The sequence below is a fragment of the Lactuca saligna genome, chromosome 4, assembly GCF_052625555.1.
Source record: "Lactuca saligna cultivar CGN05327 chromosome 4, ASM5262555v1, whole genome shotgun sequence".
Taxonomy (NCBI): domain Eukaryota; kingdom Viridiplantae; phylum Streptophyta; class Magnoliopsida; order Asterales; family Asteraceae; genus Lactuca; species Lactuca saligna.
This window is the reverse complement of record NC_136420.1, coordinates 40,755,568-40,827,656: the sequence shown is the minus strand read 5'-3', so window position 1 is coordinate 40,827,656 and position 72,089 is coordinate 40,755,568. Positions and strand designations below refer to the sequence as shown.

Below are 72,089 nucleotides of genomic sequence, written 5' to 3'. Positions count from 1 at the left end.
TCCGACTGCTTGACTCCCATCAGGCACCTTTCAAGATCTGCTTGTTGTTCCTTCATCTCTCTTTATTTCTGCTAGTGCATTCACCATTTGATTCTGAAGCGTCCCTGTGTAGATTTGGGTATTTTCGTGTAGTCCTTCCAGACGACGGATGTCTGCGGCGTTACCCTGAGTAGCAACATTGATCTCGCGAACTCTGGCTGCTTGCTGGTCCGCATGGTAGTTCTGGGTAGCGATAGTGCCCATAATAACAGGAAGTGCTCGATCAGCTGAGCCTCCCCCACTGACATTGTAAAAATCTCGACACATGTCGAAAGAAGGGCGTACACCTAGTTGGCGGCTCCAGTAGTAGAGATGGCTTCCCCAGATGGGGATGGGTCCTGGGTGATATGGTCTGACTTCGGGAGGATGAGGAGCAGGAGGGTCGATCACTTCCGGTTCGGAGTATGTCCCACTAGTAATTTCCACGACCTCCTCGTCGACTTCGAATTCCTCTTCAACTTCGAATTCTTCTTCGACTTCCTCCTTGATTTCATCCGGGTCTTCCTCCGGGTCTTCTTCTATCCAGCCGCCGTTACCTTGGTTTGGATAGTAGGGGTCTCCCGGTAAAGGAAATCTGGCCATTTGTCTGTACTGGGATAGAGGTATGAGGATTTTATAAGAAAAGAAATTTCTATTTAACGACATCCTACGTTTAACTATATCTTACGGAGTGCAAGTTTTTCATTGTACTATTATTCATAACAATAGTCCTTTAGTATTTCAAATTAGCGAATCTAAAATAATTTTATAAGTTTTTGGCTTGTTGTCCACTACGACCATTCCTCGACGTACATTGGTCAAATCCAGGATAAATATAGTTGATCAGACTATATTTATTCTTGATTTGATTACATACCCCAAGGCCCAATCGTGGTGTCGCAACTTGCCTTAATACTTTTTAGAAAACTTGTCATGATACGAGACTGATACATGCGAGTAAAAATGTATATTTTTAAAAAAATATATATATTTTTATGAAAATGTTTTGTCAGAGGGTTTTTGGTTCCCGTTGCATTTATAGTTTGTATATCTTATGTGGTTCGATATACTTAGTTCACTATAAACAATGCTCTGATACCAATCTGTCACACCCCCAAACCAGAATGGCGGAAACATTTGGGGGTGGATGACTTCATGTAGTACCATAACAATTGAATATCGTAAAGAAAGTACACAACCATCATATATATAATAAAAACGTATATTGTTGTGTTATACATGTTTCCAAAAGAATATTACAATATGATGATGTAAATGTCTAATAATAAACGTCCTTAGCGTTCCTTCTTCAAAAGTTCGTAGTTACCTGTATTACTGATTCCCTGAGAAATACAAGTCGTTTCGAAAAAATGTCAACAATTAAGTTGTTGAGTTCATGAGTATTTTGTATGGAAAGAGTATGTCCTTTTGGTAGCAAATCAATGAACGAAGTTTTCAGAAAATCCAATATTTTCTATAAATAGTTTGATAAGTTCTCAAAGTTGGAGTGCGTTAGTATTTTTCATTCTTGAATGATAAAGGTAATCTTTGTGTGCTAAAAATAATGTAGAAAACTGAATGCATATATGAATCTCGTAAATCAAGATTGTTTTTATACTTTCATGTGAGTTTTATAACCATGCTATTGACACTGAATGCCTGTAACAACATTCTGCAGGTGTTGTAGTGTTATGACATTTGTCACCCCAGACCTGCCGGTCTAACTGTAGCTAACAGTTTAGGTGCAGGGTTGTCAATCCCGTATAGATCTATACAAAAGTATCACGCTCTTCCTCCAAGAGATTACAGTATATAATACAGGGCTTGAAATGCATACATAAGAGTACGTTGAAGTTTGAATATCTCACATTGCTTAGTATAAATAGATTTACAATAAGACTGACTTTACTTCTTTTGAAAGTATTTCGTTTTTCAAGATATATATGTAAAATGTACGATTGACCTATTAACTATACCCATTATAGTTTTTCAAAAAGTATGTTCTATCTGGTGAAAATAACTTGTTGATGTACTATCCCTTTGTACATAAAGATGTTTGTATCGATATTCTATAAGATAGATATTACATTTGTGTTTATAAAATGATATTTTAACGTGTAATGTACTTGTATTTCCCCCCTAAAACATGAAAAGAATTGAAAGGTAGGGGTATGAACTCACTCGTTTGGTTCGAAGAGAGAGAGAGGCTAGAGTTGAGTAGAACTTCGACCGCGGAAAGCTGCATCTTCGGGCTCTTCGGGGATCTCGGAAGCGTAGATCTTTCGTCGGGGACTCAGGTACGGAAACCGAGGGCGTCGGGATGGTCTCTATTTTTATATGCTGGAGGATCCACGTACGCGGGCGTACTACCGGAGTACGCTGGGCGTACTCGGTACACGGGGCGTACTTCGGTTACGCGGGGCGTAAAAATGCATCACGGCTTATGACTCCGGTCTAGCTAGCGTAGAGCACTCGAGCCGATGGGACTTGACACTGGGCCTAGTACGTGGGGCGTACTCTTGGATTACGCAGGGCGTAATCCAGTCTTCCATCTTCTAAATTCCGTAACTTTCGCGTACGGGCTCCGTTTTTCGCGTTCTTTATATCCACGCGTAGGTGAGATTATGCTCTACAACTTTCATTTAGACTCCGTCGGCTAGTTTTGACTTTTTTTTTAATGATATATTTTTAATAGGCCGGGACTGCTAAAGTCCGTTAAAAAATTATAGTTTCTTTATTCGACGTCGATTTTCGTTTGTCTTTTTATCGTTTTACTTCTATTGTGTAGGCCTTCAACTTTCGTTTAGGTGGCGATAGCTAAATAACACTCGATCTTCAATTCGAGTTTTTAGCCCTCTACTACTGTTACGAAACTTAGGAAATTTGTAACTTCTTCATACGAGGTCCAATTTGGGCGATCTTTTTATGTATGTTTACAGTCTAACGAACTCTACATCTTTTGTTTAGATACTTAAGGCTAAAATGCATTTTATTGAAATTTCACTTTTTACGTTAAATAGCGTTTTAACGATGTGTCGTAAATATACGAGTGGTTATAATTTCTTCAATATAACCCTGTTTTGAACGCTCTTTATGTTTTTGAAAACCTTGGCACGATATCTAACATTTGATGTATCCCAACTTAGATATTTGAACACTTTATTTTTGAGGTTAATTTAATTGATTCCAAATAGTTTTCGTTGTATTTGACTTTTGAGCGTTACACTGCTTTTGGAAAAATATAGGGTTGTCACACTTTTGGTTTGTAAAAACATTAATTATTAAACTCTAAGGTCCAAGTTGCAAAATGAATAAAATGGTTAGGTTATCTTTATCATATTCATCTTAATCCAACTAGATAGATATCGATTAATAAATATATACTAGTATATAATTCCTAGTTTTATGAGATCTTTAATAACAAAGTTTAATAGACACGTTTGATCACATCTATGCCTCAGATCTCTATTGCTTAGGTGATTTTTTTCACAATATATTTTCGATCAAATAATTTAGTTTGAAGAACTTGTGTAATCATCATATAACTTGGTATAGAAATCGGGAATACACCCCAGTCATTAGAAGATAACACTAAGCGATTAGGTAACCTTTATCTCACTATTGCATACAATATATATATATATATATATATATATATATATATATATATATATATATATATATATATATATATATATATATATATATATATGCAAGTGTTATTCAAATATGGTTGTATAAATTTGAGCTTTATAAGGGGCCTTTGATGTTTATAAAATTCTAGTATCATGATTATTTCATGCATCCAAAAAACCATGGTATACATTTTATTTAAAATCACATTTTAATATTTTTATTTAAAACCACATTTTAACAAAGTCCTTTTATAAAATTGAAATTTTATATATTTCATGCAATCAAATTTTAAATTTAATAACTAGTATTAAGTTTTACCGTTTAAGCGCTAAAGCACATATTTAAACCTTTTAATAAAACTTCCTTTATAAAATAAGATTTTTAATTTGATAAGTTTATAAAATCTCAAGTTTAAACTTATATAGTTTTAGTCCAGAAATTTTACATTTGCTACCATTAAATAGTTTTAAACAATAAAAGTTTGTTTTATTTTTAAAAATACATTTTACCATCTTATGTTAAAAGGTAAATTTCATTAAACCAAACTTTTTGTGATGTAATATATGTTCAAAATATTTAATACATGTGAAATCTAATTTAACAATAATAACACAATATCAACATAAATTTAAACAACACAAGCATAGTAAACATATGTGCATAAACGAACCATCTAGTGACATTTTTTTAGAGTCATCAAAAAAATGTCAAGTTCATTCCTAAAGGTACATTAAGTGACCAAAAAAACTTGTAAACGTCTTCATGCTCCAACTTGCTTCAACATCTTGCAGCAAGTTTATAAATAATTTTATAAAGTTAGTGAAACTTTGATAAAATCAAGTTCATAAACTTTTAATTATCAAAATGGCTACAACCTTCATTCATGTTGCATTTTTATAAAAGTAAACTATTTCTAAAACTAATCTACTAATTACAAAAATAAACAAAATGAAAAGTATCTATTTAATTATTACATACCATATGAATAAATTAATAAATATTACAATAATTTTAACAAATCAACACAAACACACACACACACACACACACATATATATATATATATATATATATATATATATATATATATATATATATATATATATATATATACACATACACTCAAAATTATATAAAACAACATTTTTTTTCTATGACAAATTTTGGTGACAAAAAATGCATGTAAAATTTGATCACTAAAAATAACTATTACAAAGTTGTCATAGAAAATATGTATGGATTTTCTTACTAATGTGCACGATATTACCTACCAGTTTTAAAGTTATAACCTATCAAAACTTTAACTACTAATGCGCTTATAGGCGGTGTACCTACTCAGTTTATAATATAGTAAAGTAAGTTGGGTATCAAACTCAAGGAATGATATTTAGCTAGTAAAATAACTACTAAAAATTAATCTAAAACAGTAAATAAAATTAGGGTTTTATCTGACTTTGCAAGTATGAATAACTCAACTAACTAAAAACAAAAGCAAACAATCAACTAAAAACGATTGAAATCAAGAGAATAAAGACAGTTCCATTTACCTTTGAATAACTATTACATAGTTGTCATAGAAAATATGTATGAATTTTCTTACTAATGTGCACGATATTACCTATCAGTTTTAAAGTTATAACCTATCAAAACTTTAACTACTAATGCGTTTATAGGCAGTATACCTACTCAGTTTATAATATAGTAAAGTAAGTTGGGTATCGAACTCAAGGAATGATATTTAGCTAGTAAAATAACTACTAAAAATTATTCTAAAACAATAAATAAAATGAGGGTTTTATATGATCTTGCAAGTGTGGATTAACTCAACTACTTAATTAACTAAAAATAAAAGCAAACAATCAATTAAAAACGATTGAAATCAAGAGAATAAACACACTTCCATTTAGCTTTGAATACCTACCCCCCCCCCCCCGCACGCGCGCGCGGTTGTTATGGTTAGTTTCAAAACATTGATAAATTTAGTTGGTTACCAATATAAAAGTAATTAGTGGTCTTGATCCGATCTCTTAATGTTTTCACAATTTATGAACAACTATGAAATGGTCACACACAAGTGGAAACTAAATTGATTATTAAAGATAATTGGGCTATGTAAGATATATCTAAGATTATTATCTCTGATCAATACAAATAATCAAACACAGTTATGATCAAATTATGTTCTCTAACACAGTTAAAGTTATTATCTTTATTATCTATTCTAAGATTTGGTCAATCACTAGCTCAAGCAATTTAATGATCATAAACAACTAGATAGACAAGTCCATGCAATTAAAATGGTCATTCAACTACTCATAACTTGACTTTAAGCAACAAAGATTAAAACCTTTAACATGCTAGGAATTGATAAATCAAACACAAGCTAAACCAACTTCATAGATCCATGAAATGTATAAACTAACACATAGTATTAGAGTTCATCATTACTAAACGAAAGCCTAATGATTTAGCTCATATTTGCAAAAAAAATAAACAAATAAACACATTAGAAATTAAGATATACATGATTAGTATAAGCAAATCGAATGTATGGTGTGAAATCTTGCTATAATCTTCACTTCTCTTGATCTCAAATCTTCCAAGGTTTGATTGACACTCTAAATTGTAGCATTTTTGTCCCAAAAACTGTCTAAAACTTCAGAATCCTCCTCAAGTCAATCTTGTAATCGATATATATATATATATATATATATATATATATATATATATATATATATATATATATTGTAACACCCGTAGATTCGGGCTAGTCAATTTAGAGACGCTGGGCGTCAAAAATGAATTTTTGATGAAAGATTATTTAGAATGAATAATCTTAACCAAGTTATAGTATATGTTACAAGGTTTCCGTACATATAAAGAACGCTGAAATCCGAGTTATAACGAAGAAGTTATGACCTGTCGAAGTTTCGCGACAGAACCGGCACGACACAACGTGACGTAAAAAGTGAATTTACGTTAGAGCGGTATTTAGACTTAGCAATCTAAATAAAAGTCATAGAATATGTTAAACCATGAGCGTGCATAAAAAGAACGCCCAAATCTGACTTCGTATGAGGAAGTTATGATTTTTCGAAGTTTCGACTTAGCAGTATGCAGCCCGAATGCTCGATTTGAGACCGAGCGGTTTTTAGCCAAAACAATCTAAATGAGAATTGATAATATCATTAATTGTAGTAAAACGATAAAAAGATAGGCGAAAACGGACGTCGGATGAAGAAGTTATGATTTTATAACGGAGTTTTCCTGTCCCGGCCTACTAAAAATAAATAATAAAAATAAATTCAAAATTAGCCGACGGGGTCTAAACGAAAGTTGTAGATCATAGTCTCACCTACGCGTGGATATAAATAACGTCAAAAATGGAGTTTGTATGAGGAAGTTAAGAATTTTTGAAGTTTATTTAATAATTTCGATATTTAATTTAAATAAAAATTGGCCGATATTATCCATGGGGGGAGTCAGCGACCTTATCGTCGTTACGCCCTGTGTAATGAAATTTACGCCCCGCGTAATTTGGGCTTCAGCCCCTATAAAAGGAAGTCGAGTGCAGCCGATTCAGTTGCTCATTTCTTCCCGTTTTCTCACGTTTTTGCATCGTTTTTCGTGCAAGAAATATCCTGAAGCCCCGGTATCATTCCCGAGCCCCGAAGCAAGTCCCGAGGCCCCGAAGATCCCGAGAAGTGCAATTCCCGAGCCGAAGCTCTGCCCACGAGGAGTCCGGTTTTTGTGAAGATCTTCCAGATCTACCGAAGAATACTACTTCTACAAGCCGTAGTGCTGTCCGATCATCTTCTGATCAAGTGAGTGTATACTACCTTTCATAAACACGATAATAATACAAGTATGATTTGAGTGTACTAAGTATATTGTTGTTTATATGTGTGAGTGTGTAGTTACTTTCTTCTAACGCATAATTATGAAGTATTTTATATGAAATACGTGTTATGTGTGTATATATTGTGGTTTATATGTGTGAGTGTGCGGTTACTCTCTTCTAAACACATAAATATAAAGCATTAGCTATGAAATATGTGCTATGTGTTATATATTAATTGTCTATATGAGATGGGCTTGGAATTGATGTTTTAATATGGGTGTTAAATGATTTAAACTATATATGTAATTTATATCTACAAATATGTTGGGTAGAACATGGGTAGATGAAATAGTTGATGTGTGTTGAATGAATGTGATAAGAGAAAGGTGAGGATATAATGGTGATGATGATTAGGTGATGAGAAACAGGTGATGATGATTAGGTGATGAGAAATAGGTGATGATAGAAAGGTGATGATAATTAGGTAATGATAAATAGGTGATGTGAGATGAGAGGAGATACCATAACCTTGACCGGCGATGTGGAAATTTGGCGATGTAGTCATCTACCAGAGTATAGATGGCGACCACAGACTATTCTAGATGACCCCGTGGAAACACCAGTAGGCTCATAACCTGTAGGTGATGAATTACGAGTCGAGGCGATGTTGTGGCTACGTATTCATGCGATGATACTCTAACCCTTACTATGAATTACGAGTCCAGGCGATGTTGTGGCTATGTATTCATGCGATGATAGTCTAACCCTTATTATGACTTACTAGTCCAGGCGATGTTGTGACTACGTATTCATGCGATGATCCTTAGGAAAAAGTCTTTAGGAACAAACATACAAGGAAATGTGATGTAAGGACATGAGAGGTAAATACGATGTAGGAGATGACCCTTAGGATAATTCCTAAGGGAAGGTACTTCAGAAATAAATGGAGATAACGGGGATGGGTAATTGGGTTGGTTGTTTGACGATTGAATATAATAATTATATTATTGTGGGTTGAAAACCCTATATGCTCTCCAGGCTCCCAAGCCTGACCCACTCAGTTTAATTGTATCACAGGTATCGATACGAAGCTGCTTTGCACTGAGAGATTAAAGGAGATGTAAATCATTAGTGTAATTGAATGTAAGTTCTGTTTATGCTTATATGTCTGTATCGGAACATGACATCCCGAGGTTTTATTATTAAATGAAAATACATTCTCTTTGAGAAATGTTTTGATAAGTTATTATCATATCTTGTTTTGGGAACAAATTCCGCAACCGTTTTCTTTAAAAGATTACTCTGATTTTATAAAACAAAGCATAAACAAATCGGTCTTTTCTGGCCGTGAAAATAGGGATGTAATATATATATATATATATATATATATATATATATATATATTCCACAATTTCACTCTTCATGTCATGACCAATAGCGTGTCACAACTTGAACTCAGTATCTATCCATATTCGCGAAGGAAACTTATACCTCTCCGTATAGGAATCTTATGGGACACATCGTCACCACATGAAGGAGCGATTATCACGTCGTGAGATATACTTTTTACGTATAGAATTGAGATCCTTCTTATAGCCACGTCGTGGATATCAAAACACAACGTCGTGGGAAATGCTTATAACTTGAATTTTTCTCCTTTAAGCTCCTAACCTCAGTTCCAGTCCTCTAATTATCCATCTTTTGTCATTTTTGATACACCACATCATGGGAAATGCTTATCACTTGAATTTTTCTCCTTTAAGCTTCTAGCCTCAGTTCGAGTCCTCGAAATATCCATCTTTTGTCATTTTTAGTCCTTTTTCTTCAAGAATCTCCTGCTTTGTTGCAAAATAGAGATTAATTTAATAAGTACCAAACATCTTTGCATTTTACCAAAATTATAGCTTAAATGTATTGAAATAATTCCTAAAAATGTATATAAATATGGCAATATCAAAATACCCCACACTTGCTTTTTGTTTTCCCTCATAAAACACTTTATATTTAGTACATCACATAGAACCATGCCCACTAATATCATACAAAAAAAAATCTGAATTGAACTTGCTAATTACATGACACCTTAATGCATGTATTTGTGTCTAGATCCTAATTATCTACTAAGCCCTAAATACTTACGATCCTTATAAACACTTCCCACCTATATTGAACAATATTCATTTTATGCAACCCTCTGAGTCCATGCCCATAAATCTTTCTTAACCTCAAGGTTTTTTTGGTTAAGCTCCCAACCATACATATGGTAAAATAACCTAGAAAAAAATTACAACTTGAATAATATCACTTCGACTCATGGCAATTGTGTCTTATCCTTCACTTAATTCAACTTGAGTCTTCAATATTTGGAACTTTTTGAACTTTCTTCATATTTCTTGATCTTTATACTTTGTAAGCTCTTATTTACTCAAACTTTTGCAACTCTTTTTTTCTTTTCTATTTTTTTTTCTTTTTCCATACTAAATTTTTTCACTCAAAAACTAAAAAACCTAAAAAGAAAAACATGTGCTTAAACAAGAGAACTTCACTTCAACCCTTATAGGTTAAAGGTATCAGTCTAAAGTGTAATGACTACATAAGCTTTCCTGGATACATTTCTTATAAATGATGCTAAACTTTTTATATCCCTCAAACTACACAAGGTTGCATTTTCTTCTCATGATTTCACTAGGACTGAGAAGCCACAAATACATTATAACATATTAGTTCAACTAAATATTAGGGTTTGTGTCACATCATCCTACATAACACTAAACTATCTCAAATACAATAATATCAAAATTAAAAATGACAAATTTATTAGACTATTTTTGCAAGCCTATTAATTTAAAAAAAAATCTAGCATCTTTCTTAATTGCTTTTATGCTTGAAAATCCTTTTTCGACCCCAACCCCACACTTATATCATACAATGCCCTCATTGTATGCATAAAACAAATAAAGCATATAAAAATCAATAAAAGGGAGAAAAATCAACAGATACCCCTGGAGTAGTAGTGGTGAGATCGAATCTGATTGTAATGGGAAAGTGTGAAAATCTCAAATATGTTGGAACTGGACTCCTGCTGCTACTCGTGAATGTGTAGGACAAAAAGAATGAACCAAAGACTCGCATATTAAAAACGTGTGGTGCAAGAAACTTCAAAATAATGCATTGTACTCTAATGAAAATGTGGGAAAGCATACTCCACGTCATTAAGTCAAATAATAGAGCAAGAGAATTGCAATGTTCTGGTGAGAATCACAATGTGAAAGTGTAGTAGTAACGATGTGAGTATAGAGTCTTCAAATCAGGATTGCGACAAAAGTCTCGTCACGACATGACATAGTGAGAGTTACGTTGTGAATATTGGAGGGTCACAGAATGCAGTTTTGAAAAATGCTTCTTGTGTGGAAAACTTCTATTTTTGTTCTCAACTATTTAATACTCATTTTAAGACATTTGTTCCAATTGTAACTTCTCTCTATGCTCCTCATATCATACAAATATCACCACACACTTATCAAAAATTTTGGTCTTCTATTTTTTTTACTCTAAATCTCATGGATTTTCTCTCGATAATTTAATAACTCTAGAAACAAAATAAACCAAAGAAAACCTAGAGGTAAACTAAGAAAAAAACATCAAACATTCGGTTATATGTCTAATAAACAAACCAAAATTAAAACACACCAAGAATAAAAATCAAACAAATAAAAACAAAACCTAAAAAGTATAATCAAATTTCATCTTCGTTTGCACCACTCATCCTAGCTCCGTCATGTTGTCACGGCCACATCTCGCTACATGATGGACAATACGGATATTGGTTACCCAAGGTCGATGGTTGTGCAATATTGAAGTGTTGCACAATATTCTCCATTGTACCCCAATCCAATTCATACTTAAACGCATTCTATCCATATATTTTGCCATCATTTCATCACGAGATGGTCCTTCCATGGGCATGTTATCCGGTAGAAGTTGCGATGTTTCTCCTCTCGCCCTCACATTTCTTCTTCCCCTTTACCTTGGTTGCTCTTTCAGTTGCTCAAGTGGCACTTCCTAATCAATCGCGGGTATACAATATGCTCTACCCAAATTCCCCACAACATGCATTGTTCCCAAAAATTTAATGGTGAGTTCAGTGTCCTTAAAGCGTGTCATCGTACGAACAAATCCCGAACTCATAATCCCATGCGAGCATGCTAAACGGGTCACCAAATGTCCCCCTATAATAGGACTCCCAGGTCATGTTGTACCACCGATAAACCTTGCAATAATATAATTAATGTCGCAAAACACCGCTTGTGTGATCTCGTTTCTTCTTCGGTGTACAATCCCATTCTTAAATGTGAGATCCTTCCCATAAGTCGGGTCCATCATACACTCTCGATACCCCCCCCCCCCCCCAAAAAAAATGTGAGATCCTTCCCATAAGTCGGGTCCATCGTACGCTTTTCAATATTTACCGTAGAAAAGAATTCAATCGAAAGTTCACTATATACCAGCTCTTGGATTGAAAAAAGATTGTGCCATTCATTGCACGTAAAAGTGAACCCATTTCCATTTTATCTTTTCGTGCAATATTTCTCAACTTCTTATAAAATTCCTACCCTTGTCAGCCATGACCAATTGATAACGGGTGCAATCGTGAACTCGCGGTTGTGCAACCATCCCAACTTGATATTGTAGTTGTTTAAAATTTTAACCAGACTTTCTTGCATGAATCAATAAAGTGGGTGGAGGTTTGACACATCAAAATCTACTTTTTCTAGTGTAATTTCTCTTTTAGTGCTACATTACTACAAAGAATAAAATAATAAACACCATACAAACAACCATAGCAGTTAAGTAAAAAATTAAGAAACAACAAAATTTGTTTGTCCAGTTTTCACGTTGTAAAGCCTTAGGCTTCATATCGTGACTTCGGTTCGTCGGCAGGGGTGAAATTGCTCATCGTTCAGGCCAAATCAGTCCAAATAAACACAAAGTTTTTTATTTAACAGTGGTTCTAAGTCAATTAAGTGCACATGCATGTAAGAACCATGTTTTCAAGTATTTTCAAAATTATCTCTTGGTTTTAAATTATGTCATTTGGTCCTTGTTTTGGAAGGAAGTAGTTGTACGAAGCCCTAGCAGGAAGATCGTAATTTCGGGAGAAAGAGTGCTACGCTAAGCGTACATGTGAGTATGCTAAGCGTACTAGGGTGTTAGTACGTTGGGCGTACACATATGTACTCTAGGCATACTGATCTCCAAAAGAAACCCTAAGTTTTAGGGTTTAAGGGGTATTTAAGCATCCTTATGGTCATTGATCCCCACCGTTTCTTCCTCCAAAGCCTTAGAGTCGTTCCTGCAAAACCATAAACCCCCTTAAGTTTGCTTTTGAGCCCTTAAGTGTGTTCTTGGTGTTTTAGACGAAGGAAAGGTGCATCAAGAAGCTTGGAATCTTGAAGAAAGGATTGGATCTGGAAGTTTAGCTCTTTTTGTTGGGTTTTTGGCATTCTAACACTCCTAAGTGTACATGCAACCCTAAATACCTTGGATCTATGTTTTCTCTATTATACATGCAAATATGAATATTCCAAGGTATTACCGTATCTAGCATACAATCTTTTGATACTTGGGTAATATAACAAGTTAGAATACATACCTTGTTGATGTAGCTTGTCTTCATGAAGCTTAAGTGCCTAGTGCCCCAAGTGTGATACCTCAAATGGTTCACACAAGACCATGAACACTTGGAATAACCTTGAGAATAAGGATACTTTGGTTCTCTCTAGTGAAATCGGCCTTGCCCTTTTTTGTACACACACTAGTGCCAATTTCACCAACCAAGGACATCTTTATATAGTGTGGTGACTAGGGTTAAACCCATGACCCTTCATTTCATATGATCCATGGGTTAAACACTCCATGGACTATCCATGAAAGCTTAGCCCAACCTAAATGAACTTGGCCCATCACACACACACATATATATATATATATATATATATATATATATATATATATATATATATATATATCTAAGAGTCCATATTTAATTAGTTCCTTTTGATCACTTAATTAATTATAAATTAATTCTTGATCAATACTAATTAAATAATATGATTATATATTAATATATTAGAACTAATAATATATTAATATACATCCCTAGTATCCTTTTTCATCATCTTTTCTATCCAATTGTCTCGATGCCATGCAACAAAAATGGACCATGTCGGGTCGGTTCAAGTCTTACCAATTATAGTTATGGACTTAGACATTAATCCAACACTTTTCTCCATCATCTAAAGGGTACACCCCGTGTAGAGAGGTGTACACCCCATGTACCAAGTCAGCCACCCCGATGGTGGATTATGTGTAACCTCATGTACGTTGAGTGTACCTCCAGGGTACGCCCCGTGTATGCGACAATATTAGGCCTTTTCGTTTTGGGCTTCGATTTTGTGCTCGGTATGTCTTAGGCCATGTTGGGCCATCTAGATTTTATGGTTTGGGCATTTTTCTTGTTGGACTTTCTTGGGTGAAGACCCACGAAAAGAATGGGGCCTAATTTGGAAAATTGGGCCATATTTGGGCCTTAGATGTTTATTTTTCGATTTTGGGTCTTTAGTGATCTAGTTTAGGACCTTGGTTTTGGGCCAAGATTGTGGAAGGGTAAAAATGTCTTTTACCCTAATTTGAATGCATAGTGTGGGTTAGGGTCTAGATGTTGATGGGTTGTCATTGTGGATTTGATAGCACATGGAGTTTAGCAGATCTACAGTCAGAGATTGTTTGTAGGATCAACTGTTGGTGGGGTGTTCCCTTATTGTACTTGCGGGTCGAAGGCACCAATGTCGGCCCATTGGATTGATATCATGGTATGCATGTTTTTGTGCTGGTATGATCTATTAGATCGGTATCCTGGTAGATAGGATGTTGTTATGCTGTTATGATATGTTATATCGGTATCATGGTAGATAGGATGTTGCTATGCTGTTATGATTTGTTAGATCGTGTCCTGGAATATAGGATGATGATATGCTTAGTGATCTGTAGATTTGCCAGATTGTCTGTTGACTGGTAATATGTTAATTGATGGTTGAGGTTTTACTGCTATGTACATAATCTAACAGACCAAGGGCATTCCAACCCAGTGGTTGAGGACCCGAGGGTATTCCATCCCAAGGATAACTGGACCCGTTGTATATTGGCATTCCAACCTGATGGTTGATTGCACCAAGGGTATTCCAACCCAATAGTTGATTGGACCCGATATGATTGTATGATATGTGGTAAGTTTGGTCTACTTTGTGCATCATCCAATAGGCTTAGGGTATTCCATCCCAAGGATGATTGGACCTATAGTATGTGTAGGGTTTTGAGCATTATAACACTCCTAATTGTACACGCAACCCTAATAAACATTGGATCTATGTTTTCTCTCAAATACATGCAAATAATAATTTCCAAGGTTTACATCGTAACTAGCATGGCATGAAGAACTAGAATCATAAAACACTAGAAGAATGACATACCTTTTGATAGTGATTGATTGCTTGGAGTTTGAGAGCCTAGCACCAATAATGTGAATGCCTCAAGTGGAATCACAAATCACCAAAAACTTGGAAAACTTTATGAGAGAGTATACCATACTCTTAGAAATTGGCCACACCTTACACACACACACTCTAGGGTGCTATTTCATGCAACATAAGCTTGTTTATATAGTGTGCATGGTTAGGGTGAAACCCTAATAACTTATGTCTTTTCCTTTCCAAGGATCCATGGGTTAAAAGCTCCATGGATCATCCATGGACTTTCATATAAGCTTAGCCCATTAACAAATGAGTATTATCCCACACCATATAAATATAATAGCCCATGATTTAATTAGTCTTCCTTTTAATGACTAAATTAATTCAAGATTAAAACTAATTAAATAACATGACTTTATATTAATATATTATAACTTATAATATATTAATAAATCGTAATTATACAATTCTCATAAAATTATCCATAAATAGTTTGGGTGAAGTGCAACCCAAATGGACCATGTCGGGTCGGGTCAAGTATATACAAGATAAGTTATGGACTTAGACACCTTATCCAACAGACTCCCACTTGGATAAGTCTAATAACTATATTTGCATATATTACTCCAGGAACCAACCGACAATCGTAGCTCTTGAAAACTCTGTTGAACTATGAAGCATCATTTTAGATAAGTGATCATATAGTCCTCTGTTCTCATGATATCAGCCGGACAAATACATGGAACAATGTCTTACTTATTGTCTGGCAGTTTTTTCTCGATTTTCGATTTGTTTGACAAAGAACTTAACTGAACACATCAGTTTAGTTCTGACCGGGCTTGGTACATGGGTCAACACAAAATCATCGAGGGGCCCAGATATCGCTTCTATTTCTAGAAGGAACAGATAAACTTTGACCCATATGCTTGTTTTACTACTTGTTGAATTGTACACAAAGGCACGTTTTATAACATCAAGTTACTGATGTGTTTTCGTGCAATCAATGCACAACCAAATCATAGGCAACAACTCATATCTCTAGGTTTGAAGACTTATATTATATTACCGTCTCACGATCACTCGAGATAAATTCCATGAAGTGATACAAGTGAGCGTGGGTTAATTCCAATACTCATAACTTATGAGCATTCATAAATGTTGTAGCAATCATTGCTATGTCTAAACACATTTAGCCATCTACAACCTCGATTCATGATAGTCTTAATTCATACCTACTTCCAACATATGAACGACTGTGGAGTGTTTAAATAACTTAGTCATTCAGAAAGAATAACTAGTTATTCTGGAAGTCAAAATATGCAAAGTGAAACACAATAATAATCGAATCCAATATGGTCTCAGAACCCTTTTGAATATAAATAAAACCAACTTTTATTTATCACCATATTGATTACACATTATTCATTGTATAATGTTTCAAATAATCAACTTAATACTTGAATAAAAAACAACAGTCGTCCCATGCTCCTAGCATGTACACTTTGTTTATCTAAACAATAGATATGTCATACTCCAAATGCTCAGTAAATGCCCTAAGCATTTGGAAAATTTAGAAAGGATGAATATTATAGCACATGAAATCGATCCTATATCCGAAGCATATGGGACACGATTCATGATGTCTCACATAAAGGCATGATACTAGACCAGTCTTTTGCTACAATATTTTTTTATTTGTCATGTTTTCAAAATTTAACTATGAAGAGGGATGCCATAATCATAATCGAATTTTGATAACGCAATATATATAGAATTTCTTTAAGTTGAACCATTCCAACATAAAATACATATATATATATATATATATATATATATATATATATATATATATATATATATATATATATCCTTGACTAAAGATGATTAAAACCTCAATCTAAGCTTTTAGAATTGAAATGAAGTATAATTTCCTCTCCCTTAATTATAGCAAAACAACTTTTTCAACCCCTACAACTTTACGAATTGAAACTTTGTTTTTCTATAATTAACATTGCTAACTTGCAACACTAAACATAATAATCATGGTCCAACTAACATGATGATTATCAGCATAACACTTATGCTCCCACTAGCTCTGACATATTTCCATAAATCAGTTGGACTTCTGAAATTTAGATTCGCACACCCTTTCTTAGATAGCTCACATGTGTGTCTAAACAATTTCCAGAACTATGAAAATGGATGCCGTAATCATAGTCTCAATTGTTTAGACCTATTCCATTTCTCACAAGTCCATGTTAGAGTGTCGGTTAACCACACATGCTCCACTAACGACTTTGATAATGCAAATAACACAATTGCTATCTACTTAGTGAAAGCGTTTCCTCATGGATTGAACTTTTTGAAACCATAATCACAAGACAAGGTTAGTAACAAATTCAGCCTTACATGGATTGAACTTGTTAAATCTTAATTTCTTGTCACCTGGTAGCACAAGGCCCACCAATGCTACCATGCTGTTATGCACACAGTTTAGAACTAACATAACTCACATGCATAGTCAACTTAATAGGAACAAACACATAAACAAGAATTATGTCAACTTAATAGGTTGCAAACCTTAAGTCGTGTGCTAGTGATAAAACTCAGGTTTTACTCTTGATTAAATCTTGAAATCCTTTCAGGATCGTTAAGACTCCCACTGTCCTCTTGACATATAAGTTTCCCTAGTCAAGGACCATTCCTTGACAAAGCAATTATTCAAGGGATAGTGCGGATTCTTATCAAGATAAACACTTCACACAATTGGTCTTAGTTGGTCTTTGTCTTATCCAAGACATCACAACTTACCAATTTCAAATGTACGGGAGTAGAAAACATTTCACACTACATTTGATAAGTGTTTTAAACCTTACTTTATGTCACTCAATGTTACAATCTTGGAGTATGACTCTAAGAGTTGTTTTAGAATGAAGTATGACTCATTCTCTTGATTTTAACCATTCCAACAATTCATGACCCCTCTTCTTAGTCATAACAATGCACTAAGATGTCCTTAGAGTATGAATTTGTGATATGGTTTCATAATCATTAAGATGATCATATAACATGATACTAAAGTACTCTCCCATCTTTTCAGATTTGAGAAACTTTTATCTCTCTGCCAAATTTGATTCTTCTCATCCGTTCTGCCATGCATTGAAACTTTTCCAATGTTACAGAATTATACTTAACCTTATAAGTATAACCATATTTACTAATCTTTAGTAAATCATGACGAATCAATCTTTGTGGTGGACCTTGACCAGCACACACCCAGTGTACCTAATTCCATAGCCCTTCAATTGACTCACATATGCATGTGATCAATGAATTAGTCTCAATTTTACAAAGATGAAAATTCTCATTCACCATACAATACAACTTGTATGATTCCAAGTTTCTATCCAATTAAAGCTTTGGTGATGAGAACCTTTCCTCATTTGGTAAATTCAAACACTACCACAAATGAGAGAATCAAACTCATATTTACATTATTGCTAGAAACATACAAACATCAATTTTCTATAAAGGCCATTGTAAGGGGATATAATATAAAATAAACTAAACAAAACTTTTATTTCTTTATAAAATGCGGAAAAATATTCCTTACAATGCATCTTCAAATGAAAAATATGCTATTACATATTTCCTAGCAATCTATCACAACTTTTAAGTAGTAGCTCAAAAATCCGATCCTCGAACCATGCGATAGAAATCCATCTTCGTGATCAGATTCAACACACTCTTCTTTTAACTTTCCTTTTGCTCGATCCTACTAAACATCAAGATGCAATCTAGTCACATCATGTAATAGGAATCAACAATTAGGAACTTTAATAAAGTTAGATAGTGGACTTACCTTAAGCAGAGTCAACCATTTTGTCTTTACTTGATTTCAAATCTTTCAGGTATTCAGGACAGCTTTGCTTCCAATTTCCCTTCTCATGACAATAAAAACATATAGACTCTTTGGGAATGGTACACGAGACAATCACAGACTCAGCCTTTCCCTTTACCTTTTCGGTCAACCCGGTTGACCAAGGTCGATCCCTTTCCATTGGGAAGAGAAATCTTTTCTAGACTTCCAATGTTACCATTATCCATGTCCATGGAAGTTTGAGAATTTGATCTTTCACCAATATTTACTTTTCCAGTACACCAAAGCATTTCTGATTCAGCAGCAATGAGCAAATAAGAAAGATCAATAAGAGTCATATCGTGATCTGTCACATAGTAGTCCTTAATGAACTCACTATATGACTCTGGAAGTGTCTGAAGAACCCAGTCAGCAGCCAACTTCCTTGAAATATCGACACCTAACATTCTCAACCTATTAATGTGTGACTTCATATAGAATACATGAGTACACACAGGTTTTCCATCTTTATGTTTCATTGCCAGTAGGGCTTGAGTGATCTTGAAATTTTCAAGTCTTTGAGCTTGTAGGTCAGGGAGAATAAATGGAGGAGATGGAGGAAGTGAAGCATGATGTTGAGGGACATCATCTTCAAGAGGAAAGTTTGTTCCATGAGATTTGGGAAGATCATAGTTGTCTAAACCAGACATCTACAATGGGAGAAAATCAAGTTCGTTGATTCAAGTCCTTAATATAACACCCAATATGAAATATTAAGGCTAGGACCCAGCATAATATTTTATAACTTGGAAGAGGGATGTCGTAATCCAAGCTATAAAATATTTTAAGGTAGGCGAATGACGATTCACCAATTTCCACCATGAAAAACGAAATAATTTTCCTTTGTACGCTTCAACCCGTCTTCCAAGCTATAAAATATTTGAAGGCAGTCTACGTTGTGATGGTTGGGAGTGGAATCTTCATGTTCTCCTTCATTTTGAGGCATTTTGTTTTGTACGCTTCAACCCATCTTCCATAAGCTTTCTTCTAATTTTCCTTCTTCCTTGAGTTATCACATGCATCTTGTCTTATCTTAATTCCTTTAGATTTTTTAGCTACCTTGCTTGTCAACTCCACCTCCATTTTGGCAAGCTTGGTCTCCTTGCTATTTTCATGCTCCTCTTCATCACTTGGACTAAGTTCTTCATCTTCAATAGCCTCTTCGACTTAAGCTTTTGGTGTGGTAAAAGCAAAAACTTCAAAAATCATGGGAATTAAGGTTCTCGGCTTGGTAAGTTGGACTTCTTCTTTTGGTTTTGGCTTCTCCCTTGTTTGTACTTTTTCTTCCATTAATTTTTCATATTCTTTAAGCTCATTATCTTTTTCATTCTCCTTGTCCATGAGAAATACTTCATCTCATGCTCTTGAATTATTGGACATTTCATTAACTCTAAATTTAATCTCCTCCTTCCCCACTTCTAGTGTAAGCTTAGACTCTCGAATGTCTACCAAGGCTCTTATGGTGTTTATTAGTGGGCGTCCAAGAATGATTGGTACATCTTCGTCCTCTTTTATGTCCAAGACAAAAAGATCAATTAGAAAAATGGATTTTCCAATTTTAACCAATAAATCTTCTACTATGCCTCGAGGATAAGTCACTCAACGATTGGCTATATAGATGCCATTTTTGTGGTCTTCAATTTCGGAAGGTCAAACTTTGGTAAAAAGAATAACACATCGAATTTATGCTAGCTTCAGAATCGGCTAGAGAAAATGTTTCTGTGGTATTCCTAAAATCACATGGAAAAGTGATGCATCTTGGATATCCCGTCTTCGTTGGTATTCCTTCCATAATAATCGTTAAACATTGTTCATTAAGAACAACCTTTGACATCTTCTATAGTTGTTGACGAGTGTCGGGAAGATCTTTAAGGAATTTCATGTATTCAGGCATCTTAGCCTTGGCTTCAATGAATGGGCTATTATTTAGAATTCCTTTCAATTGGTTGATGAATCTCGTATGCTCTTGTTCTAGTGGATGATGCCTCGCTCAAGAAGGATAAGGTAATGATTGTTTTTCCGCTTTGATATTTTCTTCTTTTGGTTGCGATTCGGGTTGTTTCCCATCTTTATTGTAATGCCCCGTTCTTGGTACATATTTAATCCATTTAAATGTTCATTTTATAAGAGCTACTCGATGAGTTGGTAGCCCTAACTCGTCGAGTAGATGCCATTTTGATCGCGGGGCTAAGTGGTCTACTCGACGAGTCGGAGTTCGGACTCGGCAAGTAGGCCTATCAGGAAGAAACCCTAATTCTTAGGGTTTGCACCCTATTTAAGCAACATTCCAGACCCCATCCCAGCCTCCATTACCTCCACCCCCTGATCTCGAAACCCTAAGTAGCTATCGAGTGTTCTTAAGCTTTTCTTGCCATTTTTGTGTGATTTGAAGCTAGAAGAAGGAAGGAAACCCTTGGTGATTCAAGAAGAGGTTGTAGATCCAAAGCTAGTGTTGCATTTCAGAACCTTTGAAGGTATAAAGCTTGTACCTTGGTTTCCATTCACTTAGATCTTATTATAGACTTGTTATTTGCACTTTATGGATCCTTTCCAAGTTCATTCCGAGATTTGAACCTTACAGGATGAAAGGCCTTCAGATCTGGACATTTCTGAGTTCTAGAAGCTCGAAGTTGTTACCTTTATCTAGCCATGGCTCCATGATATGGTGTAGGCCTTCATTTTGGCTTAAAATGAGTGTTTTAGCTTCATAACATTATGCATGAATGAAAAGTTAGCAACTTTACGTGTAATGCTAGTCTAAGGAGCCCAGATCTATGATTTAGAAGCAATGGAATCATTTAGAATCGACTGTATGGTTTAAGCATGCAACGAACTCGCCGAGTTGTTCTTCGGACTCGGTGAGTCGGGTCGAGTCCCCCAAATCTTTTCTAGTTATGAGCGAGACCATTGAGCAAATAGGGGGGGAATGAATCACTAATTTGGACAAGATTAGGACCAGGGAGCTAAAGGACTCAACGAGTCCAAGGAGGGACATGACGAGTAGAGTCGAAATGTCCCGATGATTATTGCATATAGAACTCGATGAGTCAGTAGAAGGGCTCACCAAGTTGACTTAATGGACTACGAGTTGGAATATTTCAGAGACTTGCAGAGTAGGGAGATAACTCGATGAGTTAAGTTGACTGGGGTTGACCTTGACTTGACTTTGACCAGAGAGTTGACTTTGATTAAGGGTAAAATGGTCATTTTACCCTAGGAAGGAATTTCAGATATTGACTAGGTATTATTGTGTTTTGATAGCCGGAGGGACGCCGAGGCAGTTACTGGATATTCCTCACCCTGAGATTTCATAGTTAGATTTACGAGGTGAGTTTTCCTCCAGTAGGAACGGGTCTAAGGCACCAAGGCCGACCCATTTAAGTAGTAGAGTATGTCGGGATAAGCCCGATGTCGGGGTCAGCCCGATGCATTTTATATGTTTAGTTTATTCCGGACTTCGGTCCTTTGTTGGGGTGGTCCCAAGAAGTAGTTATGTATGCTTGATGTCTCTGTGATTCACGCATGTTTATGTGTTATGTGTTATATGTTCCGGACTTCAGTTAGATATCGGGGCAAGCCCGATGCAGTTTACGTGATTATGTTATGTGTTTATGATATATATATATATATATATATATATATATATATATGTTATGTTGAGAATGTGTCAGGGTAAGCCCGATGTCGGGGTGAGCCCGATGCCCGATGTGGTCGGATGCCGGAGTGAGCCCGATAACGAACGGGAGTCTGATGCCGGGATTCATCGCGATGCATTTAGGAATATTCCCAGAGTTATGTTATTTGTTATATGTGCTTTGTATGGTATGTGATAGTCTGGGGGAGCTCACTAAGCTTCGTGCTTACAGTTTCAGTTTTGTTTTCAGTTACTTCAGCTAGTAAAGGGAAGGGCTCGAGTTGATGGCATGGCACACACCACAATTGATTTTCATGGGAGTTTACTCTGATATTTGTTGTGAGACTATTATATGTTTATCAGATTTATGAGTTTTCGAGATACATGTTTTATGGTTTTACACTATGGCAATGATATCTATGTTTGATAAATGAGTTTCAAAACGAAATTTTTGGCTTGTATTTTAGGGGTGTTTCATTTATTATGGATCAGTAGAGGATCAAAATTAAGGTCTTCATCAGTGGAGATTTCCATGAAGTGCAGTTGCAGTTTTGGATCGAGATCTTTAGGTGGTAAACGTTCGTTCACTAGCTTGGTCAATTGCCTTACTTGAGTCTTGATATTTGATATAGTGGCTTGTATTTTTGGGGTGTTTCATTTATTATGGATCAGTAGATGATCAAAATTAAGGTCTTCATCAGTGGAGATTTCCATGAAGTGTGGTTGCAGTTTTGGATCGATATCTTTAGGTGGTAAATGTTCGTTCACTAGCTTGGTCAATTGCCTCATTTGAGTCTTGATATTTGATATATGGTGGCTTGTTGGTTCCTTATTGTAGCATCAGAATAATCATGCTTATTCTGAATAGCGTCAATGAACCTACTGAGTATAGACTCAAAATCAAGTTTAGGGTGGTGGTTGTTCTTATTGGTAGTAGCCTCGCCCTATTTGTCTAAAATTTTCTTCTTTAGCCTTCTTGTACTCATCATAAGGTAACCATTCTTTCTTGGGATTCCTCTAATCTTTATCAAACCGGTCACCACTAGAGTAGGATACTTGCGCTTTTCGATTCCCATTCACATCCAAGTCACAATCTTACATTAAGTGTGGTCCACTACAATTATCACATCCCACCGGTATGACATGTATGGATCGACCCATCTTCGTGATTCTCCAAACCATATTATCTAGCTTTACCATTACTGCTGCCAATTTCTCATTTCCTCCATCTCCACCTATCTTTCTTCTCGTAATATCTTCACGAGGGTTGTTGTATTCTTTCGAATGTTCGGAAAATTCTTCAATTAATGATTTTATTATAGTCAGATCATTCTTCGTCATGGGTCCTTTAGAATCAAGGAGTTGCCTCATGGTCAAGTTTATCCCATAATAAAATATAGATAATTCTTGTTGTACATTGAGATCGTGTTGAGGGCAATTTCCTAGTAATCCCTTGTATCTCTCACAAGCTTCATATAAGGACTCACCATCATTTTGTTGAAAGTTTGATATCTTATTTTTTATTTTGGCTATTTTCAAGGAGGACTGAATTGTTCAATGAATGCTTCACGACGGTTGGTCCAAGTTCTAATCGTTCCATGTGCAAGTGACGTCAACTAAATTTTTGCATCTCTAGTAAATGTTACTAGAAGCATCCTTAGTAGTACCGCATCTCTTGAAACATTTGGAAAATGGAATGTCTTTAAGCATCGAGAGGATATATCCCGTGAGCTCAAAATTTGTTGCAGCGGGAATTTCTAGTGGAACAAGACCAGGACCGTTGTCGTTACGCATCCTCCTTGTGTATTCTTCCATGTTCATTGTTATGATGTCCACCATCTCTTCTACCTCGCTCTTGACTTAGTCTTCGGATTCGCTTTTTGTTCCTGGCTCATATCCGGTTCCTTTTTTGTTGGGAATTTTCTCAAAGCTTTCAAAACCATTTTCTGATTGAAAAGTGCTACTTGATTCATCGGCCTTCTTATCATTATGGTCATAAATAACTGAAACAAAAAAAAATAACCATAAAAAATGAACTAAAAAGTAAATAAATGAAAAAATGAAAAACATAATTTCTCACATCGTGATAGAGAGCTGATCACGACGTGAACACTGTAAAATTCAGAAAAATTATTTTAATGTAGAAAACTAACTTTTTGCAGAGTTTACGCCAAAAAATGATCGATTAACCTTTATCATTTATAACTCGAATTTTGCTCCTTTAAGCTCCTAGCTTTAGTTCCAATCCTCCAAATATCCCTCTTTTGTCATTTTCAGTCATATTTCTTCAAGAATGCTCTCGTTGGCTGCAAAATGGAATTTAACTTATAGGTACCAAATATCTTTGTATTTTACAAAAATGATAGCTTAAATGTGTTGAAATAATGCCTAGAAATGTATATAAATATGACAATAGCACTTACAAAAGAAAATCATCCATGTTTTCAAAAAAGATAGCAACATATTATCAAATAACCTAACTAAGCTTGTAAAAATGGCTTTGATACCAATTGCTATGTTTTAGTTAAAAAAATAATATAATTATTTAATATATATATATATATATATATATATATATATATATATATATATATATATATATAAGTATTTATTAAGAATTAAATTTTTATAAATAATACATTCGTTTTGATCAAAAATCGATCAAAAAGATATCAACCAAATTGTATGGAAGGTTGTGGTGTTGTGACTAATCTAAATATAGAATTTATATTAAAATGACACAAGTGGTTTGCAAGGAAAACTCTTGATCCTTACTAGGATATCTGACATAAAACTTTCGGAGGTGATAATCGTTACCTGTCTTGCTTAATCTATGTAATTAAAGTGCAAGTTACAGAAAAGAATTTCATAATATGAGTACAAGTATTTCAGTAGCTCTAGATGTGTGCTTGTGTGATTTATACATGTGTATTTATAGCGTAGGTTGAATAACTAGAAGTCTGATATTCCCAAGATTTGGTTGAAGATTTGGTTGAACAAGTATTTCCATGTTTCCTTCACTTGGTATTTCCAGTTCTTAAGCTTGATTGAAGTGATTATTCAGAGTTGATGAGTCTTTTGTTGAATAATTTGCCACACGTGAATAATAAACAAGAAATATATCCATTAATTTTGTAGGTTTTGGGACCCTGAGACTCCTTTAAGGTTCAGAATACTGGATAGGTTTAAGGATCATGACCCCTAATAATATTATCACAAAGTTGTTACTGTGACCATTTTAATATCATATATTATCTAACAATATCATTGTATAATGTCTCTTGGACATAAATATCTTTCAAAGAATAGTAGTCATAACTTTTCGTAAAGTTTGATACTTTTTCACAAATAATTTAATTATTGACTTGTTCATTAATATTTTTTTGTTTATCATTGAAACTTAGACATGATCACGTCCCAACCACTCTGTTCATTTATATATTCCTAGTTGTTTATTTCATGCATTTGCATATTCTAACCAGTATAAAATCTAGTTAGGGACTAAAATTCAATCTCAAGTTGTATTATTTGCAACTGATTTCACTACTAAAAGTTTTTATCAATGACTAAGTATTAGTCCTAGTAAGCACATATTAGAGACTGAATAAAATGGTATTAGTACGTGTTTATCATTCCTAAAAGAAACATAATTGATAGAGAGCACACACACACACACAAGAGAGAGAGAGAGAGAGAGAGTTGTTGAATTACAATTTTGCGTACTTAGCTAAGGTAGGTTACATGAATTCAATAGATATATTTATAGGAGAAAAAACCTAAAATCTATATGTATGGCCAAACCCAAAAACTATGAAAAATCTCACCCATAATGCATTTTGATGTTGAATCTGTTATAGAAATTATCCCACTAACTAATTAATCTATTGAGTAGCAATAAGGTTGAAGGAAGTATCAGGCTCTACAACTAAACATATTCTTCCTAAACCATGACTTGAAACAAATTGGATCAGTAGGTTAAGTAATGGTTCCATCAACATAAACAAATTTGTTTTTGAACGACAATGCAATAGTCATTGCATGAATCCATGACACATAATTTTCCCATGTGAGAATCTACGAATCAAACTATAAACCATGATATCAGAGTGATGCAAGAAGATTGGATCATCTAATGCTCTCTATTTGACAAAGAATAATGAATTGCTTTTGATTTGATAGAAAATTTTGAATAACATAATCAAAGGATTAAGCAAAAGATGGATATGAAGTTGAATTTAGATATAGACAAGGTTAATCGATTTTCCTTTAGGGTTAGGTATTGGAGATAAATCCCTTACGTCATTAGTTTATTTGTTTCCTATATTTGATTATTTAGTTACCTAGTATATCTCCTACAATTATGTTGTATATTGTATATAATCTCATTTAATGATCAATAATATTCAAGGAGAACATTTATCCCACTCTCACATGGTATCCACCTCCTCTCATCCCTAACCCTAAATCGCCCCTCCCTCTATTCTTCTTCTTCTACCTTACAGGGTGGTCACCTCCTCTGAAAACTCCTTTTCATTAAACACCCTCATACACATGCTTACCATCAAGTTAAACTCCTCTAATTATCTTCTCTGGAAAAATCAAATTACCCCGCTTCTTCTTCATCAAAAGTGGATGAGTCATGTCATTGGTTCCTCCACCATCCTACCATCCACTATTCTTATGGACAAAAAAGAAATTCCAAACCCAATCCATGATGCTTGGGTGGAACTCGATTATAAATTCATCTTAATCCTTCAATATTCCCTATCGGAAGAGTCTGTGGCCAAAGTACTAGGCCTCTCTACACCTCGTGAAGTGTGGATAACTTTTGAGTCTTCTTATAGCCATCAATCTCAAGAAAAATCACAAAACCTAAAAGATTCCTTGCACCAACTCAAAAAGGGTACCCTATCTATTTCTGATTATGCTAAGAAATTTAAATCTATATGTGACAAACTCCAGGCCATCGGACAACTGGTTCCTGAAACTGAAAAAGAGCCACTGGTTCTTGTATGGAATAGGGCGAATGTTTGAAAACTTCTCAATTGCTTATCTAGCACTCGCAATACATCCTACTTTTTTATCCTTAGTTGCTCAAGCTAAAGGTCACACGTTGTTTATCTCCTTTTTGCATGAACCGACACCGCCTCCTATTGCATTTCATGCTAACTCCTCTCATGGGAGAGGCAAATCTAGACAGTCCAATACTCGAGGATCTTCATCTTCTCGTGGCAGGGGAAAGTCTGGTCATTGACATCCTCACTGCTAATTATGCCGCCATGATGGCCATTATGCCAAAGCATGTCCAGATCTCAATAGTTATTCTTAACGATCTTCTTATTATGTTGCCAATCTTGTTCAATCTTTTAACATTGATTGCAACATAAATGATTCTACTCCTTATTGGAGTGTCGATTCAGGAGCAACATCCTACATGGCTCCATCTTCGACTGGACTGGATTTCTCAGTCCCTTACCATGGCAAAGACAAGGTTGCATTTAGAAATGGTAACGTGCTTCCCATCTCTTGTATCGACACTTTATCACTTGCCCCACATTTAAAATTATGAGATGTTCTCATAGTTCCACACATAAAAAAGAAACTACTATCTGTCAGGTATTTAACTAATGATTACCTAGTTGATTTTTTGTTTTCTCGGTCCTCTTTTTCTATTCAGGAAAAAATCAGCTAAAGGATTTTGTCAACGCACTCACAAGGATGGTTTATACGTCTTGCATACTACATCTTTTGATTTATGGCTTAAAAGACTTGGTCATGTTGCTTATGATTTCATTTTTCTTCTTAATAAATATGGACATTTGTGTGTTAATTCGATCTTACCGAGTACTACTTTATTCATATCTTGTCAACTCTCTAAGAAACATCGTTTACCCTTTCAATTGAATGATAAAAGATCTATGCACGTTCTTGATTTATTTCACTGCGATTTATAGAGACCGACTCCTATTACATCTGTCAATGGTTATTGTTATTATGCTTTATTCGTTGATGACTACTCTCGGTTTTCTTATATTTATCCTCTAAAAAAGAAATCAAATTTTTATGAGGTTTTAGACACTTTTATAACATTTGTTCAAACCCAATTATCTTGCAAGATGAAGGTTTTTCAAAGTGACTAAGGTACTGAATTTTTAAATCATTGGGTACGCAAGTTGTTTGCTGGAAATGGAACTCATCATTTAATGTTGTGTCCTTATGTTCCACAACAAAATGCTCATGTTGAATGCAAGCATCGTCATCTAACCAAAACTAGACTTGTCATGCTTTTTCACGCAAATGCACCTGCACATTTTTTGTGGATGCTTTCTCTTCTGCTACTTATGTTATAAACTGTCTACCCACCAAAATTTTACAAAATAAATATCCCTTTTAGACTCTTTTTAAAGTTGTTCCTAACTATTTTTGGATTAGGTGTCTAAGCCCATAACTATAATTAGTATGTACTTGAATTGATAGTAGCAAATGTCCTTTTGGGTTGCCTTCAAACCTGGCAATTGAATAGGATTATTGTTGGAGAGAGAAGAATGATTTATTAATTTATTACTTGGTTGATAAATTAATTTATTAATGTATTATGGATATAATATATTAATTAGAAATCATATTGTTTAATTAATATTTAATCAGAAATTAATTTGGAATAAATTTTGGGATAAATGAATTAATTGAAACTATATGGACGAAAGGTGACAATGATCAAAAGTTGAGCATTGAGCATTCTAGAACCTCCCTTAGAGGGATGGAACGAAATCTAGAGTGTCCTAGGGTTTTCTTGGGCTCTAAGGGTGCCTTGGAAGCCTTAGGGAGGAAGTTGAGGGATTAGGGTAATCCAATATACATCTGGCTTATCCTAAACCTTCCTTATCACCTATATAAACCCCTTTAGGGTTGGATTTCGAGGGAGGGCACTCTAAGAGAGGCTAGGGACAAATTTTCCACTTCCCTTCTCTCTCCATAGTAATCCTTTGTTGCTAGGTTTGTTTGTGAGCCATTAGAGGCGCGACATTTGTGGCGCTTGCTACCAAAGTTCAAGATCTTCAAGGATTTGATCGCTATTACCATATAAATACATAAGTATGTATCCTAGCCCTAATTATATGTTAATTTCAAAAATTACATGTGCCTCCTAGGGTTTCTAGTTTTTATGTTCAATTCTTGTATGTCTAATAGTGAAAACATAGATCCTCAAATTAGGGTTGCATGCACACATAGGATTGTTTGTTTTGTTTAAAACCTATCAGTGGTATCAGAGAGTATGGTTTTTTCTTTTCAATTAGATTTGGTACAATTGATTGAACTAGACAAAATCAGGGTTTATAGCTATTAAACCCTAAGGCCTTTAAATTATTTCAATTTAGGGATTAAGAACCCTATTTCGAAAATCCCTAAGGGTTTTCAAACCCTTTCCTTTGGCCACCTTGGAGTCGAAATCTAGGGTTTCCTAACCCTAGAGTTTTTTTTTTATTATTTGGCAAGGTTGAAAGCATTGCCTTCCACTCCAAGTACAAGATTTCGAAATCTAAGGAATAAGTTAGTAGGTTGTTATTTTTGGTAATTATCTTGTAAATTATTTAATTGGATAATTATAGATATCCATACCTAAATTTCGAAATCCATGGATAAAGGATTAAATTAAGTTAGTATGTTTAATTAAATTGGTAATCCTTATTAGATTTAATAATTTAATTAATCGTTTAATTTGTGAATAATTATTAAATCACAGGTTTTTTAAATTTTAAGATTTTAAATTAAATGGTTTTAATTTTTTGAAAATTTTAATAAAATTAAAAAACCCTAGTATTTTAAATTTTAAAATACACCCTTATACTATATAAAATTAAAAGTCTAATATATTATATATGTATAAGTAAACAGTTAGTCTTACCGATAGTAGACCTCATTCACGAAGCTGGTCTATAAGGGGTGTTTAAGGAAATTGCCTATAAAATGGCGATTGAATGGGTATCCACTTTTACCCACCGCACTCTTGACTAGTGGAGGGTCGTTAGCCAAACGGGTAGGATAGGACACAACCTTCCATTATAAGTATAATGAAAAACAAAGTAACTAAAAACTCCCAAATCTTAATTACTTTAGGAAAAATGTGGAATTGGTGCTAATCCATGAAATTGCACATTGCACCCTTATTGGTCGATTAGTGGAGCGTGTGTGGTTAACCGGAACACAAATATAGGACCAATGAAGGATGTCAATGGGTGGCTTGATGTTTATCATAGATAAATCGAGCGTGTGTGGTTAACCGGCACATTGATTAGGTGATTCGTAACATCGAGAGTACCAAGCTAATTTGCATGGTTATCCATAACTTGTTTGTGATCCTCGGCATCCCAGTCACAAATGAAGGGTACATTCGAGATTTAAATATGCCATTGAAAAGTTCAATGAATCTCAAAAGATCTAGGAGTTTCAATTCATTTAAAACATAAATCTCCTTTTCGTTTTTCATGGTGGAAATTGGTAAATCGTCATTTACCTACCTTCAAATCTTCTGCAATTTGGATTACGACATCCCTCTTCCAATCTGTAGAACATTGTGTTGGATCTTAGCCTTAATATCTCACTTGGGTATTTTTATTAAGGATTCAATCAACTAACTTGAATTTTCTCCCGTTTTAAAGATGTCTGATTCTAACTATGGTCTTCTCAAATCCCTTGGAACAAGCTTTCCACATGAATATGATATTTCACGATTCGATCGAGGAACAAGAGATCATTCTTCAAGTCCTCCACCTCCTCCTATTGTTCTCCATGACCCACAAGTTTAAAGGCTTGAAAAGTTCACGCTCACTCAAGCCCTTTTGGCAAGTAAACACAAATAAGGAAAGTGAGTGTGTGCACACGTCTTAAAGATGAAGTCACACATTGATAAGTTAAGAATGTTGGGAGTCGCTGTCTGTGAGAAGCTAGTTGTTGACTGGGTTCTTCAATCACTTCTTGACTCATATAGTGAGTTCATAAGAGAGTACTATATGATGGAACACGACGTGACCCTCATCGATTTCACCTATTTTCTTGTTGCCGCTGAATCATAAATGATTTGGCGCATTGGAGAAGCAAAGTTGATTGGTAGATCTCCCTTCCAAACCTCCATGGACATAGGCAATGGCAACGAAAGGCATGCCATGGTCAAAAAGTTTGACCATAAGAGAAAGGAAAAGTCTGAGGTAGTTCCGTGTGTTATTCCAAAAGAGTCAATTTGCTTTTATTGCCAAGAGAAAGGGCATTGGAGACGAAGCTGTCCTATCTACCTGAGAAATCTATGAGATGGGAGAGTCAAGACGTATGACTCTACTTCAGGTAAAATCCATTAACTAACTCTATAAGTTCCTCTTTTTGATTCTTAATACATTATGTGATAAGATTATATTTTGATGTTTTGTAGAATCGAAGAAAAGAAAGGAAGCTTAAAGGAAGAAGTGAGCTAAGTCCGATCGCGAAGAGAGGGATTTTGATCGCATGATTCATGATCGGATTTTTGGAGCTACTACTTTTAGAGTTATGATAGATTGCTTAGGAATAAGTAATAGCATAGTTTTCATTTGAATTGCATTGTAAGGACAAGTTTTTCCGCACCGTTTATAAATAAAATAAATTTTTATTTTTTTTTGTCTTATTTGTTTATTTCCTTGCAATGGAATGTATGAAAAATTGACGTTTGTGTATTTCTAGTTTTAGCAGTGTTGAAATGGATGTGATTCTTAGTTATGTTATTTGTAACGCCTCATTTATGGTATGTGATTTATATAAAGTATTTTCATTTCTTAAGGGGTGCTCGACGAGTCTGTAGCCCGACTCGTCGAGTAGAGATAGGATGATCACGCAAATTAAGTTGGCTACTCGACGAGTCCATACGCTGGGACTCGGCGAGTCCGCCTGTCTGGATGAAGCCCTAATTTTAAGGGTTTGCACCCTATTTAAACGCATTAATGTGCCCCAACCTCGCCTTCATCACACTCATAGCATCCTTTACCTAACCCTAGCCCCCTTAAAGAGCGTGTGAGTGATTGTTACTTTGTGAAGGAACTTTGGAGCAAGTAGAAGAAGGAGAAGGTTGAAGAGTTCAAGGAAAGGGAAGTAGATCCAGAACACGCTCACTTGTGGTCATCTATTGTGGTAATAAAGTCTCCATCTTGCTTATTGATCTAGTAGATCTTGTTTGTCCCTAAATTGTTGCTTTTAAGCCCAAAAACCCTAAATCCTTTGTGATAAAGCCTTATAATCGGGTTATACTTCAGATCTGGACCCTCATTACATTATAGAAGTGTAAAGTTTCAGTTGTGGTCGTGATTGAGGTCCCTCTTGAGCTTAGAACCCAATTAAGAGCCTAGATTTGGCATTTGAAGCCTTTAAATCCATGCATGCACGTAAAGTTTGCAACTTTACGTGATAAGCGTGCCCTAGAAGCTTGGATCTGTGATTTGGAGCCGCTGCATGGCTCAAATCAAGTCTGTATGGAAAAAGGACTGAATGGACTCGATGATTCGCAAGGTTGACTCAGCGAGTCATATGAAGATAGCCGTGGACTCGATGAGTTGGATGAGCAACTCGGCGAGTCCGATGAAGATTGCCTTAGACTCGACGAGTTGTTCATACAACTCGGCGAGTCGGATGAGTTTTCCCGATTAAAGTAGAGTTTTAGTGAAATAGCTTCATTCCTTGTTAGCTACACGTAAAGTTAGCAACTTTACGTGTTCAGATGGTCCCAGGAGCTTAGATCTACGAGTTAGATGCTTTGGAATGGATTAAAATCGATTGTATGAAATCTGCACGTTAGGACTCGGCGAGTCGAGTCGCGAGTCCCCCGTATTTCTTCGAGTTGTGAGTTTAGGGTGAATGAGTGAGTGGGGAAGGGGACTCGATGAGTTAAAGTCAGAGTTAGTAATGGAGGGACTCGGCGAGTCTGCGCCCTGACTCGGCGAGTCCGGTCAACTGGAAGTTGACTTTGACTAGGGAGTTGACTTTGATCAGGGGTTAAATAGTCATTTTACCATGAGGACATTTTTAGTACCTGATCTAGTGTTTTTGGGATTTGTAATCGGACAGTTCCGGAGCAGCAGTCAGCCACTTTTAGAGTTAGCATCTCAGCAGCCACCATTACGAGATGAGTTTTCCTTCCAGTAGGAACGGTTCTATGGCCATAATGTCGGTCCGTTTAGTTAGCAGTAGTTTCGGACCTCGGTCTGATGCAGTAGTTAGATTGCTTGATGTCTTTGTGATTCAAGCATGTTCTGTGTTATGTGATCCGGACCCTAGTCCGATGCAGTATACAGTATATGTGTTCATGCTAGTTGATATGTTTATGTTATGTTATGATTCAGTCAGTTCTGGACTTCGGTCCGATGCAGTTAGTTCCGGACTTCGGTCTGATGCAGGGGACAAGGTCCCAGTCAGTTCCGGACTTCGGTCCAATATAGTCAGTTCCGGACTTCAGTCCGATGCAATAGTTCCGGACTTCGGTCCGATGCAGAGGGCAAGGCTCTGGTTAGTCTCCAGACTTCGGTCCAATGCAGTGGGCGAGACCCAATATGTGCTTTATATGTTATTGTATGGTATGTGGTAGTTTAGGGGAGCTCACTAAGCTTCGTGCTTATAGTTTTTTGTTTTGGTGTCAGGTACTTCCGCTAGCAAAGGGAAGAGCTCGGGTTGATGGCATCGCACACACGACAGCTTCAGTTTCTTTTATCCTGAGAGTTTGTTTCAAATATTATGATATGTTGATACAGTTCTCTTGTCATGACACATATATTATAACTTTTTGGGATTTGTGTCCTACAGTTTCATTATATATTATGGATGATTGTTAGCTTTTGGTATTGTTTAAACAAAAAATTTTGGGTCGTATTTGGGTCGTTACATTATTTGTGGAAATGTCAAGAATTTACCAAATAAGGAAAGATTCTTGTCGCCCGAATTTCAATTGGACAGAAACTTGTAATCATATAAACGGTATTGTATGATGAATGAGAACCTTCATATTAAGACTAATTCCTTGACAAAGAGTCAAGTGAAGGACTAGGAGAACTGGTACACCATATTGTGCACTAGTCAAGTCCACCACAATGAACAATAAGATTATTCGTCATGATTTACTAAAAGTCTAGTAAATGTGGTTATGCTTACAATATTAAGTGTAATTCTAAATCATTGAAAAGTTTCAATGTATGGCAGAACGAATAAGAAGAATCAATTAGGCAGACAGATAAAAGTTTCTCCAATCTAAGAAGAAGGGAGAGTACTTTTGTATCGTGTTTTATGATCATCTTGTTGATTATGAAACCATATCACAATTAATCCTCTAAGGACATCTAAGTGCACTAGTATGGCTAAGAAGACGAATCAGAAATTGTTGAAATGGTTAAATCAAAAGGATGAGTCATACTTCGTTCCAAAATCAAGTCTTAGAGTTATACTCCAAGATTGTGAATTGAGTGACACATCTTAAGAAGTTCTAACACCCTCTTCAAATGTGAAGTAGAAAATTGTTTTTCACTCTTGCACGTTTGAAATTGGTAAATTGTGATGTCTTGGATAAGACAAAGACCAACTAATATCAATTGTGTGTAGTGTTTGTCTTGATAAGAATCCACACTAACTATTGAATATTTTTTGTCAAGAAATGTTTCTTGACAGGAGAATCTTATATGTCAAGAAGTCAGTGGGAGTCTAAATGATCTTGAAAATTTTCAAGAACTAATCAAGAGTAAATCTATTATTAAACACTAGCGCATTATTTGAGGTTTGTAACCTATCGTGTTGACATATCCTTGTTTATGTGTCATTCCAATTTAGTAAACTATGAATATAAGATCTACGAGTTCTCAATAGACTGCATAAAGGCAAGCACCTTGTTCAAGGAAAGAACATTGACAAGTATAGGTGAACTGATAAATAACTTGGAAGCAATGGTGGGACCCTTGATGGCAAGAAACCAAGTATGAACAAGTTCTATCCATATGAGTTTAGATTTGTCACAAACATTATTTTACGATGATAGTTATGACAAATTCACATGGATAGGAACACATACACCATAAAATCTAAGTGTTATAAGTTTTCTCTCCTTCATGAAAATGATTGTGAGGAAAAGCTTTCACTAAGAGAGATTTTAAGACGATAACGATTATGTAAATTTCATTCTCAAATTTGATTATGATTACGACATCCCTCTTCATAGTTCGAATTGTGAGATTTGGCGATTAGTCTGATCGTTTGGGACTTAGTAATAGAAGTTCTGAATTAGTTTAGACACACATGTGAGCTATCTAAGGAAAGGTGTATGAGTTTGAGAAACATAGATAAAGGCTTATCGAAGCATATTGTATTAGAAAATATGAACTTTGGAAGTCAATAAGTATTGTTTTCAAGAAGTTTAACTGATTTCTGAATACGTGTCAAAGCTAGTGGGAGCATAAATGTTATGCTGGAATGGATATAATCATCATAGTGGGATCATGATTATTATTTTATGTGTTGCAGGTTGAGCTTTGATTTTTCTGATACTTTCAGTCTAGTAGTTAAAGCCACCACTATTCACATTGTTTTTTCCTTAGCTGTCACAAATAGATGGCATCTTCATCAGCTTGACATTAAGAGCGTGTTTTTAAATGGTCACCTCCGTGAGACTCTTTATATGGAGCAACCTCCAGGTTATGTTGATTCTCAAAATCCAAATCATGTTTGTCGTCTCAACAAGGCTTTATATGGTCTTCGTCAAGCACCAAGAGCCTGTTTTCAACGGCTAAGTTCTTTTTTGATTACTCAAGGTTTCAAATGTAGTCAAGCTGATGCATCTCTCTTTATTTTTCATCAAGGCTCGTGTCTCTTGTATCTCTTTTTTTATGTTGATGACATTATTTTAATCGGGAATCATGGGTCATCAATTACTCGCTTCATCTCTCACTTAAAACATGAGTTTGTCATCAAAGATTTAGGCAAGTTAAGATATTTTCTTGGGCTTGAGGTCACCTATGACTCCAATGGTTTGTTCCTTAGTCAGAGTAAACATGCTAATGATATTTTAAGTCGGGAAGGTCTTCTTGATTCCAAACCAATTGGTACTCCACTTGCTACCAATGATGTTTTTACTACTACTGGCACTCCTTTTCATCACTCTACTTTATATCAATCCTTTGTTGGAGCTCTTCAGTACTTGACTATCACAAGGTCGGATCTTTCTTATATTGTAAATCAAGCAAATCAATTTCTTCACTCTCCCACTGATCAACATTTTACACTCGTTAAAAGGATCTTCTGATATGTCAAAGGCACGCTCTATCATGGTCTTCATTTCTCTGCTCCTACAAAGTATATGCTTATTGGTTATTCCAATGAAGATTGGGCTCACTGCATAGAAACTAGGCCTTCCACCTATGGTTACTCTATTTTCTTTGGTGGAAATCTTATGACTTGGAGTGCTAAGAAACGACCCACCGTTTCTAGATCAAGTTGTTGCAGAACTAATTTGGATTACTCATCTGCTACATGATCTAAATGTGTTACCACCTAATAGATGTACCTTACTTTGTGACAACTTAAGTGCTATTTTGTTTAGCCAAAATCTCGTTACACATTAGCAAGCTAAACATATAGACATTGATCATCATTTTATTCGTGAACTTGTGTTGTCTGGAAAGTTGCATACAAAATTTATTCCTACCAAGCTTCAAGTGGCCGATATTTTCACCAAACCATTGCCTAGACCACTCTTTGAGAAGTTTCAAGAGCAATTGCGAGTTCATCCACCACCTATACGCTTGAGAGGGGGAGGGGGGGGGGGGGGGGTATTGGAGATAGATCCCCTACATAATTAGTTTTTTTTTTGTTTCTTGTATTTGATTATTTAGTTACCTTGTATATCTCCTACAATTATTTTGTATCTTGTATATAATCTCATTTAATGATCAATAATATTCAAGGGGAATATTTATCCCACTCTCACGGTATGAGATTTACTTGGGATATCTATACATCGATACATCGATGTCCTTTGAATACTTTCACCTTAATCTCATTTAATGATCAATAATTAATTACTCGGTATCAACCTTAATCCTACAATAAAACATGAAGAATACAAACAATTCATATCTATACATCGATGTCCTTTGAATACTTTCACCATTATATTGTTTTCATACTTGTCGATCAACCACTGAGCAATAAATTCATCATTATATCATTCCACCAATCTATCGGGCCGGGCAAGCACCAATGCAAACAATCATTCTGAACTTTCAAATCCGTTTCTTTCCCATCAAAAGGATGAAACACGCGATACGGGCCCGGGTGACCATCGGGCCTCAACAACGATAAACGGGTTGTATCAAACAATCTCAAACCCAAGCCTTTTATCACCTGTTTAGCATTCTCAAATTCTTCCAACTCAACATCTCTCATTATCATATCAACATCTCTCACATCTATCTCACCATCTTTAAACGGGCCGGTTCGATTACAATACCCGCCCGTATTCCATTCACCGTTCTCAAAGTGATCAGGGGTAATTGACCGGAATAAAACATTGACTTTTCGGTTTGATTTTGTAAAGAAATCGAAAACCGTACGTAGTGATTTTCGATATGCGTATTCGAACTCGATTTCCGATATGTTTTCGTTTTTACAATTGTGGCACCCGATGATAGTGGCATTTTCGTAATATATCGCAGTTTTCATGAACCATTTTCCACCTGCAATCATGATGTGATTGTAGTCGTCGAATTGGTTAGCCCAAATTAGGTCGAGTTCATCGAGATGAAGCTCGATTGGACCCATGGAATGCCCATCGTTGTCTTCATATATATTTGCTTTTGTTAAAAAAGGCGACCAGATTACTGAAAGCGTGAAGTTATGCGACTTGAAGAACCATTTTTTGCTTCTGTATTCTTCATCGTGATAGACTTCATCGGCTTCTTCAATCTGAGAAAGAATACAGAGTAATGATTGAACGTGGTTGCGGGAGATTGAATCTCCGATGAACGCCATTGATTTGTTTTTCATGAAATTTAGAAAGATTTTGGGGTCGAATGGTGGGAGGTTGCAATCGGTGGGACTCCACCGCCAGTAGAGGTAATCGGAATCTGGACGGCCGTTTTTCATACAGTTTTGATGCGGTTCGATGGTGTTGCAGGTGTGGTTGGTGTAGCGTGGACCGGTTGCATCCCTGATCCATTCTCCGGTGAATACGTCACATTCCGTTGAACCTAAGTCATGAATTCAATGCTAATGTGACTTATTTGTCATGCAATAAAATTCTTATTGAATGATCCAAATTAAATTATGTCGTTTTCTCAAAACTTCAATCCAAAAAAGTAAATGCGTGTATCTTCCAGATGATGTTTGTGAATAAGATCAATCGTACTTTTACCTATTAGATTGATTGTGAAATCAATTTTGATGATCTTAAAATGGTAAAGAAAAAGTGAAATCAATCATGCATGTTAATTAGCGAAAACATAGATAGTTAATCAACTTGATACCTTCGTGAGTCCTGTTGTTATTCACCGGGGATTGGTCGGAGAGTGTAAAATTAGCCACCACCAGCTGCTGTGGCGACGGCAATTTTCCGTCGTCATCTCCATCAATGAAGCCGGAAATCTGAATCGAACTTGAGAAATAGAAGCGAAAAGCAAATCCAATAAGAATCAAACAAATAGCAATCTTAACAAACACTTGATTATTCCGCCATTGGTTGGATATAATTTGACTGTTGTTCATATCAACTTTCATCTTCTTCATTATGAATTTTTGGGGGAGAGATGATGCAAACGTCAACAGAATCATCAAATTCAGAGCTTTCTCTCTCTAAAACAGAAGGAGAGAGAGGGAAAGGGTCTAGGGTTTCGGTGTGGGTTCAGAGTTGTATTCAAGTTGGGTAAAAGGTGGCATGAACTTGTTCTTGATGAAAGGAGAGTTAAAACTAGAAAACTTGTGCATGACCGATTGTACATTATGCTTTAACTGTTGTATAGATTGCTTTATCGAAAGTATCATGTATATTAGCACTAGCCGTTGTGCATTACCAATTGTACATTATTCATCACAATAAAATTTAAATTTAAAATTACGTATTTATAAGAAAAAACTGAAAAAGTTTCAACTATCTATATAAAATTAAGTGTCAATCTAAATATAAAAAAAATATTTAAAATCTTGATTTGGTCGTGTTATAGATATTTTATATCATTTTCTAATGGTGTAATTTTGGTAATTCATATGTTTGCTTTATGACATTGATAATTCTGATGTTAATATAACATTATAAATATACTTTTGAATAACATTTTATTATATATAAAATTATAAATACTAGTTTCGTCGTCTTCCGATCAACAGTGGCATTTATGAAAATTAGTTGAAAAGTCGACATCCAAAAGTAAATTCACGTCCATTTTCGCCAGCTCCCAAGTTCTAAGTTTCTAACCAATTTTATATATTTAAATAATGTGAATTAAATGTTATAATTAGTGTTTATATGAATAATCCAAAACTTCAATAAGCAGCAAAATGTCATTGGTCTATATATCAAATCTAAATGCATGGTCCTACTCCTACTCATGAAGGCCTGTGATTTTTTTTTTTTCTGGTTATATACGAGTAAATTTGGTAAACAAACTATTGGGACTCATGTATCTTACTATGATTAATCAGCTTTTAAACAATTATTAAAAATATCGTCAATATAACAGTTTGTTTAAATGGTATTCGCGAACTAAGATCAAAATTACTTACAACTAGGGGATCCATGTTTTGCATGGATCTTGAGGGGTTTTGTTTTTTGTTTCGGTGGATAAACATAATCACTTAGACAATACATATCAGTGCAATCTAATAAGTATGATTCGGAATCAAAACCAGTGATTAGTTGGATTAGCGTAAAACGCACTGATAAGAAGTAAGAACGTAAGCCGCGGTGCCGAACCACAATCATCGTCAGGACGACCCCCGTCTCTTCATCTTTATTAAAACAAGTAAGCTTTTCTATAAAAAGTTAAAACAAAATAAGTCAAATATGAGTAGGCTTTCATGCATATTATCCAAAAGATACATTCCTGGTAAAAGTATTAATGAAGAAGTAGACTATGATACTAATCAAATAAATTCTATCGAAGAAACTATTTATGGCATAGAACAAAGTTTAAATGATGGGACAATACCAAAAAACAAATATAAATACAATACATAAAATAGGAACTTTCCATTATTTTCAAAGTTATTCAATCAAAATGATTGAACAAATTGTGTATATTTGTCAAAATCAACAAAATTTAAATCTATTATCACTTAAATATATCTTAGAATATAGACAAAAATATAAATTTATTCATATCGGTCTAGTACAAATTATTATTAAACCTTTATTTAGAACTAGTATTGATGTTTCTGTTCTCCTAATTTTAAGAGATAAAATGCATAAAGATTTTTAAAATTCTAATTTAGCTATGACAGAAACAAATATTGCTAACGGATCAATTTATTTTAACTGTTATCCAAATTTTTCTGTAAGATTATTTGATAAAAATATATTAGATACCTTACTTTTAACAGTGAAAACAAAAAAAAATAGAATTTAAAGATAATACCAAGTCTTTAGCAATAATCTATCGTGTTTGTTATAAAACCATGGCAACCACGTTAGAACCAAAAACTTGTCTATCAAGCCGAAAAAATTAAACAATTATATTTGAAGCAAATACTAACCATACAAAGGTTCATATGCCGAAAAGACTTAAATGGTCGGAAATTAGTCAATCATATAATTAGAATTTACAAAATGTTACTGAACCAAAAGCTTTAGATTCTTCAAAACAAATTTCTAATATTATTTAACATAATGATGGATCGGTTGATATAAATTTTTCTTCAATAAATTTTTTATCATCACGATTTTCAACAAGTTCAATTCCAGAAGTTAGCACCTCAAAACCTTCATTTTCAAAATCGGGATCTTTAAAACTAAAGGTTGTTGATTATACTAATTTCATTCATAAACCACTTTATCAAGATGAACAAAATAGTGAAACTAGTTTACCTAGTCCCACTAAATCTGATTTTATCGACGAACTTCAAAATTTTAAACAACAAATATGAGAAATAAAACTTAAAATATTGTAATTTCGATAACAATTATAATACTAATTTACTTAAAAAAAATTGGCAAGACTTAAACACTTCAACAAAACACTATGCAGTCCAATTAGTTAAAATAGGAAGACTAATAATTGAAATTAGTCATTTCAAAAAGTACATAAAATGTATCAATTATTCAATTAATCATCTTACTAACAATTTATTAATTTGTTAAATGAGTTCTAAATACAGATTAATTGTTCTAAAAATAATCGACTGAATAACATAATAAAGAAACACTGGAAAATAAACTCTAATATGTGTAAGAATATTCAACATTAAAAAGATTCAAGATCTCACAAGAAAACACTATTTATTAAAACTACAAACCAATAGTCATACGTATAATAAATAAATAGAAAAAAAATCTCGATTAACTAAAATGATCAAGATATAGAAACAGTCAAGAAATCATAATTTAGAACCAATAAATTATGTCTTTTCAATCCTAACCAAAACAACTTGTTAATATGGATTTTTCTAAACAAGAATATCACGTTGATTTTAATTACTTAAAAATATTGAATATTATAAAGAATATAATAATAAGAAAAGAGCTTGGTATAACAAAGAATTTTCATATTATTTAAGGTTTCTACACTTAGGACTCAGCGAAGATTATGTTTTATCAAACAAAATTTATTCTTCATTCTTTCAATGGTTTGAGTTATTTTATGCTCCTAAACATAATATTAATTATCCATTTAAAAATGATTCTATTAATCCTATTTTTAATAATAATAAAAAAAATACATAGACATTGACTCTAATTAAGAAACTAATTCAAATTATCCACCAAAAAAAGGAATTATTATTGATAAATATATTTTAGCAACTCCTCTAGTAAAAGTTCGAAAGCATCAAGCAACTAAAAAAATTTGCAAAATATTATTTATCAAAACAATTATTTAAATGAAGTTTTAACAATTATTGGAGAAGAATTAGATAGAATAAAAGAAAAGATTTTAAAAGAAAAACCTTTACAAAAGACTTTAACAAATTTAGAAATAGAAAAAACAAAAACAAATAAAACATTAAAAAATATGGAATTACAATTATTCAAACGAAATGATAAAAAGGAATAAGCAAGTTCTAGTAAGTATTCAAATATTAGCTTTGATCCTTATCAAATTGAAGGAAAATTAATTTAGGGAATAAAGACCTAATAGACGAATTAGAAAAAAGACTTTCAAAATTAAATATTAAAAATATTCATACTCTTAAACAAATAGCAACCGATGAATCTAAAGATATTAATAGTGATAGCGAAATTCACATTAATACTCTCGCTCAACAATTTACAAATAATCAAGATATTAATCAACTTACTAATGAAATTTTCAAATTAAATAAATTTAATCAATTCGAACGTAACACATTTGGAAGAAATCAAAAGCCAACATTACGAAATTATTGGAATAGACCTTCCCTTCCTGATGTTCAAATTGAAGAAATAGCATTTTAGTATGATCGTTCTACATACGATGGAACTTCTGTTTACGAATTGAATATCGATGGATGCTCTAAACATCAAAATAATGAATATTGTTCAAGATATAATAACTATGGTAGCTAACGCTTACAAGTCAAAAGGTAATACTCAACTTCAAATTCTTAATATCCTTTTTTTCGGGTTCACTGGAACTCTAAAAGGCTAGTGGGATTTCTATGTTACACGAGACGAAAAAAATGGGATTTTAACTGCTACTAAAACCATAATAAAACAAGAAAATGGTCAACATATACAAACGCTAGATGAAGATATGGTAAATACGTTAATTTTTTCCATTATTAAAAATTTTGTTGGAGATCCTCCTACTTTTCAAGAAAAAACTTTCGAATATTAATGAATTTACATTGTAGAAAACTTACTGATTTTAGATGGTATAAAGATAATTATCTAGTTAAATTATCTAGTTAAAGTCTTCTCAAGACCTGGTTGCAAAGAAGCTTACTGGAAAGAATGTTTTATTGTTTACCTTCCAAAATTATTTACAAAAAGAGTTAGACAAAAACTAAGAGAAAGCTTTAATAATCAAATTCCTTATCAAAATCTAACTTATGGAGATCTAATCAATTATATTAAAAGAAAGATTACCAGTTTGTGCAGATCTTAGATTTAAGGAAAAACTTAAAAAAGAAAGAATCAATATTAAAAATGAATTAGTAAATTGTTGTCAACAATATGGATAACAACCTTTAACTGAACCATCTACATCAAAATCAAAAAATTACAAGAAAAAATCTTTGAAATATTTTAAGAAAAATAAAAAATATAATAATCCTGAAAATTATCATAAAAGAAAAGACTACTCTAAAAAATATCACAAAAGTTCACCAGAAAAATCTAATGGAAAATCAAAAAATATTATTATTTGTCATAAATGTGGACGTACCGGTCAGACAGTCAACAATTGTTATGCAAAGACAAAAATAAATGAATTAAATATATCTGAAGAATTAAAAGAACAAATAAGAAAAATTGTTTTAAATTCAAACTCAAACTCTGAAAAAAATATTTCTGATTATCAAACAAATGATTTAAATATTTTAGAACACACTACTTCTGATTCAGATAATTCTGATGTATGTGAAGGTGTTGGAAAATACCACTGTAATTCAATTAATGTGATTATAAATAATTCAATTAATGTTCTCACTCATGATGATAAAGAATTGCTAAAAAGCTTAGATTCTATTAAAGATAAAAACATCCAAGAATTAATTATTAAACAAATGTTTAATAAGAAAAATATGGACACTACTACATCTAATAATACTGAATTATTTAATATTAATAATGTATTTGAAAGATTTTCTAAAGAAAAACTCATTTCTACTTAGGAACTCAAGAAGAATTAAAATTGGCTAAACAATAAATAAAAGAAATAAAAAATAGACTTCTTATTACTGAAAAAGGAAAACAATCTATAACAAATAAAAATGATTTTCAAGAAAAAGAAAAATGAAAATGAAGAAATATTAATTGGAAAGATTATAAAGGCACAGCTTTCTCAAAAATTGAATACTCATATTACTTTAGTAAAATATAATTTTCGAATCAAGATAATCGTTTTAATTGATAATGGTGCATATATTAATTACATTCAAGAAAGAATAATTCATACCCACTTCTATGAAAAAATTTCTTCTAGATTAAATGGAATAGGCAGCTCAAAATTAATTGTTAATTACAAAGTTTCTGATATTCATATTTGTAATGATCAAGACTACTATTTCAAAACCCATCTAATTTTAGTAAAAAATATCACTTCTCCTCTAATTCTAGGAACACCTTTCATTAATACGATATAGCCATTTAATGTCCATGAAATGGAATCAAAACTAATAATTTTGGAAAATAAATTATGTTCAAATTTTATGAACCTATTCAATACTCAAATATAAATATACTCAATTATAAAACAAAACAAACTAAATATCTTATTAATGAAATAAATGATATTCGTATGATTAATCAATTAGAAGAAAAACATATTTAAGACAAAATAACAACTTTGAAATCTAAATTTGAAAAGAATGTTTGCTCTAATATTCCAAATGCAATTTGGAGCAGAAAACAACATATCATTAAATTACCTTACATTAAATTTTTTAATGAAAAGTGTAACGACCAAAAATTTCAACCAAATTAAAACATTTTATTTCATTCAAAAACTGTTAAGATCATACATCTTGTTTTCAAAATAGTTTAAACATCAGAGTAATTCCCCATAACCATAAAGCATAAACATGAGAAGCGGTACGATCACACCTTCGCCTTGCAACGATCTCCTGAAATACCTGAAACAATAAACCACAACTGTAAGCCCGAAAGCTTAGTGAGTTCCCCGAGTGTACCCATACATAAATAAACATACACATACAACAAAGAATCAACATACTTCGGGTCCAATCAACCTTCTGGTTGATATACCCCCGGCCCTCAACCATCAGGTTGGAATGCCAACATACTATGAGTCCAATCATCCTACCGGGATGGAATACTCCTGACCCACAACCATCGGGTTGGAATGCCCTACTTTCTATACCTACAATAACTATTACTACTACTATGGGTCCAATCATCCCTCAGGATGGAATACCCCAGTTCCTTCAACCATCGGGTTGGAATGCCAAACTACTATAAGTCCAATCATCCTACTAGGATGGAATACTCCTGGCCCACAACCATCGAGTTGGAATGCCAATCTACACTAGCAGACATGAACATATAATAGGCAACCATAAAATACTCTACACAAGCAACACACTAGGGCCCTATCATCCTACCGGGATGGAATACCCTCTGCTACTGCTCAACATACATAACCCGTAAGTAACCTCCTACCAATGTACATGGTGCAAGACTAACTACCGGTCTATAAATAATCACTACCCAACTACCAGGGCGCTGATCCAACAGAACTAGCCATCATACAGCTATCCATTTCTCTAGGATACTAAGCTAACAAGGCATATTCTCATGTCACTATCTCATCTACCAGGACAATAGCAAGCACATTGTTACACCCCAAAACCGAGAACGGCAGAATACGTTCTGGGGTGGAGGACGTCATGTATAGTATCATAACAATGCATAATGGTAAAGACAAGCAACCACATCCATTGCATTAGTATAATATTTGTAATACAATCGTGTTCTGTACAGTTTGATAGACACCAAAAGTATAATCAAAATAAAAGATGAGTCTTGTATATGTTCCATCTTCTCAAAAGTTGCATCTGTACCTGTCTACTGATGACTTGAGAATACAAGTTATTTTGAAAACGAGTATCACCATAAAGATGGTGAGTTCATAAGTATTTAGTGTCATTGCTTGTATAAAAAGTGTTTGAAACTAAGTAATACAATATTTGTTATCAAGTTTTAACAATAGTGTGATCCCTAGAAAATCCTGTATTTTCCAGTAAAAGTAGTATTTTACCAAGACTCGGTTATTTGTAAGTTTAATTCTTTGAAAATGTAAGAGTTTTCCCAATGAAACTATCAGTGTGAAAATATAGTTTTAAATTTCGTTCATATAAAGAAATTGGAATAATAGAGTTTTACCCCAACAGTGTCACTGCCGGCTAAATATAGTAGAGATGTAAACTCCAGATAGTATTAAAGGTGTATACACCTCGGGAAGTCTGTTTTACCTTTAATTCTTAATATGTTAATTAGTGTCTGAATGTGAACTCATATGTAACCATGTTGAGTGACAGCAGTATAACAATTGACCCTCCAGGTCACATGTAGCGTAGTGATGTTTTGTCATCCCTGGGCCTAGTCAGCTCGGACTGTAGCTAGCAGTCGGGATGTGGGAGTGTCCGTCCCGTATAGATCTATACACATAGTGTTCGCTCTCCCTCCAGGAGGCTCTGGTTACATGATGATAGCATAGCGAAGTGTCGTATCGAGAAGTAGTGCATCACATTCTATTTTAGTATATTCTCTCGTATGGTATATAGTATTCTCTTCATGTAGTATATAGTGTTCTCTTCGTATAGTTTATAGTGTGTCTTCGTATAGAGTATAGTGTTCTCTTCGTATAGTTTATAGTGTCTCTACGTATAGAGTATAGTGTTCTCTTCATATATTGTATAGTGTCCTCTTCTTATAGTGTATAGTGTTCTCTTCTTATTGTGTATAGTGTTCTCTTCTTATAATGTATAGTACGTATATACTCGTAACCGTACTGACCATAGTGAGTATCATAGTAGCGATAGTAATGAGTGGTAACCTTTAACTATACCTATTATAGTTAAATAGAGATGTTAGTTGAATGCCTTTGATACACAAAGGTGTTGAACTGAAGTGAACACTTTTATATCCAACACAAATATATATGATATATAACTAAGAATTCAACGACATTTGGACAGATAACCTAATACCCTAAGTCCACAATCAAATAAGAACAGGAAATAAGGTGAGTTATCAGTTCTAAGTCCTTCAATCCTTACTTATATAAATATATTGGTGTAGATATGTTTTGGAAATAAAATAAGTTTGAAAGTACTGGAAAATAGTTTTAGAACAATTAAACATGAAAATGAGTTTGATAAACGTTTAAAACAATTTTGTTGGCAAGGTAGTTTGAGAGTATAGAAAATCCTTTTGGTAACAATTTACACATCACATATGATTAGTATTATAGCTTGTTTGATTCAACTTGTATTTCCCCCCATAAAAGCAAATAAAATCATTTAGAAAGATTGATTTAGGGGTATGGACTCACTTGTAGTGTGTGATGCGACGGTAGGATCAGTTTAGGAGGTTGAGTGTCAATTGTGGACTTGAGCACAAACGGATCCTATTAACCATATAATGACATATATATATATATATATATATGTGTGTGTGTGTGTGTGTGTGTAATTAGTGTGTGGAATAACTATTTATTGTATTGGGACCTCTTTAGGGACTAGTAAACACTTATTATGAAGTGTAACAACCATATAAGGTTGTATATGAGTGGTATATGACTACACAAGAGAGAGTATGGTCAAAATGCACAAAAAATGTGTGTGTGTGGTTGCACACATGAGTATGCGGCCATACAGTGGGTGCGTGCAGTCGTACACAGGAGTGTGTGGTCGTACACTCCTAATTTGTGCCCAAAATGTTGATTTTTGAGGTGTTCTTAAGTCTTATGAGTAAATGAAGGCCAACCTCTTCACTTTAGAGAGTTTTCAAGGTGTGTGCGGCCACCATATGAAGGTGTGCGGCCACACTCCTTCAAAGGATGAAGAACACATGAAGAACACTAAGAACACTATGAGTTTTAAGCTTAGATTCACATGTTTTACCAGTAACAAGCTGATTGATGGGGTGATTCACGTTCTTGAGGGCCTTAGAGTGTTCTTTAAACGAGATTTTTAGAGAGAGAAGTATAGTGCAGCCAAAGAAAGAAAGAATGAATGACGGGGGTCCTCCCCTATATATAGAGGTGAGTGTGTGGCTGGAAACGGGTGTGCGGCCGCACACACCTGTGTGTGGCCATACACTCAAGTGTGTAGCTGCACACTCCATGTTTTGGAGTGCTTGGCCCAATTTTTGCTTGATATGCATTGTGTTATCCTGTTTTTAGGTTCCTGCCTCCTGTGTATTATGTTTAGAACGTTCCAATAGACCCCAAACAGTGTTGAAAGCTAACAAAATGAGTCTAACTTAGATTCAATTGGTCTCTTGTACAAGAAAGAAATTTCGGGTTGTCACATACATCATCACATAACATAACAGGATCTAACAACAATTCAAAGGGCCAGCCTTGGTGCCTTAGAACCTTGAGTATAGTGAGGAAAACTCACCTTGCAACTGCCGGAATCCTGCAAATCTCTGACTGCTGACTCACCAGAAATTCTAACTATCATATGAAAACCATCACATTAGAAACAATCATGACTTCCTAGGCTAAGGGCCCACAACACTCATTAAGTCCATCATCCTCTTATTAGGCCAAGACCTAAAATCAAATCCTCATGCAAAGCCCAATATTGGCCCAATTTACTAAATTGGGCCCACCTCACCAAATGGGCCTAGATCCAAGGTCCATAATAATTATTAGGTCTAAATTACTCCATCCATAAGTTTCAATCATGGCCCAAGTCCAACTAGCCCATAAACAGCCCAATCATTTAAGGCCCAAGATTGAAAGCCCAACAGAGGGCGTACGCTCGTCTGTACCAAAAATCCTTCCAAGTGCTTAATGGCTTAAGCACTCAAGCCCATATGTTGGATCCAATGAAAAAAAGGGCCTAGGACTCATAAAGTCTCAATCTTTATCCTTTTGGACGTCCATAAAGCTCTTAACTCAAGGTCTTAACCCATTAAGACCTTCCTACTTCTTTCATGGGACAACCAAAGCCATTGGGACCTCATTTTTCTTACTCAGGATCTCTCTAGTGGTCTGAAAGGATAGCTCATCTAAACCAAAACACATCATGCATCAAGATGGTGGTTTTGGGACAAGAATGGTGTCAAAACTTCACCATACATAGGTCTACACAAAATAGATGTCAAGCAAGAAGCTTTATACCTTTAGGAGCTCTTGAACCACTAGAACACTTTAGATCTACACGTTAGCCTTCTTCCTCTACTCACTAGATGCACAACTTCTTCTCCAAAGCACTCCAAATTCACTTTAAAAGCTCACACACTCAAGAAGTTGGATAGGGTTTGGGGAAAACGGCTCTAAACAGTGCAGGGTAGGGTTTGGGAGGGTTATGAGCTCTTAAGGTTCCTTAATTAGCCTCCACACCTGAAATATTAGGGTTTCTGGATGATAAACGTACGCTAGGCGTAAATCACGTACGTTGGGCGTACTTCAAGGAACTCTGCATTCATTTAACCACCCTACGTTGGGCGTAACCTAGCTTACGCTTGGCGTACCCATCCAATTTCATGCATGCACTCCATGCACGCCTAGGACCCCTTTGCCAAATATTTCCTTTAGGGACCATCATTGACACTAGCTTCAAAGTGTCATAACTCCTTTATTCTAAGTCCGTTTCCGGCGGACTTTATATCCACGAAAAGGTGGCAAGAAGCCCTATGCTCCTAGCAACACACCTAGACCCGAAAACTTCTCGAATGAACCCAATGCCCAAAAAGACCAAAACGCCCTTACCCTTGATCTCGGTAATCCATAAATAATTACTTTTAGAATGGGGCGTTACAAAAAGGAGATTCCTTCAAAATCAAGAGTCATTCACATGAATAACGAATTGGAAATTCATTGTAAAAAAGAAATTCAAGACTTATTAGATAAAAAGCTAATAAAACCTTCTAAATCACCATGGTCTCGTTCGACCTTTTATGTTATGAATGCAGTCGAATTAGAAAGATGATCACCTAGATTGGTTATCAATTATAAACCTCTAAATAAAGTTTTAGAATGAATTAGATACCCTTTTCCCAATAAAAGAGATTTATTGAAAAAACTTTATGATTCAAAAATATTTTCAAATTTTGATATAAAATCAAGGTTTTGGCAAATACAGCTTCATGAATCTAACAAATATAAAATTGGTTTTAATGTTCCTTTTGCGCATTACGAATGGAATGTTATGCCTTTCGGATTAAAAAATGTTCCTTCTGAATTTCAAAACATTATGAATGATATTATCATTCCTATAAACAATTTTGCTATTTTTTATATTGATGATGTTCTTATCTTTTCAAAATCTATTAACCAACATTTTAGACATTTAAACATGTTCTATAATCATATTTATAAAAATGGTTTAGCGGTATCAGCAACAAAAATGCATCTATTTAAAGATCAAATACGTTTTTTAGGACATGACATCATTAAAAACATCATTAGACTTATAACAAGAACTTTAGAATTTTCAAGTAAATTCCCTAACGAAATTAAAGATAAAAAACAACTTCAAAGATTCTTAGGATGTTTAAACTATATAATTGACTTTTTCAAAGATCTAGGAATTATATATAAACCTCTTTATAATAGATTAAAGGATAATCCAGAACCATGGACTCAAAAACATACTAATATAGTTAAACATATTAAACAAAAAATTCCAACATTACCATGTTTAAATCTACCCCATCCAAATGTAAAAATTATAGTTGAAACTGATGCTAGTGACATTGAATTTGGAGGTATATTAAAACAAAAAAAAATAATTCAAAGATGAACAACTAGTCCGATATTTTTTCGGTGCCTGGAATGACACCCAAAGAAGCTATTTAACGGTCAAAAAAGAAATTTTAAGCATTGTTCTATGCATCAAAAAGTTTGAAGATGATTTATTTATGAAACAGTTTTTATTAAGAGTTTATTGTCAATCTACAAAATCAATTTTAGAAAAGGATGTCAAAAACATTATTTCCAAACAAACTTTTGCTAGATGGAAAGCCCTTCTAGACAACTTTGATTTTGAAATATAATCTATTAAAGGAGAAAATAATTCACTTCCAAATTTTCTTTCTCGTGAATTTTTACAGGGGAAATGAGTTCTTCCTCTTCATGCTCCAAAACAGATAACAAGAAGCCTATTTCTCAAAAACTTGTACCTTTTCTTCCTCGTTCAAATAGATTTTCCACCTTTATCTCCAGAAAACAAATTTGTACTTTTTACTAATGTTCTTCAAAACAAAGAATCAAAACTTGTCACTTCTAATATTTCTCCAATCAAGACTGTTAGTCCTTTTATCAAATCTCCATCCTCGTCTCCTTTGGGAACTCAAAATATTGTTATTTCTACTAAGACTCCATATATTATAAATCCAAATATTGAAAGAATTCAAATTCTTGAAGAATCTCATATTTCAAAGTTAAATCAAGGATTTCATATTCTCACTTATCATCTTTTTGGTCGAGGGAAAACCTTTTATTCTGATCATTATAAGACCAGAGAATATTATCAAACCATTCTTCAAGAATCTGGTTCTATATGTTTCACTCATCGATCCAATTCATCTGAAGGAACAATTTATTACAGTAAAGCTCAAATTCTCAAGGTCACTTTTCCTCACGATTGGTCAATAAATCCTCATTCTGAAGAGAATTTAGTAGGATATCTTGCTTAAGCATGGTCCAAAACATTCCTTGTACGCAATTATTCACATTCTTGCTTTATCTTTTTTGATATAAACTTTGACTATGAATACCCCAAATGGTTTGTTAATTGCTATAAGTTCATGGGTTTAATACCAAAATGTCTACCTGATAAAGTTTTATATGGATTTCTCAAACTCAAAGAGTTATTTGTTCAACCTATTCCTGAATTTGAATATCTATTATAATTTTCCATGTTATTCAGAATTCCATGGATTATGTCATGGACTTATAATTATCAAGAAGCAAAGGATATTTCTCCTCCATGTCTTAACTACCAATATAGAAAAAATGGTAGGAAAAATTCAAACTACCTCAAGCCAACTCAACAAAGGTGATCAAATATTATCAAGAAATCCATCATTCTACAAAAGCAAAAACAAAAGGGATCAAGAATAGTCCTCTATCTGATCCTGAAATTGTAGCTTTAATTCTTAACTCTAGTGGTTCATCACAAGAAGAACTTCACCGTTTATTACAAGATATTCGTAGATCCCCTACAGAATTAAATGAATCTACTCCAGGAACTCAATTACTTCAAGACGCATAAGACCCATTTGATGATCCATACGAAGAATAAAATATTATAATTTTTATTTTGGTGTATACCCTCAATGTAGAGTATTTCGTTTCAATGTTTTTCAAGATTAATAGTTTTTCAAAAAGTGTGGGAAAATTTTTTGTAAACACTGTGTGTGTAATAAAAGTGTGTAAAATCAATTCTCAAAATCTTTATCAAAATATTATCAAGAATATAATTGAAGGTCATTATTGACTCCATTGATTAATTCCAATTATGATATGAAGAAAAAATGTTTCCACCAAAAGAAGATGATCAAGACAAAAGACTTTTACCAAAAGGAGATGCTCAAGTACAAAATGCTTCCACCAAAAGAAGATTCTCAAGACAAAAGACTTTTACCAAAAGAAGATGGTCATTAATAACAAGATGACAAGAGACTTTATAAAAATGAAGATTTCCATTGATACTTATACAATTTCCTTGTCGGCCATGACACAAGAAAATTATTCAAGATTCTTTAATCAAGCCAAGACCACCAATAAATAGGGTTGGTGTTTCAACTTTTATGCATTCGAAAAATTTCACTCTCTCAAATATATAGACTATGTCTAGAAAAACTCTTACTATTTCTCTATCTACTTCTCGATGTTCAAAGTCTCTTGATTTCCAGATCATCCTTTCTCAAAATGCTTGTACTAATTGTATTCCAAGTTTAATCAAACAAGGTACCGTTTAAAGAGTACTTTATTCAATTCCTGTCATTATACTTTTGAATTCATTTTCTCCTACAAGTATTTTGGTTATTTACTATGATTATTTCTTTTCGAATTATTATAACAATTAATTCTACAAGATTTGAGATTTTTGTTAAATTAGTTTTAATCTTAAACAATCAAGCTAATCATATTATTGAAGCATAAATTATGAAATATTTTGGTTATTTACTATGATTATTTGTTTTCGAATTAGTATAACTATTAATTCTACAAGATTTGAGATTTTTGTTAAAATAGTTTTAATCTTAAACAATCAAGCTAATCATATTATTCAAGCATAAATTTTATATATATATATATATATATATATATATATATATATATATATATATATATATATATGTATTAATTATTAACATTTACTAATATTTGTTAATTAAATAATAGTTGAAATTAAAATTAAAATGATATGCTAAACATAAATCAAAGAACATTTCTTATGCTAAACATTATAATATAGTTTAGATAATGAAAATATTAAAAAAAAAAACAAACATTTAATATTAAAAATCATTTCGCAAAGCTTGCTATATTTGCAAGGACATTTCTTATGTGCCATAAAAAAGTGAATAGGTGGCATTGCAATTCTGCGAGGTAAATGATCTTATATGCATAATTGGATTGCATTTAAGAGTAGATATTACAAAATAGGAAAACGACCCTTTAATGGTCATATAAACAAATTTTGAAGAACAAATTCCAAAACAAATGAAACTATGATGATTTTTGTTCTCCACATCTTTCCAACGACCTTCCAACCCTCTATCTCTTTGTCCTACAGTAAATATAATCGGTCATCCTAGAATTTCACCATCCCACCAGTTTTGTTTTTCTTGGTTAGGTGTCTAAGCTCATAACTATATTTGGTATGTACATGATTTGATTATCCTTTTGGGATGCCTTCACTCATGCAACTTGATAGGACGACTAAAGGAGAGGGAGAGAGAGAGAGAGAGAATACGATTTATTATATGAATAATAAATTGGTACTCAGAATGATTTTATTAAAATATTATAAGATTGATATATTATTTGGAAATCATATTAATTGGTAATTAATCAAAAATTAATCTAGTATTAATTTTAGGATTAAAAGGAACTAGTTAATAATTGAGGGACTGTTGTGCAAATCATTGATAGTTGCATAATTGGGCTGATTGACTCCATAGAGTGAAGTGGATGAAATCCTAAGGGGGAAGCCTTATAGATTTCGTCTAAGGGCTATAAGGAGGGAATCCATAGGCTACTTGGTGCCTAAGTAAAGTATTAGGGTTTACACCTAAAAACCCTAGCAACCACAACTATTTAAAGGAACTCTACATAGGAAAATCGGCACTTATGCATACGGTCCATACCCTGTCCGTTTTTCATACCTCTCCAAGTCATCCTTGTTGTGTTAAGTGTTTGTTACTCCATTATAGGTGCAACACTCTAGGCACTAAGCTTTCAAGAGTCAAGGTGGTTCTTGTTATTACTACATAACAAGTGAGGTAATGATCAGACCCTAGTTTTATATATGAATTTCGAATTATATATGCTAGATCTAGATTTATTGCTTTGGAGTTTGTATTTGAATGTTCAATACATAAACACTTAGATCCAAAGAAAATAGGGTTGCATGATCACATATGATTGTAGTTGTGCTCAAAACCCATCAGTGGTATCCAGAGCCTAGGATGGTTTTCAAATGAATAGATGCAAGAATGAACAACCAAAAGAACAAGAAATCGATTTTTATGCTGTCTGACAGATGAACTCGATGAGTTCCATAGAGGACTCGACGAGTTCACTTGCCAACTTGGCGAGTTAACTCGTCTGGTGTTGGATTTTCCGATTTTTTGGCTAGATTTTGATTTAGGATAATTACCATAACTTGTTTTTAATCCCTATGTAACATCCCAAAATTTGAGGCCAAATATTTCATTTTAAAATTAAGGAAATCATAAAATATGTTACCAAAACATTGTCAATATTACATCAGGTTTAAACCACAATGTCGTGTCTCAAAATCATAACATCATAAGTGATGGAAATCAGAGTACAATCCCAGAAGCTCATTGCGGAAATCATGTATGAATGTGTGATGCGCTGCTACACCACCGGCTCCTTCCCCTTAGACGAAGAGGTACCTGAAACCAAAACTAAAACTGTAAGCACAAAGCTTACTGAGTTCCCCCATCATACCACATACCATATAATATCATCGGTATCTTTCAACCGGTATTTGTCATCGGTGTCTTTCAACCGGCATCTGACATCGGTATCTTTCAACCGGTAACTGTCATCAGTATCTTTCAACGGGTAACTACCATCGGTATCTTTCAACCGGTAACTGTGGACTATTTCACCCCTACCACTATCATACAATAACAAGATATAATCATACAGTCAGGCATAACTGGGTACTAACCTACCCCTCAATCCTAAAGATCGATGTCAGGGAAAGACTAATCCCTACCACTACCATTAACACACATAACATATCACACAGGCATATCTCATGACCAAAGCACATAACCATACCAAAATAATTACCACAAAGACAATTATCTACCAAATACCCTTGTTAGTGGGCCGATATTGTGGCCTTAGACCCACCCCTACTGGAAGGTAACTCACCTCGAATGAGTAGCTTCTGATAATCTGCGTGGGAAATCTCTGTCTGCTACTGCTCCGGATATCCTCAGGCTATAATCCCTACAAAACACTTAGTCAGAGTCTGATATCTATTCTTAGGGTAAAATGATCATTTTACCCCTGACCAAGTCCAAGTCAAAGTCAACTTCCAGTTGACCTGACTCACCGAGTTGGGCCGCCAACTCATCGAGTCCCTATCCCTTTAACTGTTCTCATCCACGTCTCTACTCTTCGAGTTTAGCAATGACTCGACGAGTTCTCCTTCTATATAAATCATCGAAGGATCCTTCATCCGACTCGCCAATTTGTATGAACAAATCACGGAGTTTATCCTCATCCTATGATCCAGTCCTGTCCTAGACTCGCCGAGTTGTAAGAACAACTCGTCGAGTTAATCTTCAAATGTTGGGAGATTGCCTTGGACTCGCCGAGTCGGCTCATGCACTCGTCGAGTCCTATGAACTCCAAGACTATGGCTTAGCCCAATACATTGTCTCACTCCCCTGGACCCTCTAAAACCTTTCCAACACTCAACTGGGTCTCTTTGACCCGTAACAGAAAATGGGAGTCTAACCTCGGACTCGCCGAGTCCCAAGAACGACTCGCCGAGTCGATACTATCCAAGTCTATTTCTTCGATTTCTGGTATACAAATCTTGTCCAAATGATAGATCTAGGTCCCTAAACTCGATATAGCACGTAAAGTTACGAACTTTACATGCATGCATGGGACTTTGAGCTTAAAAGGCTCTAAAAGAGACTCTTAAGTTGCATAGGGGCTTCCATGGGTGCAAAAGCAACCCTTTTATGTCTTGTAACTCCTTCATGGACCTAGATCTGAAGCCTCAACCCCCAACCATGCTTGCAATCATGTTGGTCACCAAGAATGGCTTATAAAAGCCCTAAATCTCCCCAAAAAGGTATCTTGTAAATGAACAAGCAAGGTATCAACATTATACCTTCTGGGAACTGTAAAAGATGCACAAACATGAACTCCCTTGGTCTTCTCTTGATCCCTCTAGGCCTTCCTTCTTCCTTGTGATCAAAATCACCAAAAATCACCACAAAATGCCTTTAGATCTTCACACACACAGTTAGGGTTTGTTATGGGGGGTTTCTGGAAGCAATAGAGACGAAGGGTGGTTGAATGAGATGCTTAAATAGGGTGCAAACCCTTAGATTAGGGTTTTGTCCAGTCAGAGTCTACTCGTCCAGTCTAGAGGTCGACTCGACGAGTCCGTCACTTAAATCTCGTATCCAATCTGCTTCTACTCGATGAGTTGGGCCTTCAACTCGCCGAGTTCCAGGCCAAAAATGCAAAATACTTAAATACAATACATACCATGAACCAGGTGCTACAACCTAAATTCGATTTTTCTGATTGGTATGATATATCTTATCAAATTTGAAGATATGGTTAAATATGGATAATATAAGATTATTTTGATTCAAATATTTAACCTAGTAATTTTGAAAAGCTTCAAATTGCACCCTTATGGTTTTATCGTTTAATTTTGAAATTAAAAGTCTTAATTTTTGGTAATTTAAATAGTTAAACCATAGTTTTTTTACATAGTTTAAAAATACACCCGCATGGTTTTATAGCATCCGGATTTCAAGGAATAACATACTACTTTTGATTTTGAAAAGCACATTGTAGTAGTCAAGACTTCTTTGTGAACGGTTGATATTAATTACGCTTAATCTAATTATTTTAGAATTTAATATTAAGACAGATTTTTTTCAGGTCAACTGTCATTGGTTCAATCGTTTTTTTTTTATAAATTCGGTCGTTTCATTCGGAGTAGTATTTATGCAAAGACCAGCACTTCTACTTGGCCCGGCCTCTTCAGCGGGTCATGATCCAACCGGTTCAACTGACCACGGCTTGGGTTATAAAACATTCGTAATTATTAATAGGGTTTAGGTCATCTTTGGTCATTTAACTTTTGGTTTTTTCCTCATTTGGTCACTTAACTATTTTTAAGTTTTAAAAGGTCATCAAACTTTTGATTTTATACTCATTTAGTCACTTAACTTTTGATTTGGTCATATTTAGTCACCCAACTTTTAGATTTATGCTCATTTAGTCACCTAACTTTTAAAATTGTACTCATTTAGTCATTAAACTTTTAAAAAAATTTAAAAGTTTAGTGACTAAATGAACACAATTTTAAAAGTTTGGTGACTAAATGTGATCAAAACAAAAGTTAAGTGATTAAATGAGCACAAAACCAAAAATTTGATGACCTTTTAAAACTTAAAAAGAGTTAAGTGACCAAATGAGTACAAAATCAAAAGTTAAGTGATCAAAAATGACCTAAACCCTTATTAATAATCTAATTTATAATAGATTAAAACTATTTAAATTTTACGTTACTAGAAAATTAGAAACATGGCACCCATTGTATATTCTTGAGTTTGGTTATATTAAAATCAAAACAACATATGTTTATTTTAAACAAAACAATAATATAGCTTTACTTTAAACCCAAAACACGACATACATAACAGATAGTTTTACTATTGAATGATATTTTTCATAATGTGTTTTTCGAATATGACATGTTTCATAAATGAAACTACTAACATAATGAAAATTTTATGGAAAATAAACTATTCGTTGTCTTCAAACAAAAAACTAATCATTGTTGTTGCATCGTGCAAATACCCCACTAGCAACATACTTTTATTTTTAACCAAACATAGCAGCATAAATTATATATATATATATATATATATATATATATATATATATATATATATATATATATATATATATATATATATATATATATATATATTAATGATAAATGATATATTATTGGTGCATTGCATGTTTTTTTATTTAAATATGTCATGTTATGCAAAGAAATTGACCGCTATGCATTGCATCTTCTTGGTTATATGTTATGTTTTCGAAAGAAATTAATCACAGAAAGAGAACTACTCTCTGAAAAGAATTATTCATCACACCTACATTCCATGTCCACCGTTGAATTGAAACTAATCATTGTCCACCGAAAGATAATTATGTCAATTAAGTCATCAGTTTTCATTATGGTTTTGGTATACATTAAAGAAATCGTTGAATTGGCACTAATGTTTAGTCCAATGGTTCCAAAACCACTGGATTGAAACAAATATTTGGGGATATTTGTCAATACATTATTTCTTATTTTTAATATGACATGTTTTCTAAAGCAAAGGAATCGTTGGAATGAAAGTAATTATTGTTTGCTGAAAAAAACTAATTGCTGAATCATACATGTTTCCGAATAGAAATAATTGCCGAAAAAAACTATTCTCACCCGTCGCTTGGCGCGGGTATATATATATATATATATATATATATATATATATATATATATATATATATATATATATATATATATATATATATATATATATATATATATATATATATATATATATATAATGGTAATTTATGTGAATTATACGTTTAACAAATTCCTCACCACTTTCTCATATTTTTCTACTTGAAAGAAGTTTTATTCCAAGAATCCAAGTATCTTCATTTTGATAAAATGTTTGCTAGGATATCTAAAAAAAAAAATTTTGCAAATGTTTTCATACCAACACAGTTGATTACCATTGTGAAGATAAATAATGTTATTGCTCGATGCTTAACTCATTCCCGCTCATATAAACGATTTTATCGTGATTGAGCATTTACACCGATGATGTCTAATTATACGTTGGCTTCTAATCTTCTATGAAGAGTTGTAAAGCAAGTCACACATAAGTGCCATGAAATTATTGCACATGGAGACCATATAATAAAACAAATCGAAAAAAAATGAATTACCAATGTTAAAAGGGATTAGTTAAAAAGATACTACATTTTATAATATAAACACTCTCGACAGCTCGAAGAGTTTCACATTAGACAAGGTTTTACTTATTGCGAAAAATCACTTTGTTATATTTTTGGAAACTATAAATATAGAATTAGTTAGTTATTTAGTAGTGTATTAATTAAAGTAATATGTTTTTTAATATTTAACTTGAACCTTTATTTTTATAAAATTAAGATCCAAATGTCATACATTGCGGCATGTTCAAGTAACTTGTGCCATATACTTCTGATTCTCCTTACAGAAAGCTTCGATACTATCATACTACCCTTTTTCTCCTTACCACAACTCAAGCAAGCACTCACCCAATATACAAACACAATCCCCGCATTCATTGTCGATGTATATCTTTGGCAAAATGAATAGTGAATTTCATGGGGGAGTAATAATGTTTCCTCCACTAATCTATCACCTTTAAGAACATATAGTCATATAAAAATAAGCCTCAAAAGATAATAATGTTTCCTCCACCATACCATTACTAACTTCTGGAAATAAGTTATCATATATTATAAAAGTCCACATCATATGGTCCAAAACGATGCTCAACCAATGAGCCTTATTACTATTTAGTAGGGAATAATACATGTACAATGATGTAAACTTTAATTCTGCAACTTAATTGATATCATAAAATTTATAAATTTGAATATATATGTACTCGGTCAACATTTGTCAAAGCTGGATATGGAAGCTAGGACCCACGGCAACTGACATCATTTTCGACATATTGTGAAACTTCAAAAAATGGATGGGTATAATCGTCTACCTTTGCTCGACTAGTTTAGAATCTAATAGTATAAGACTTCCACTATTAGAAAAACAGTGTTTTACGACACGCAATGCGTGTCGTAAAACGTTCAGACGACGTGCAAATGCATGTCAAGGAAGACCCTGTCATAACGAAGAGACCACATAATGTTTAATAGAAAAAATAATGGTATTATAATTTATTAGTGGATCTGTTATATTATATTTTTCAATTTAACTGGCATAAGATTTCTTACATTCGTATCAATCCGGCCAAAATGTTTAATAGAAAAATAATGGAAAAAGGATGCCATAAAAGATGGGGGACCCTATAAGTTATTGACAATATATCTCCTAGCCATATGAAAAAATAAATAAATAAATAAATAAAAATGATCTTTTCTTTATCCTTAAATCGTATAGATATCACATGGCACATTAGCAGTGGCATCCTTAATTTTGCATGTCTGTCTCCTTGGAGTTATGTCCCATAAGATCTATGAGAAACCATCGGCTATTTCCTATCTAATCTACATAGATAATTATGTGATAAATTGGGTCAATTCCTTCATAATATGTGTGAAAACATCCACTACAAAGTTTTGTAGTCATCATATCATGGCCTCAAATGCTATCAACCACTCCCTACATAGAACGGTGGTGACTAAAAACGTTGGTGACAAATTGTGGTATATTGATGATGCCAAAGCATTGTCATTGGGAGCCTTTTTCTCCGTTGGCCTTTATCCCACATGTTCATCACCACCATCAAAAAATCCAAAGTTATCTATGAGTCTATCTATGATGTACCATGCGGAAATATGCTCGACATGGGTTTATGTGAGTTGCACCATGGATATTTAGTGACATCCTACTAAATAAAGTTAATAAATAGTTAGTAAATTCATAATTATTTTTGTTAACAATTTTTGGTTAATTAACTAATATTGTAAGTACCTCATATTCATGGATAAATGAGAGACATTGTAAGTACATTAACTTGTCTTGCTGCTGTTCTAAAAAAAATAAAAAATAAAAACTAATATATTTAAGTACCTCATATTCATGGATAAATGAGAGACATGTCTCCGGTCTCCCAACTCACAACGACTAAGTCTGGAAAAAAAAACAGGGGAGACCACAGTCAAATTTTTTAGATTAAGATCTAATATGTAAAAAATTTAAAAGTGAAAGGACTAAGTCTGGAAAAAAAACAAGGGGGGCCATAACCCCCTTGCCCTTATGAAGATCCGTCCCTGCACACCATGATTTGGCCAGCAAATGATCTTTTTGCCCCATAAATTTATGATCCAACATAATAAGAAGAAAAAACGAACAACATCCTTATCTTATATATCATCAATGGTGGGTTGTCAAACAACTTCATTAAATTACTAGCATACAACGAATATAAATGATCTAATATAGGGAGCATTGGGTCCTAAACTGGTTGATAACATCCTCATCTATTATTGTAATCCCCTCAAATTATAACATGGAGATAGTGCAAAACTTTTGAGGTCCAAAATGCACGTAGTATCATCCAGCATGAAACCACATCACCCCATCACCATGGTCATAAAGGATATAAGATAACAAAATAGTATGGAAGAAATACATGTTTCTATAATATATTATTTTGGGATATTTAACCACACCCCAAAAGATGGTCTCATAAACAACCTTCTTTCTTGGTCGTCAAAACATCAAAGTGTAATTCATATCCAATATTGAAGATGAATATCAAGGTGTGGCCAATGTCGTTATAAAGACATGTTGGTTATGCAACCTCCTTCAAGAGTTACATACCGAAAGGTTTTAGGCATACTAACACATATTCATAAGCAACGGAAGCATATAACAATTCCGATGTATGCATGCAACCCATAAGGATCTAAGTTCATTATATTATTGCAACTACAAGCGTAATAAGAAAACATACATACCTATTTAGCACGTGGAGATCTCCTTGTTTGAGATTGAGTTCTTGCCACCTTTGTTTGGATGTAAGGACCCATAGTCTCTCTCTAATGATATCATACCCAAGAACACCAAATGAGCAAAAACAACAAAACCCTAAGAGAGGGGAGGCGAACATCAAAAACTCCACAAACCCTAGAAAGGTTAGGATGTTCGTCCAAGAATAAGGGGCAATGGGATGGGGTGGGGGGCAAATTTTAGAGCCTTGAATGAGCATCTAGGGTTGGTTTCGTAGCTCCTTATTTATAGGCTCTCAATGTTGCTCAGTCACAAAAGCAGCTGCCTTATTATTGAATTTCCTCATGGATTGTTTACATTAATTAAACTATTTTAATTATTTAACATTCAACAATTATAAATTAGCTTCTAATTAATTTATCAAAACATGACAAATAAATAAACTAATTAGTAGTAAAAAAAATATGTCTGTTAGTTACTCAAATGGTTCTTAATAGCAACCCAAAAGGATCTTATTATTATTAGACTTATCACTAATAGTTATGATTTTTGACACTTTCCAACACACTCTTCACTCACAAAAGCAACCATTTTCAACTATCACAATGTTAAGTTGTATATCCCTCGAACCCAATTCAACGTCAGCAAGCCAAGCACGTTAATATTGACATACACTTTATGTGAAATCAAGTTATTTTAGGTCGGGTACATGTTTCGTATGTTCCATATATGTCTATGTACGCAAATATATTCACCATAGGGTTTCCAACATATTTATTCCACAGGTTTTGATCCAGTTTTAACATACAAATAAATCATCGATAATCAAACTACAGAGGGATTTGATATAGAAGCCAGATAAAATCGAAACCAATTATTTTTAAAGTTTGGTTCGATTTTAAATAAGTTGTTTGGTCTATAAGACTTAGTTATATCTTGACTGGTTTTGACCAGATTTTCGTGAATGAAATGGATATCCGATATAATCGGGTTTAGGTTTATGATAATCTGTTTTTTTTTTCTTTCTAAAACAGGTCAGTAATCCTATAACAAAATCTTTTTTAACTAAAATTTAACTAAAACCAAATAAATATTTGTATTATATTCGGTTTTAAAATACAAACTTAAAAGTTCACGATTATGATCATAAGTCTAGAAATTGAAAAGGAAATCTTTGAAAAAAATCCTAAAATTTTATCCAAGTTTACAAAAAAATCTCAAACTAAAATTTGTTTACGATAAAGCATGAATTACCAATAAAAATTGTGATTTGGCCCATTTTCCCGGTTTAGCAGTTTCATTACTTATCTGGTTTCATTAAAGCCCCGTTATTTTACCATAATTTACGAATAAATTCCAAACTAAAATTTAATGATAATTTATCATTTTCTCCATGTAACATACATTTTACCATTTTCATTATTGACCTCGACGCCTTGTTATTAAATGAGCTAATGAGATGGATATGTTGGGTTATATAATTCTATGTTTACCATAAAACTTGATATCCTTATGCATTGTATATTTTTTGGAATATAAAATGCATCCAACAAACATTGCAATAATTACATAAACTAGCAACAACTTCGCCATTGTTACGTTTATAAAAAAAAATTCAAATTGTCTATCTAAACTTATGCAATCCAATATATCTATCTCATCAGACATCAACTCATTTAATGTTGTTTTTTCTTAGAAACGTACATTTTATTGGTTTCATTTTTGACCTAGATACATAGTCATAAATGAGTCAATAAGATTGATATCAAATTTTATAGTAAATATAGTACTATATAACCCATCATATTCATCTTATCAGCTAATTTCATGATTAGGTATTCAAATCAGCAATGAAACCGATAAAATGTATGTTACATGGAGAAAATAGTCAAATCATCATAAAATTTTAATTTGGGATTTATCTTAAATTAGGATAAAATAATGGAACTTTAATGAAACAGATAAGTAATTAAACTCATATACCGAAAAAAAAAATAGGCCAAATCATCATTTTTATCAATAATTCATGGGACTCTAAAGATTGTTTATTGATGTTCACAGAAACATTGAATCTATAATCGTTGAATACGTAATTATCAAACGGTGAATCAATTCATAGAAACATCAATAATACCCGTTGTGGGGTTCAAGCTTCTTAGACTAAACATGCTAAGACTATTCAAGTAAAGTTAATTTAATGTATATATATACATAAACAAAAATACATAAAAATCACTCATAGAATACACATTCAATAACATATTTGAAACATATTAGAGTATTATTATTATTGTATTATTATTGCCTTACATAGCTAAAGAAAGCTATGTAATTATTGAATCAATTCATTCACAGAAACATCATTGAGATAAAGCATAATTTTCTCACTTAACATATTAAAACCCTTTTGTTAGTATTAAATGAAAAAGAAACTATCATATATATATATATATATATATATATATATATATATATATATATATATATATATATATATATATATATATATATATATATATATATATATATATATATATATATATATATATATTATCATATATTAGTTAAGTCCATTAAGTGAAAAGGAAATAGTGATTAAGTTCACTCTAGTAATTGTCTTGACGGAGTGTAAAGAATTATCATTAATTTGTGGTAATGAAATATGTTTAATATGTAAAACATATTGGAATAAATGGCTATAATAAAATGCAAATCAAAAGGCTTTAAAGTAATAATTTACACAATTACACCCATGATCATTACTCTGTTCAAACATAGATAAAACATGCATATGAGACAATTCAATAAACTTAAATTTATATACACAAACAAAAATACATAAAACCAGTCACCAAATGCACAACAAAACAACAAATTCGAAACCAAAAATGACAACTCCTCCAATAAATTCCTAAACACATCATTTGCATCTCACATACATATCGATACACGAAGCTCTAAACTATTGAGACATTCAGTCATAAAGAATTTACCTTGTGTCTACAAACACATAGGTTCCATAAATACGGTTTATGCTTCCCACTGGAGCATAAACCCCAAATGCTCCATGCATCTGATATCATATGACTCAAATGACTGGAGCATTTATAACTTTATATAACCATTGCTTTTGGAGGCTTCATCCCGAATCCATGTTTCTTGCGCTCCACTCTGCCAAACACAACAATATTATTATTACAAATTTATAATTATTATTATTGAATTAAAATTATTTTTATTTTATGTAAAACTTAAGGACTTACGTTGGGGCTAATTTACCGAGTCCTTCAAGCTCTTCACCTGAATCCGCATCTAACACTCGCCCAGATATCTCAATGACATAAGATCTGTCTGTTTCTGTTGAGAGCCCTCTACTTGCAAGCAAATCCAAATCCCTCTCATGAAGCTCTCTCCCATTCACAAATACATTTGTGTTTCCATCCGCACATTTTTCAGGCATCGGATAATTAAATTCTTCAATAAATGGCTGCAAATTAAAAAACAAATTTCTTTATATCCATATTCATTTTAGAATTTTTCATAAAATAAAAAAATCAATTAGCAAGAAAATTACCGGAATTATTCCACGACAAGGACCACCCATCATACCCCAAAACCCAGCTCTTGAATCATACCTAAATCAAAAAGAGAACAAAAAATGATTAGGATTTAATCAAAAAATTTACTAGAATTAGGGTTAGTGTCTGAGCGAGACTAAATGACCATTTTACCCTTACATTCCAACAAACAATTTTAACGTGAGAGGAGTATACAAGAAAGGCAAATAGGTAAAGGGTTAGTGTCTGAATACATTAGCATGGTTTTTTGGATTATCACATTAAGTCATTCTATCTGGATTAAGTCAAAAAGAAACAATCATGTATAGTTATCTAGATTAAGCGCTTAACCCTTTAAACTCACCAGTATTCACCAGGCTGAATCGGTCCAGCAACCTTTTCAGCTTTCTTAACCAACCGATCCGGTATATGATGCCCGTTGACCACCACATTGACTTTTCCCATGTCATCATGTTGACTAGACTTTGAAAAATCCCTAAAGCTTTTCTTAATCATACTCGCAAAAAAAGATCCACTTCCTCCATTTCGATCCGTATTTGCATCACCAGATTCTTGAGATGTGCCTGTGTTTACTCCATATTCGTTTGATGAAATCTCAATCTCACTTGCTAATGTATCATCATCATCTTTCATGTTCATGGACCCCACATTAATGGGTTTTTCCATATTTGACCTTTTGCTCATGTTCCCTTTTTCTGCTCGATTGTATTTCGTTGAATAGTCAAAATGATCTTGAAGAGGTGAACCAGAAGGTGGTGGAGATGGTTTATCGTCTTCCACTGTTACATCGACTGTGTTTTCATCTTTGATTCCATTTTTTAAATCTTCTTCAGATGTGTAAGAAACTGCGGATTTGTAAGAAGTCAAACTCGGTCCACGTATCGCCAATCTATCCATTGACTCAAAGTCAAAATTGCCAGAGTTATCGTAATCTTCAGAGGAAAACTCGGTGCCTCCCCATTTTGTGTCGCCACGTGTCTTATGAATATGATTATCTTTTGCCTTTTGGGAATCCATACGAGTTACAGTATAAATCGAGAGAAGAAGTTTCTTGTTGACAATCGAAAGCGACATGACTTCGGAACACGATGCGCATCTCATTTTTTTCGTATCTTTTTTGGGTACTTGAAGCAATTCGTTACATTTACAACACGCCACGAACGGAGAACCGCCGGAAACGGGGCGGCACCGCCTCACTCCGGTGGCTAAGATTCCTCTTGGAGGGCGGCGGATTTCGTTTGACCATCGTGTTCGGGATTCACCGCTGCGAGAATTTAAAGAACGGTTGTAATCATGGTGGTAGAAACCCGGATCGTTTTGCAAAACCGGTGGTGCGATGGGGTGTGGCGGCGGTTGTGGTGGAGGAGGTGGCGGAGCTTGGTGGTGTTTGTTGTAGCAGACTAAACACGAACAAGACGGATGGTGGAATAATCGATTATCAGTAATTTCGTTGCTAACGTATTGGCCGGAATAATAGGGATGATTATATGGGTTTTGTTCAAATGGCATAATCGGGGTTCTTCTGTGGTTTTGCGACCTAAAAGGATCATTAAACGATTGAACTTGATTCGAAGAAGGTAATAAAGAATGATTATTATGATGAATATAAGGAGGGGGGTCAACATAAGATGGGATATGATGATTAATCGGGAATTTTTCTTTAGGTTTATCACGAGATCGAACGATTTGATCCTTGAGTTCGTCTAATTTCCTTAAAAGCTCATCGCGATCGTCTTCAACCTCTAGATTGTTTGTGTTATGAACTAGTTCAGCATATTCATGGCGAGGGGCATAATTGTAACTCGATGAAGCTTCTTGAAGATTTGAGTCTCGATATCTCCAATTTGAACTTCGAACTGATCTTCGTGACCCACTTCTGTTACCTGCTGTTGTGGGTTTTGGTTCTTCGAAGTTTATGTTGTTATCATCGTCTCTTTCGTGTCTCCTACCAGAACTTCCATTAGATTTGACTCCACTTTCTGAAGCTAAACTCATGCTCTTAACACTTCTTTTTGAGAAATCAAGATTCACAGGTGATTCTTTGGAGATTTTGTTTGGAACTCCGTCACTTTCATCACCGGATTTCTCCGAAGATACACCGGATTCAATATGCTTATTGTTTGCTGTAAGTTAAAAAACAGATAGAAAAAATCAAAATTGAAGAACACTTCAACTCTATAAACAGATACAAAATCACACAGAATATTGACCTACTCACAACCAGATATTATTTTAAAGCAATAAAATACAAAGTCTCCAACCCCATTTTAGTTTATTCAAACCACAAATAACCTTGATTTTGACTGCTACAAAAAAAAAAGATTGAAGAAGTCAACACCGGGGATATTACCAGGTAATTTAATGTAATAATGTTGCAAACCCATCTGAATTTCTTCACGAAATCGCATAAATTTGACACCAAATCACAAGAAAACACAGCGAAAAAATGTAAAATCATAATTTTCATGAAACCTTATCAGATACCTTCAAAAACGACGAATAAAAAGATCACATGCCTTCACAAAATCAGCCATACCCAAATCGTTTATGCATTATCCATCAACAATAAACAGATAAAACAGAAACGAAACATACATTTATGAACCCAAATCTGAGTTTTTTGACAAGAATTTAACGAAAAATGATGAAAGAGGAAGGAACTTTACCTCGAAGAACAGCACCACAACCACCACACTGATAAACTGCATATTCGGTGACCTCAGGGAGGAGATTTTCACATTTGGGGCAGCGAACTAACCGGACTTTTGCTGGACTTTCAGACATTTTTGCTCAAATTAACAAAGATTGTGTTTATTTGTGAAGAAATTAATGGCCAAGTTGAGTATACAGGAGAATCGATAGATAGATTTTATGGGTTTTGCAGAAGAGCAACAGAAAAGATTCTGGTTTGAAAATCTATGGGTAAAATGAGGGGAAACCGATGAAATCTTACATGGACAGAAAAGAGAAGTGTAGGAGTTTTGTGAAGTTTGAGAAAAACTCCAAGGGGAAAAGGGGGAAGGAGAAGACGATAAAAATCAAAAGCAGCTCAGCGCTGAGGGTGTACTTTCTTTACTTTATTCTGCAATCCCTCGTGGTTGAAAAAATTATGTAAAAGCCCTTCAAGTTATGCCATATTACATAAATTCGTTAGGAGTTTAAAGTTATTGCTGAGTGGTACCCTTCTTATTTCAAGCAACAAAATAATACTCTTCTCAATTCTCATCCATCTTACTAATCATCTTCTTGAATGAAAATACCTAAATGGAAGGGTGCATTTTATTGTTTATGAAAAAACAATCTTCGATTACATGCAACTTTGTGAAGTAGTTTAGTTTTAGCAAATTAAAATAGTTTTTCATAAGATATCACTAAAATGAAAATTTTAAGGTTATGTTTGGCGTACGATATGAAAAACTAGTTGATAGTTGAAAACTATTAAATAAAAAGTTAACTGATAGCTGAAAAGCTAGCTAATAAAAAATATCGTTTGGTACAACTGACTAAAAAACTATAAAATGCCTTCAAATGACATTTAAGAGAATATGTTTCTATAATTAATTAAAGAGTATATTTGTAAATTTTTAAAAAAATCCTAAAAACCAACTTAAGAGTTACCTAAATTATTTTTTTACGAGTTCCATGGCGTCCATATATATATATATATATATATATATATATATATATATATATATATATATATATATATATATATATATATATATATATATATATATAAATTGAAGGTTAGCCTAAACTACCTCATACATTATAATTAGGGTTGTTAAATATATACCACAGAGAACCAACCAACATTCGAACAACAGAATCAAGAAAGTTGGTTACAAGTATGTTTGGTAGTCAATACGTTTGATTTATAGTACCGTACTAATTCAATAAACGTGGTACTGTAATAATATTAAATTTTAAATGTCACATTATTACCGTACCAACCAATTCATATATATATATATATATATATATATATATATATATATATATATATATATATATATATACACACACATTAATAAGCATTTAGCATGTTTTGCTGAATTTTAAGAGGTACAACCCTAAAACATCATATACAACAATTTTATGCATTATTTTAAACTTATCCGGTCAAAGTGAAAAAGTCAAAGATAAGAATTAGAGATTCATACCATAACTTTGAAGAGTTTCAGTTAGATTCAAACTTGAATCCCAGATATCTCAGTCGTGTCTTCTTAAATTCCTTTGATCTACAGTTATCATCACCGTCCATCCTAAACGCCTCCACCTTTCTCAATCACTTCTCTTCAGTAAAACCTAGCTTTCAAACCTTCTACCACCACCATGAATTGATAAGATCCCTAAACCATTTGACACTCCCCCCCCCCCTCTCTCTCTCTATCTCTCGGGGATTTTGCTTTTGATAAGTCTCTATTGTGGTTATGTTTATGATTTTTACAGATTTGAACCTCCTACCAACATCTACCCACGTATGGGCAATGTACAAGAGATAAGAAGTTGAATTTGCGGAGAACCTTCAACACCATTCAAAATCTATCTCTATATCGTTCATATGGACGACGTGTCTAAGCCAGTCATCGTCTCTATCTCACCGCCCCCTTCAATTATCACCACCATCCACTGGTGTCGCCTTTCCCTCCTCCACCAGACTCCCTCTATTTCTTAGTATACATATATGTAAGGAACCCTAACCACCAAGCAACAATTCTTTGTCCGTATCTCTCTCTCTCTCTCTCACTCTCTCTTTCTCTCTTTACTACAGAAATGAGAAATATGCGTAGGAAAGATGCACACTGCCATCACCACCCCCGTAGAATTCAAAATCTTATCATCATCTTTTCCCCATCAATATACACAAATAAGTGATAGATCTTTTTTTTTCTTCCTTGAAGACAAATCCAATTTGGGATTTTTATGTTTTTTCTTATTTTGTTCATGTTTAGTAAAAGTATTCCGTGTTTCTCTAAGTCACAAACATTTCTAGAAAAGCCTATTTTCATTTGTGCGGGTTATGGACCTAACCGAATCATGTAACAACAGTCGTACATCATCTCTTCAGTTTGATTCTTGAATATAAACCTTTGTGATTTAAGGATAAAGGTATTTTTTAAATTTCTTTATCTTCTATTTATCGTACTGTTTTTTTCATTTTGTTCAAACATTGGCATCCATTGGGAGATGCTTGGCACTGAAATTTCACATCACATAGCAGTTGTGCTTAAAGGACAATACTGGCAGTTGCGCCTCATATAGAATATCACAATTTTGGCAGCTGCGCCTAAGTGATAGAACTAGCAGATGTGCTTTACAGCTGTGTCATTGACATTCGTACCTATTCCTTAGGAATAAATGAATATATGAGAAATAGCTGATTCTTAGGGTAGATCCTTAAGAGTAAAGAAGATAATGGGGACGGGTAATTGGGTTAACTGTTTGATGACTAAACATAATAATTATATTATATGGGTTGAAAACCCTATGTACTCACCAGATTTTCCAACCTAATCCACTCAGTTTATTTATATTACAAGTGTTGATATGAAGTCACATTACACTGAGAGATTAAAGGATATATAAATCACTAGTGATAATGAATGTAAGTTCTGTTTATGCTTATGTTTTTGTATTAACGATGACATCCCAAATGTTTTAAAATGAATAA

At 33.8% G+C, this 72,089-nt stretch overlaps 2 protein-coding genes, 1 long non-coding RNA gene and 1 other non-coding gene across 5 annotated transcripts; 1 reads left to right on the top strand and 3 right to left on the bottom strand.

Annotated features, from left to right (window-relative positions):
- Positions 1-23,997: 23,997 nt before the first annotated feature.
- LOC145044413 (small nucleolar RNA R71) lies at positions 23,998-24,104 on the top strand. The gene has a single exon (XR_013681366.1). It is a non-coding gene; the product is annotated as a small nucleolar RNA R71 (small nucleolar RNA).
- Positions 24,105-37,626: 13,522 nt separating this feature from the next.
- Positions 37,627-39,514, bottom strand: LOC145041670 (protein trichome birefringence-like 24). The gene is made up of 2 exons (XM_078989814.1): positions 39,095-39,514; positions 37,627-38,818 (listed from the first exon to the last, which is right to left on the bottom strand). Exons 1-2 carry the CDS (start codon positions 39,396-39,398, stop codon positions 37,764-37,766), a joined length of 1,359 nt encoding a protein of 452 aa, XP_078845940.1. The 5' UTR covers positions 39,399-39,514; the 3' UTR covers positions 37,627-37,763.
- Positions 39,515-60,678: 21,164 nt separating this feature from the next.
- On the bottom strand, positions 60,679-63,088 carry LOC145038443 (uncharacterized). 2 transcript variants are annotated; one of them, XR_013679378.1, is made up of 3 exons: positions 62,846-63,088; positions 61,956-62,015; positions 60,679-61,043 (listed from the first exon to the last, which is right to left on the bottom strand). It is a non-coding gene; the product is annotated as an uncharacterized LOC145038443 (long non-coding RNA). The 2 variants fall into 2 exon arrangements; XR_013679379.1 differs by lacking the exon at positions 60,679-61,043 and adding an exon at positions 61,285-61,773.
- A 2,541-nt stretch (positions 63,089-65,629) lies between these two features.
- LOC145041669 (extra-large G-like protein, putative (DUF3133)) lies at positions 65,630-69,457 on the bottom strand. The gene is made up of 5 exons (XM_078989813.1): positions 69,082-69,457; positions 66,759-68,538; positions 66,412-66,472; positions 66,101-66,324; positions 65,630-66,008 (listed from the first exon to the last, which is right to left on the bottom strand). Exons 1-5 carry the CDS (start codon positions 69,197-69,199, stop codon positions 65,951-65,953), a joined length of 2,241 nt encoding a protein of 746 aa, XP_078845939.1. The 5' UTR covers positions 69,200-69,457; the 3' UTR covers positions 65,630-65,950.
- Between the last annotated feature and the right edge of the window lie 2,632 nt (positions 69,458-72,089).

Coding starts and splice junctions, on each gene's coding strand:
- LOC145041669 (XM_078989813.1), bottom strand. CDS start 69,199: ATGTCTGAAAGTCCAGCAAAAGTCCGGTTAGTTCGCTGCCCCAAATGT. Junction 66,325..66,411: donor CTTGTCGTGGAATAATTCCG/GTAATTTTCTTG, acceptor TTTAATTTGCAG/CCATTTATTGAAGAATTTAA. Junction 66,009..66,100: donor CTCGGTAAATTAGCCCCAAC/GTAAGTCCTTAA, acceptor TGTGTTTGGCAG/AGTGGAGCGCAAGAAACATG.
- LOC145041670 (XM_078989814.1), bottom strand. CDS start 39,398: ATGATTCTGTTGACGTTTGCATCATCTCTCCCCCAAAAATTCATAATG. Junction 38,819..39,094: donor TAACAACAGGACTCACGAAG/GTATCAAGTTGA, acceptor TTCATGACTTAG/GTTCAACGGAATGTGACGTA.